The following is a 72,089-nucleotide window of genomic DNA, read 5'->3' on the forward strand; positions in this document are numbered from 1 at the left end:
AGATCCTGTCTCTCTTTTCTGCTGTAACAGACTTTTCATGGGTTAATACTGATTCTTCATCTGAGTTTCCTGATTGTCCTTCATCAGCCTGCTATAAGTGGATTCTTGTCTACTTGTACTGGCTTGAGACTGTGTTGGTAATGACTATCTAGGAGCAGACTCCAAGCATCTGTAGTTATCTTCTGTGTCTTTGTGTTTTACTGGACTCAGATTCTCCATGATTAGACCCAAGCGATCCATGAATTTATGTCTGACCATTTTAAGACAGAACTAATCATCCAGAGCTGTCTTCTATCTGTTCATGGCTGGCTCTTTCTTTCTGGTGTTGGGTTCTGATCAGCTGTGTATAGATTCAGACTGACCATTAGTGGATATCTGGCTCTAAAAAGACCTAGAATTGAAAGTGATAGAGATTTTCTTAAGTTTCTGTAAGTGGATTTTTTTCTTTTTTTCCCCCTCTTGTGCTAGAGCCCATCTGTCTTTGTTCATACTCAGACTGCCCATTGGTTGATTCTGACTCTCTCCCTCTGTCCACAGTTTGTATTTTGTCATCATTGTCCTGATTATAACTGAATCCTTGACATGTGCTTATAGTGAATCCAGAATGTGTTAATAATACTTGTCTGTAACTTTACCCTTAAGATTCATTGCTGCCTTTTGATTGTCTTTAAGTGGACCCATTTCTTTCCCTTGTGTCTAATACAGGCTATTCATTGGAAGATCTGGGTTGCCTCTGAGTAAGTGACAATCCTTATGCGTTCCTGGCCTGTTTTGACTGTTTGTGGCTAGAACCATCTTTTTTATTATGCTGGATCCATACTGCCCATGTTCATATAGAGCTTGTCCATGAGAAAAGAGTGACTAGCTATCTTAGTCTCCTGATTGCCCTTTATCATTAAACTGAGTACAATTAGATTTCTGCTGTCTACGCTACTGCTGATTTTATTCTGATCCTAGCCATCTTACACCTGGATTATTTCTAGAAGGTTTATAATTAGCTTTTTCCTGCATCTAAGGTTTCTCCATACCAGTCTTTTTCCTACACCCCTGCTGGATTCATTTTCCAATAAACAAGTGTTATTATCTCACCTGCCTTAAATCTCCTTTGCCTATAGAATATATTCCAAATTTCTTAAGTTGGCATAAAAACCTCAAAATCAGGCATGAATCTTTTTTTTTTTTTTTTAAAAGCCTCCTTCCCTACTACTTGTCTCTTATGGGATTTGTTCCTTTGAATGGTACCAACCATCCTTGATCACTTATGGCCTAATATCTTTGTAAATGCTATTTTCTCTATAATTTTCTTCTCCACTAGACAAATTCTCTTATATATTTGTAAGATCTGGCTGGAAATGTCTTCTCTTTTATAATACTCTCTCTGACTTCTCCTGCAATTTAAGTCATTCCCTCTAGTGAAATCAACTTGCATCAACGTAGGGTTCTCCTGTAGCACTTGTCATATATTATAATTGTTTGATCATATGTCTGTCAGTCAACAGTCCCCATCCCCAGACCCTCATATCCATGCCAGTAAGATATGGTTAATAGATATTCTATGAGAAATAATTTATAATGGTTTGGGAACTGTAGGGAAGTAATAGACTATCTTATTGGATCCACAATGTATGATAGCCTATTAAAGGCTCTGACTCTGAAAAGCTCTGTAATATCTGAGACTCTGTGTCTTACTGGAGTTTCTTAAATGTTTTAAACACTGGAATCCTTTTTCCATAATTTTATTAATACATTGCCTGCAGCCATCCATGAACTGTGTGTGAACAAAAGCGATGTTGAAATCATTAGGCCGGAAAGTCTCCTCAGGAACTCCCAGTAGCAACCCTGCTGGTTTGAGAATGTCTGTTTCATGTAGTGTCCTGCCTAGCTCCAACTCAAGTTCAGCACAGCACCAGAGATGGAGTGACCCGCTTCAGCCACACAGCCTCTCGGAGATGGGTGTGGCTTGCTAAAATGCCAATCAATCTGTTTACTGCAAGACCTCTGCCACACTGAGAACCAAGCACTGAATCAAGACTCTTCCCGCTGAAACATTATCTCTGCCTTTGATTTATTCCCCCTTAAATAAAGAATCAGGGGCCCTTTTTCAGTTGTTCAGTTCCAGCTCCTGTCAGGACTGGAAGACCCATCAGACGCTCCCCTTTTATATCTAATTTTTGGCTCTGACTTTATTTCTTACTGATTATTTCAGACTTTTTATTTCCCAGATGACTCACACCTCCTGAGCAGGAATCTACCCTTTTCCAGGTGTTGGTCACCCTGATAATACATTATAATTATACATAATAGTGGGATTTGTTGTTACATATTCATACATGCATGCCACATAACAATATAATTTGCTCAATATTGTTCCCCAGAATTTCCCTTGGAACTCTTCTTTTTTTTTTTTTTTATTTTTATTTTTTTTTAGTTCTGGGCGGACACAACATCTTTGTTGGTATGTGGTGCTGAGGATCGAACCCGGACCGCACGCATGCCAGGCGAGCGCGCTACCGCTTAAGCCACATCCCCAGCCCGGAACTCTTCTTTTTGAAGAACATTAGTTTTTAGTTGAGGAACTCAGTAGGGGAAATGCTGCTGTGTATCAGATATTGCCTGAACACACACATGCACAAAACGATGAACATAAATCCATGTTTTTGCTTTCTTGTCAGCATCATTAGCTTCTCTTACATTTCACTTCTCCCTATTTATCTCTTCAGAGACTTTTACTATTTAATGAGACTAGCAATCTTGTTGGAAATTTATGGTAATGACCCTCAAGGGACTGATAACTCAGGATTTAACCCTTACAACAAATAAGTTTTTGAATGTTGTTAATTCATAGGTTATTAACAGTTTACAGGGTAGTTAGTTATTATTTTGAAAGGCTGTTTCCTTGATTGTATGTAAATTACCATTTTAACCAGTGACTTGAATGACAATGTGAATAAATGACAAATAGGTTGTGTTATGAGATCCAGGATGAATGAAGATTTGTGGTGTAGAGAGAGAGAGAAAGACAGAGAGAGAGACAGAATAGTTTAAATGAGCCAGCCATATTATATGATATCCAAAAAGTCCATGTAATTTTTTACTGCATTTATAAAAGTATGGCATCTAGATGAAGGGGTGGTCTGTGGTATTCTTTTTATATTCTATACTAGTTAAAACCTTACTTGAATTTTGTGTTCAATGCTGGTTGCTACTTTGAAAGAGGGTTGTAGACAATTTGAAGCATGCTTACTGTGGATATCAAAAAAGTGAGAATAAATACCATGGATTACCTAGCAGGTACAGAGAAGAAATATATAAGAGTTAAGAATGCAAGATACATATAGTCCCAGATTCCTGTACTAGTGAAAAGGTTGGCCTTGGTCAGGCACAGCTGGATGCACTATTGCTTATAGTTTAGGAGGGGAGTTGACTGCTCTATACAGTATTTATGAAGGGTTTGGGAGTGGACAAACATCAGTTGGCAAAGTAAAGAGATTGAGTCTGCAATCAAAGTTATAGTCCTTTGATGTGAGAAATATCCTGTTTAAGGCAAATCACTTGGAAAGACTGAAGATCATTAGTCTGAGGGCCTGAAATAAATTTGTTTGGCCAGTGGCTTTTTTGTGGAGACAAGAGAATTAGTTAATTGTAGTTACACAGAATCACCAGCTTATTTGTGTTTTGTATTTGTATTTCTTGCCTTGGTATAGCCTGGGGGAGGATAGTTAAGCAATAGGAGATAATTTAACAGTAGAAAAAAATATTTTAGAGCCGAGAACTTCTATATAACCAGAATAATCACCGAGATACATACAGCTCCAGAATTCCTTCAAGTATGGCCTTATGTCACCAATGATGTACTTTTATGTTGAAGCCATAGATTCCTTGATTAATTCTAATCTTCTGGTCATGAAAACCTGCTGGGTCTCTTCATCAGTATTTTGCTTCTTAGCATCCCTGAATAGTGACTAGCTTTCATAGTTTCTTGTAGTTTCCCAGGGATTGTCTCTATTTTAAAATTTACCAAACAACTTGGAACAATCTCCCAAGGCTGGGTCATGCATTTCTTAAGATTATCCCCAGTAGTGTGGTAAGCACAGCAGCAAAATTATGTATAATAGACCCTTTGAGTCTTAATTATTTCAGGGTGAATTCCCTTCTCCCCTGGAATTCTTCACAAAGGGTTAGGAGTATTGTTTGTGCTCTTCAAAACTTTTAATCCATATTCCCTGGAATTTGACTCTTCTTCTACTTTTCACTGTTTCTTTGTTGAGACCCATTAGTGCTCATGCAGAGTATATTATCACTGAAAATAAGTAGCACTGAATTAATTGGTAGTGTGGGTATGTTTCCACTGATACTTGAATTTTTATTTTATAATTCTTAATAAAAGTATTTTTGAGGTAAATTTATATGATGGGATTGACTTAAATAAAACCATTGTTATAGGGTGACTGCTTAGAAAACACACAAAGACCAAATTTGAAACAAATTAAAGAATTTTATTTTTTCTATCTTTTCCTGGCTGGGGATGCTTCTGCTGAGCCCAAGTGACCTTCTGATAGAATTGTGCCAGGCTGTCTGTGGTTCCAGTATTTAAGGAAGAAAACCAAACCCTATAGAATGTGTGAATTCCAAGCAAGCAGGTTACAAGGACTGAAAAAAAGCAGTTAGCAGAGTAGAATCAGACAACCACATCCTGGGTTCAAGCACAGTTGAGGTTGTACAGCCTGGGTTCGAGTACATTTACAGGTATATGAAGCACAGAAAAACAATATTTTAATACTTCTTAAAAATAGCTTATATTGGAGCTGAGGCTGTGGCTCAGTGGTAGAGTGCTCATCTACCATGTGTGAGGCACTGTGTTCAATCTTCAGCAGCACATAAAAATGTATCCATCTACAACTAAAAAAAGAAATATTTTTTTCCATATTTTTTATTGTTTCCTTATAGTTGTACATAATGGTGGGATTCATTGTTACATATTCGTACATGTACAATATAACAATATAATCTGACCAAATATCATTCTCCAATATTTCCCCATTCCCTTCCCTCCTCCCTCCTTGGGTATCTTTCCACTATTCTGTTGATCTACCCTTTGATTTTCATGAGATTCATTCCTGCCATCTTTCTTTTACCTTAAAAAAAGAAATCTTAACAACAACAACAGCTTATATAACAGTTTCACATAGGACCCATAAAGATGGAGTCACTATGGCTATACTTACTATTTTATTCATCTGTATTTTCTAATCGGTAACCTATAACTTAATCTTAACTCAGACCATAACACCATCATAACTTATTAGGCCATAAACCATCTTGGAACAATGTCACCTGTAAAAGCTTTGGAATTTGGCTCACTAACCATTTGAATTTGCCTCTGGCCCTTTCATTTCCAGTCACTGACTTGGAGCTCTGACTCTGATTTCTTATGCTTCAAGTGAGGATAATAATGCCTATTTTTTAAAGGCTATTAACCTATTAGATAAGCTAATTGTGTTAATTATCTGGCATGTACCTAAAATTTTAGTTATATTGAAATGTATATCTATTATTATTTTATACTTCTCCAAGTTTGTTATCCTAATTTGGTTGTCTTAATTGGGTGAATTTCTATACTTGTTTCTCTTTCTAATAAGGAAATGTTTGTGAGTGTAAATGTCTTTCTGGATGAGGGTCCTATGGAGTAGGACTCCTTTCTAAACTACTTAATACCATGATACATTTTCATGTCTTTTTTTTTTTTTTTTTTTTTTTTTGGTATGGGGATTGAACTCCAGCCCTATTTCGTATTTTATTTAGAGTCAGAGTCTCATTGAGTTGCTTAATGCTTTGCTAAATTGTTGAGATTGGCTTTGAGTGATCCTCCTCCCGTAGCCTACTCCTGATAGGCTGGGATTACAGGTGTGTGCCACTGCGCCTGGCCCTTTTCATGTCTTTTAAAAGATAGAGCACAATTTCAGATAATTATGACTTGTGAGATTAATACCTCTAAATATTGCCATTTGCTTTTTGATTTCTTCTGTATTTTCAGACCTTATGGGTGAAAACCTTACAGGAAAAACAGCAAAAGAATTAGGCACTTTATAAGAAGAAACTTGAGGATGAAAGTGGCAACTCAGTAGTTAAAATCTAAAACGTTGTATTCATCCTTTTCTTTTTTTGTCCCTGGCTGACTTCAGCCATAATGTGTTCTGTGCTTTCATTCTTTCAAATTAATGTGATCTGCCATCTAAAGTCACTTCATAAATATTTCGTGTGGCTTCATTTGGGAGACATACTTAGAGACTTCTCTGGGATTTTGGAGGCCTACTTATGGAAACTTTTCAGCAGAGAGGATTGTATATTTGTGGCCCATGTTTTTTCCTAGCTGCAGAGCCCAGGATGTGGACCTTGCTTTGCAGCTTAAGCCCTAATCTTTTTTCCCCCCTTTTTCTTAGTTATAGCCTGTGGTTATTTTCTTCTTTTCCATTAAGGCCTTCAATTGTCAGGGTTCCCAAGTCTAATTCCCAGGTTGCTTTTCTTCTCTTAAGCTTTCCCACTATACTAGAGTGTTCCCCTTAACTCCTGTGATCATTTCATTATCTTGCTTGTTTAACTTTCTTTATCTTGATAAACTCTCTTTATCTTAAACTTTCGGGCATTTTGAGGTCTTCAGCATTCAGGGCACTGAAATCTAATTTTGACATGTGGGAGTGAAGGCCGAATTGGGAAGCAGTTTCCAAGGAGTCCTCAATGGTTTGAGGAACAGGAAACGTAGGGAGGAATACAGGTTAGTCCTTTTTTTTTAATATTTATTTTTTAGTTGTAGTTGAATATGATATCTTTAATTAATTAATTTATTTTTATGTGGTGCTGAGGATCAAACCCAGGGCCTTACACATGCTAGGTGAGTGCTCTATCTCTGAGCTACAACCCCAGCCCTTGATGTGTTTCTGAATGCGGTTTGCTAATATTAAGAATTTTTGCATCTATGTTCATTAGGATATTGGTCTGTAGTTTCCTTGATTCATCTTTGTCTGGAGTTGCTATCAGGGTTATACTGGCTTCATAGAGTGTATTTGAGAGTGTTCCTGCTCTTTCAGTTTCATGGAATTGAGAAAGACTGGTGTTAGTTCTTCTGTAAAGGTCTGAGAGAACTTTGTTTTTGTATTGATCTCTGAGCTGCCAGTTGGAGCAGCTTAAGATTAAAACCATTTGGTATTAACACTTAGCTTCCCTTCTCAGTAGTATGAGGTGGGTTGGGTTAAGAAGTACTGTCAGTTGGTGTTTTTTCCACTAAGACCAGTTTAGTGCATTTTTGGAGTATAGTTTCTGTAGCATTCTGTGAGGGGAGTTCCAATAGGTGGGGCTTAGGTCTAATCAGGCCTTACAGGCTTTGTTGGGTGGTATCTGCTTGGGAGAGATTAGATCCACAAGCTGATCTCTGATGTGATTCTAGTTCTCAGGAGCCTCCCAAGAAATCCAATCTTGGTGCAGGGGAGCTAATGCTTCATGAGCACAGCCTTTCTGGGCTTAGTCCTTGAGTATATTCACCCTTGCCTGCTCAGACTCCTGGCCCATGAGCTGCCAGACTCAAAGAAGAAGTGATGAGGGCATTCCTTTGCCCTTCCAACTTAAATCCCCCAGGGTACAGTCTACTCTGTGCCTGTTTCACTCATGTTCCACCAGAACTAGCCTTGGTCACTTGATAGGCGCCTGCCAGGGTATTGTGGCCTTGTCATTTCTTTCTTCTTGATCTCCAGCGTCCCACAGTTGCTGTGATTGTTTGCTTGCCCCAAGATGCTCCCTCCTCAGCTCTGTGTGGCAGTTGAGGTACAAAGCAGGCAACAGCATACAGTGTAGTCTCTGGATCAGCTAAGATTAGGCAGCATTTTTGATCTCAGTTTTTTCTGGGTACCCAAACTGTATTTTTCCACCCTCTGTGGTGAATTTGATTCACTCCTGTGGTGAATCTATGCTGGTGGCCCACGGGCACTGCTGGGTCAACACTGATAAATTCTTTGTTTATTGTACCCAAATTTCTGAGTCTCCAAGCCACTTTGATTGTCCAATATTAAATTCTAGAGAAGCCCCTCTTTCAGCCAACTTGCTGAGAAACTGTGTACCTGCTACTTTTGTCCCAAGCTACAGCACAGCTTGGAATGCAGCTTTCCTCTCAAAATCCATTTTTTTTTTTTTTTTTTTTTTTTTTTGGTACCGGAGATTAAACTCAGGAGCACTCAGTCACTGAGCCACATCCCCGGCCCTATTTTGTATTTTATTTAGAGACAGGGTCTCACTGAGTTGCTTGGTGCCTCACTTTTGCTGAGGCTGGCTTAGAACTTGCAATCTTCCTGCCTCAGCCTCCCAAGCTACTGGGATTACAGGCTCAAAATTCTTCATCTTTTAAATTTTATAAAGTTATTAGGATATGACTATGTATCGGTCATTTTATATTCATTTTTTTCTGGGTATATGGCAAGCTTTTTCTTTGTATTAAGCTATTTTTTCATTTCAGGGAGTTTTTCTATATTATATTTGGTTATACTTTTTCTACTCCATATATTTGGTTCTTGATGAAGGTTCATTAACTGTTTCATGTCTGTCAACTTCTCATTAATGAGTTTAATCTTTGTCATTTTCTTGTGCATTCATTAGGAGTATTTCAAGCCTTTTCCACACTGCTAGTAACTTGATTTTTCAGTAATTCATGTTTTAGATTTACAAATATATTTATTTTTGATTTCCTTAACTTCCAATTTCCCTTTCATTCTCTCTCTTTTTAAACTAATCTCTTCTTGACTATGTTATGTTACTGAATTTTTATTCTTATTAAAATTCTTCTATGGCAGTTAACAGAAATATTTACTTGGGTTGTTTTCTGTTATTCTTTTTTGTCCATTCATACTAAGCTCCTTTCCCCACCTTTTCCCCCATGTATTTTCTCTAATATGTTTGTATTTGTTGTAGTCCCTGGCCTGGCATGGAGTTACAGTTGAGCCAGTATTTGTGGTCTAAATAGCATTTGCTTTTTCTCATTCCGTTGGTCTTCATTTCTTTTTTTCTTTTTTTTAATTTATATATGACATCAGAATGCATTATAATTCTTATATATAGAGCACAATTTTTCATATCCCTGATTGTATACATAGTATATTCACACCAATTCATGTCTTCATACCTGAACTTTGGATAATAATGATCATCAGATTCCACTATCATTAATAACCATTGCCCCATCCCTTCCCCTACAACCTCTCTGCCCTATCTAGAGTTCATCTATTCTTCCCATGCTCCCTCTTCCTGTCCCATTATGAATCAGCCTCCTTATATCAAAGAAAACATTTAGCATTTGGTTTTTTGGGATTAACTAACTTCATTTATCATTATCTTCTCTAACTCCATCCATTTACCTGCATATGCCATGATTTTATTCTCTTTTATCACTGAGTAATATTCCATTGTGTATATATGCCACATTTTTTTTATCCATTCATTTACTGAAGGGCATCTAGGTTGGTTCCTCAGTTTAGCTATTGTGAATTGTGCTGCTTTAAACATTGATGGAGCTGTGTCCCTGTTGTATTTTGTTTTTAAGTCCTTTGGGTGTAGACTGAGGAGAGGAATAACTGGGTCAAATGGTGGTTCCATTCCCAGTTTTCCAAGAAATCTCCATATTGCTTTCTGTATTGGCTGCACTAATTTGCAGTCTCACCAGCAATGTGTGAGTGTACCTTTCCCCCCACATCCTCACCAACACTTATTGTTGCTTGTCTTCATAATAGCTGGCATTCTGACTGGAGAGAGAGGAAATCTTAGAGGAGTTTTGATTTGCATTTCTCTAGTTGCTAATGATGATGAACATTTTTTCATGTTTGTTGACTGATTATATATCCTCCTCTGAGAAGTTTCTTTTCAGGTCCTTGGCCAATTTATTGATTCGGTTATTTATTTTTTTATATACCCTAGAGATTAGTGCTCTATCTGATGTGTGAGGGGCAAAGATTTGCTCCCAAGATAGAGTTACAGTTGGGCCAATATTTGTGGTAGGCTCTCTATTCACCTCACAGATTGTTTCTTTTGCTCAGAATAAACTTTGTAGTTTGAGTCCATCTCATTTATTCTTGATTTTAATTCTTGTGCCACAGGAGTCTTATTAAGGAGGTTGGGGCCTAATCCCACATGATGGAGTTTAGGGCCTACTTTTTCTTCTGTTAGATGGAGAGTCTCTGGTTAAATTTCTAGGTCCTTGATCCACGTTGAGTTTTGTGCATGGTGAGAGATAGGGGTTTAATTTCATTTTGTTGCATTTGGATTTCCAGTTTTCCCAGAAAGAGGCTATCTTTTCTCCAATGCATGTTTTTGGCACCTTTGTTTAATATAAGAAAACTGTAATTATGTGGGTTAGTCTCTGTGTCCTCTATTCTGAACCATTGGTCTATCAGTCTGTTTTGGTGCCAATACCATGCTGTTTTTGTTACTGTTGTTCTGTAGTATAGTTTAAGGTCTGGTATAGTGATGCCACCTGCTTCACTCTTCCTGTTAAGGATTACTTTAGCTATTCTGTGTCTCTTATTTTTCCCAGATGAATTTCATGATTGCTTTTTCTATTTCTATGAGGAATGTCATTGGAATTTTGATTGGAATGCATTAAACCTATATAGTGCTTTCGGAAATATGGTCATTTTGATAATATTAATTCTGCCTATTGAAGAGCAAGGTAGATCTTTCCATCTTCTAAGGTCTTCTTTGATTTCTTTCTTTAGGATTCTGTAATTTTCATTATATGGATCTTTCACTTCTTTCATTAATTTGATTCCTAAGTATTTTATTTTATTTTTTTGGAGGCTATTAAGAATTGGGTAATTTTCTTCATTTCCCTTTCTGAGGATTTTTCACTGAATGCAGAAATGCCTTTGATTTATGGGTGTTGATTTTATATCCTGCTACTTTGCTGAATTCATTTTCTAGTTCTAAGAGTTTTCTGGTGGTACTTTTAGGGTCTTCAGGTATAGAATCATCATCAGCAAGTGCCAATTTGAGTTCTTCTTTTCCTATGTGTATCCCTTTAATTTCTTTCATCTGTCTAATTGCTCTGGCCAGTGTTTTGAGAACTATGTTAAATAGAAGGGGAGAAAGAGGGCATCCCTTTCTTGTTCCAGTTTTTAGAGGAAATGCCTTCAATTTTTCTCCATTTAGAATGATGTTAGCCTGGGGCTTAGCATAGATAGGCTTCTTGATGTTGAGATATGTTCCTGTTATCCCAAGTTTTTCTAGTGTTTTGAACATAAAGGGGTGCTATATTTTGTCAAATGCTTTTTCTGCTTCTATTGAGATGATCATAGGGTTCTTATCTTTAAGTCTATTGATGTGATGAATTACATTTATCAATTTCCGTATGTTGAACCAACCTTGCATCCCTGGGATGAATCCCAGTTGATCGTGGTGCATGATCTTTTTGAAATGTTTTTGTATTTGATTTGCCAGAATTTTATTGAGAATTTTTGCATCTATGTTCATTAGAGGTATTGGTCTGAAGTTTCTTTCTTTCTTTCTTTCTTTTTTTTTTTTTGATGTGTTTTTGCCTGGTTTTGGAATCAGAGTGATATTGGCCTCATAGAATGAGTTTGGAAGTGCTGCCCCTTTTTCTATTTCTTGAAATAAATTGAAGAATATTGGTATTATTTCTTCCTTAAAGGTCTTGTAGAACTCAGCTGTGTTCCATTCAGACCTGGAGTTTTCTTGGTTGGTAGGCTTTTGATGGCGTCTTCTATTTCATTGCTTGAAATTGATCTGTTTAAATTGTGTATATCTTCCTGATTCAATTTGGGCAAATTATATGACTCTAGAAATTTGTCCATGCCTTCGATACTTTCTATTTTATTGGAGTACAGGTTTTCAAAATAATTTCTAATTATCTTCTGTATTTCTGTAGTGTCTGTTGTGATAGTTCCTTTTTCATCATGTATATTAGTGATTTGAGTTTTCTCTCTTCTCTTCATTAGCATAGATAAGGGTCTGTCAATTTTATTTATTTTTTCAAAGAACCAACTTTTTGTTTTGTCAATTTTTTCAGTTGTTTCTTTTGTTTCAGTTTTATTGAGTTCAGCTCTGATTTTAATTATTTCCTGTCTTCTGCTGCTTTTGGTGTAGGTTTGTTCTTTCTTTTTCTAGGGCTTTGAGATGTAATGTTAAGTCATTTATTTGTTGACTGTTTCTTCTTTTAAAGAATGAACTCCATGCAATGAACTTTCCCCTTGGAACTGCTTTCATAGTGTCCCAGAGATTCAGACACATTTTATCTATGTTCTCATTCACCTCTAAAAATGTTTAAATCTCTTCCTTGATGTCTTCTTTAACCCATTGTTCATTCAGTAGCATATTATTTATTGATGGAGTGGATTTTATTTTTTACTTTATCATTGATTTCTAATTTTGTTCCACTATGATCTGGTAGAAAGCAGGGTAGTATCTCTACTTTTTTATATTTGCTAAGAGTTGCTTTATGGCATAATGTATGGTCTATTTTAGAGAAGGATCCATGTGCTGCTGAGAAAAAAGTGTATTCTCTCATTGAAAGATGAAATATTCTATGTATGTCAGTTAAGTCTAAGGTATTGATTGTATTATTGAGTTGTATAGTTTCTTTATTCAACTTTTGTTTGGAAGATCTATCTGGTGATGAAAGAGGTGTGTTAAAGTCACCCCAAATTATTGTGTTGTGGTCTATTTGACTCTTGAACTTGGGAAGAGTTTGCTTGATGAACGTAGATGCTCCATTGTTTGGGGCACATATATTTATAATTGTTACATCTTGTTGGTGTTGGTTGGACACTACAACAGTATGTAGTGTCCTTCTTTATCCTTTTTGATTGACTTTAATTTGAAGTCTGCTTTATTTGATATGAGGATGCTTGCTTCTGCAGTCCATGTGAGTGGTATGCTTTTTTCCAACCCTTCACCTTCAGTTTGTGGATGTCTTTTTCTATGAGATGAGTCTCTTGGAGGCAGCATATTGTTGGGTCTTTTCTTTTTATCCAACCTGCTAGTCTATGTCTTTTGATTGGTGAGTTTAGGCCATTAACATTCAAGGTTATTATTGAGACATGATTTTTATTCCCAGCCATTGTTGTTTATTTTTTATATTTAACATGACTTGGTTTCTCCTCTGATTAGATTTTCCTTTAGTGTAATCCTTCCCTCTGCTGATTGTCATCATTGTTTTTCATTTCCTCTTGGAATATTTTGCTGAGGATGTTCTGTAGTGCAAGCTTTCTAGTTGTAAATATTTTTAACTTTTGTTTATCATGGAAGGTTTTTATTTCATCATCAAATCTAAAGCTTAGTTTTGCTGGATGTAAAATTCTTGGTTGGCATCCTTTCTTTTTTCAGAGCTTGGTATATGTTGTTCCACGATCTCCTGGCTTTGAAGGGTCTGGGTTGAAAAATCTGATATGAATTGATATCCTCCATTATGTGATCTGGTTCCTCTCTGTTATAGCTTTTAAGATTCTGTCCTTATTTTGTATGCTAGGCATTTTCATTATAATGTGCCGTGGTGTTGATCGGTTGTAATTTTGTACATTTGGTGTCCTGTAAGCCTCTTGTATTTGGTTTTTCAATTTGTTCTTCATGCTTGGGAAATTTTCTGATATTATCTCATTGAAGAGATTGTGCATTCCTTTGTTTTGCAACCCTATACCTTCCTCTATCCCAGTAACTCTTATATTTGGTCTTTTGATGCTGTCCCATAATTCTTGGATATTCTGTTCATGGTTTCTAACTATCTTCATTGTGTGATCAACTTTATTTTCCAGGTTGTATACTTTGTCTTCATTATCTGATGTTCTTTCTTCCAAGTGATCTAGTCTGTTGGTTATGCTTTCTATTGAGTTTTTAAATTTGATTTATTGTATTCTTCATTTCAAGGATATCTGTTTTTTTTTCCAGACTCTCTCTTGAAGTAATCTTTTGCTATCTGCATTTGCTCTCTTATCTCATTGTTGGAGTGATCGATTTTTGCCTGTATTTTCTCATTTAGGTCATTCTTTAATTCACAGATCATTTTAATTATGAACCTTCTGAACTCCTTCTCTGACATTTCATCAACTTTGCTGTCCATGGGTTTGGTTATTGTAGTGTCCTGGTTTGTTTGGGATACTTTCCTCTCGTTTTTTCATGTTGTCTGTGTGTCTTCTTTTCTTGCAGTATGGATCTGAGATATTACAGTTTCTTCCCTATATTCTTGTAGTACCCATGCAGATTGTCTGTACCTCACCTTGATGTTGGGCTTCTAGACCCTGCTGGTGTCTGTCCTTCAGTGAATGCTACTGCATCCTGGATCTGGGTCCTGCCTGTAAGTTGGGGTGGATGGGCTTGACCTCCCCCAGTGGTCTGCTGGTTGGAAGGGGCAGTCCTGCACCAGTCCCTAGGCTCTGGTGGGGGTCTGCCCCTCCAGGGGAGGGGTGGACTGAGCCTGCTGTGCACCTGGAACCCGCACAGGCCGCTGTGGGTAGATCTGGACCGCTGGGCTTGACCTCCCGCGGTAGTCTGCTAGTCGGAAGGGGCGGTCTTATGCTCGGTTGGTTTTCATTTCTGTACCTTCTTGGTGCTCTTGACCAATTTTAAGTTCCTCTGTCTGATGGTAGAGTGAAATGGGGGTTGATAGTGAAGAGGAAAGCTTTGGTATACTTTTGTCATTATGGGAGAGATCACTTATCATATGCCTGAAGGGAATAGGCAGGTTAAATCATCTAAACAAGTATGGCAGTTTTCAGCATAGGGGAGACATTAAGCCTGATGGGTCTGGATGAAGTCTGGTATCTGTTCAGCCAATAGGTGGCAGTCTTACTTCAAGTATTGCTGATTGTTTTCTGAAGCAGATGGTAATCTTTGATGCCTTATCTTACAATTTTGAAGAAAAGTTAGTTCTTCATGTTTTTATATGGAATTATCATGCCATGTCACTTACATTCATTATATATCTTGGCTATGCTGAACTACTATCAGTTTCTTAAGCCCACATTTGTTTTTCTTATCTGTGTGATTTTATATAAGATATTTAATCTCTCTTGGGACACTCTTCTTTCCAAGTTTACCTGGCACATTCCCAGCCATTCATAAAAATTCAGTCTACAGGCCTCCTAAATTCAGGTTTATTGGAGCCATTTCTTCCTCACCTTTAAACGAGGTCAGGTGGTTGCACTATATACTGCCGAGAGCCACAGCCAAGTCGGAATGGCCCCTGGCATTTTATCAGAAGTATGGTTGAGAGGCAAGCCATTAAGATGATGTTGGATTGAAACAGGTTGTGTATTCAATTGTATATTAGACCTTTATTGTCTGGTAATAGGATGGCTCTTGCTGCCTTGGATGCCCGCTACTTTGGAGTTCCTATTGAGTTCTTGCGGGGTTCTGAGAGTGAGTGTGCGCGCGAAGCCCAGGGGGAGGGAGTTCCAGTTGGTGTGTGGTGTGTTCCTGGAGGAGCCGCATGGGTGGCGTTGGGGAGAGTTCCCGGGGAGTGTACATGGAATGCTGTGGGAGTTCGGAAATAAAGTTTGTTCCTGCTTGAGTGGCTCGTGATTTGTGCCCAGCCAGACTGCGGCATTTGGTGGCCCGTGGGGGGAACGCCTGAAGCTCAGAGGTAAGTGAAATTGCTCGCCCCAGAGGGAAGGTGAGAGAATGGGTGACCATTTCAAAAAACAATGTGTTCTTGTTTTGATTTGTTTTGTTTTTGTTTCAAGCTGCCTATCCTTAGAACCTTTTCAGGCAAACTGGGAAAAATGGTTGGCTCAAGGTTTGAAGTTGTTTGCCCCTGAGGAAGAGATAGAAATAGACCACAAATGCACATGTCAAGAAAATAGGAAAATTGATACAACGATTTTTTTGTTTCATTCTGTTTCGGTTTTGTTTTGTGTTATAGTAGATCAGAAATTAGCAAAAAACAAACTGAAAGAGTGTTAAGTAAATTGTTAGAGATTCAGACTATGGTAGAAGACATTTTAGATTAAGCAAAAGAGAAGGTCTCTCGAGCTAGTCAGACAGAGGAAGAAAATTTAAAGAAAAAGGGGCTATCAGGGAAGAATTTAGAACAGGAGGCTGCTACTAACACCTTTATATCACCAGAGGGCGTAAGTGTCCAACCAACAGCTCCACCTATGGAGCCCCCAACCCCCATAGTTGATAGATGGGATCCTAAGACAGGACCTCAAAGATTGGCATGCCCTGTACTTGAGCAGGCAGGAGGGCAGCGAATTCACAGTGCTTTAGATTTCAAAACAGTGAAGCAGTTAAAGGAGGCTGTAACAACCTATGGTCCCCAAGCACCCTTCACTGTAAGCATGGTCGAATCCATTACCAACTTGGACATGATGCCAGCAGATTGGGCTAGTATGTGTAAAGCTGTGCTAAATGGAGGGCAATATTATGGAAGGTTGCCAATGAGGAATTTTGCACGGAGACGGCTAGGCGATATGCAGCAGCCGGTTATCCTCAGAGAAATCTAGATATGTTGTTAGGAAAAGGACCTTATGAGGGTCAGCTGCAACAAATTGCATATGATCCTGCCATATACTCACAAATTGCTGCAGATGCGGTTAGGGCATGGAAGACTTTACAAGGACATGGAGATTTACAAGGTCAATTATCTAAGGTAATACAAGGAGCTAATGAACCTTACGCTGAATTTGTAGATAGGCTTATTCAAACAGCTACCAGAGTTTTTGGGGTTACAGAGCAAGCAATGCCATTAATTAAACAGCTAGCCTATGACCAAGCAAACAAAGGGTGCAGGGAGGTCATTAGACCATGGAAACATGAAGATTTAAACACATATATTAAATTATGTAGAGACATTAATGAACAAGGGCAAGTCTTGGCAGCTGCAGTACAATGGGCTTTAGATGCCAGGCCAGAAACATGCTACAATTGTGAACAAACAGGACATTTTAAAAGGAGTTGTCCCATAGGAGAAGGGTTTAACAAAGCTAGGTATCAAAAGGGTAGAATACCGGGTATGTGCCCACGATGCCATAGAGGGAGACATTGGGCTAATGAATGCCATTCTCAAACCACCATAGAGGGTACTCCGTTATCAAAAAATGGACAAGGACCAGGTATTTACCCACGATATTGTGTAGAAAGGCATCAGGCTCCATTGCCAAAAAATGGACAGGGAGGCCCAATGCTCCGGGGCCCATGACCACAAATATATGGGGCACTGGAGGAACCCAGCAACGCCATGGAGGAACCCAGCAACACCATCAGGGTATTGCCCAGGACACATTATCCATCAGATCTCTCATCAGACGAACCAGAGGGAGCGCAGGGTTGGACATCTGCGCCTCCGCTAGAGCAGTACTAACTCCAGAGATGGGAGTTCAAATCATTCCCACAGGAGTAAAAGGACCTCTTCCCAAAGGAACAGTAGGCTTATTGTTAGGACGCAGTTCTTCTACTCTAAAAGGACTTATGATAAGTTCTGGGGTAATTGATCCCGATTATGAAGGTGAAATAAAAATTATAGCCAGTTCTTCAAGGGGTATAGCAGTAATTTCACCAGGAGATAGAATATCACAGTTATTAATAATACCCAGCCTGCATGATAAATTTTCCAGTAGTACTATAGAAAGAGGTTCCAGGGGATTAGGCTCCACAGGTGTAGATTGGGCTATGCTGTCTTTAAATTTAGATTCTTGCCCAATGCTAAAACTAAATATTCAAGGATATGAATTTAATGGGCTACTTGACACTGGTGCAGACCTTAGCATCATCTCTCGTCAAGAATGGCCGAAACATTGGCCATTACAACAGTCCACTCAAACGCTTCAAGGCCTAAGAGTGGCAACTAATCCCCATAGAAGTGCGATGGTATTAGATTGGAAGGATCCTGAAGGATGTGAAGGAACTATACAGCCATATATATTGGATCATCTTCCTATAAATTTATGGGGATGAGATGTCCTAGATCAATTAGGTTTGACATTAACAAATAACATCAATTCAAATGCGCCCACTATTAGGGCTAGACAAGGTTTTACGAAAGAAAAAGGATTAGGAGAACAAGAACAAGGTATAGCAGCACCAATTCAAATAGATCAAGGAATAAATAGACATGGATTGGGTTTTCAGAAGGGGTCACTGAGACAATAAAAATTACTTGGAAATCAGAAAGACCAGTGTGGGTTCCTAAGTGGCCCCTGACTAAAGAAAAGATACAAGTATCCCATGACCTGGTCAAACAACAGTTAGCGGAGGGACATATACAACCTTCTGTATCTCCCCATAATATTCCCATTTTGTCATTAAAAAGAAATCTGGTAAATGGAGATTATTGCAAGATTTAAGAGCCATTAATAGTGAGATGATTATTATGGGACCTGCTCAATTGGGGATTCCCCAATTGTCTGCTTTGCCAAAAACCTGGTACGTTTTAGCTATAGATATTAAAGATTGTTGTTTTTTTTTCAATTCCAATTCATCCTGAGGATAGTCCACGTTTTGCATTTACTATCCCTGCACTGAATCATGAAGGTCCTGATCAGAGATATGAATGGAAAGTACTCCCTCAAGGGATGGCTAACAGCCCAACTATGTGTCAAATTTATGTTAACAAAGTAATCCAGCTACTTAGAAATCAAATTCCTGAACTACAAATATTTCACTATATGGATGATGTATTATTAGCACACAAAGATAAAAACACATTGCTAGAATGTTATGCCACACTTACAAACTTATTAAAAAATTATAATCTAGAGATAGCAATAGATAAATTAAATCTTCCAATTAATTATTTAGGAGTTCTATTATCCTCAACCATGGTCCGTCCACCAAAAATTCAAATACGAGTAGATCAACTCAAATCACTTAACGACTTTCAAAAGTTATTAGGAGACATAAATTGGATAAGGCCTTATCTAGGCATACCAACAGGAGAGTTGGGACCTTTATTTGATATCCTAAAAGGTCCATCAGATCCAAATTCATCCCACATGTTAATGCTTGAAGCAAGAAAGGCATTAAAAATCATTGAAACATATATGCAAAATATGCATTTGGATAGAATTGATATGTGGGGAGCCATTCTGACACGTGATTGGGTGACTCCCGTTAAGGGCCTGAGGCGCTCTGGCTGTGTCGGAGCTATCCCGACCCTTTCCTGATGAGAGAGCCCATCCGTGTGGGGGTGTGCATGACCACTGACCCTGGAGACCCAATCACTGACCCTGACCTTGGAGTACAGCCCCCCCCAACCTTCATTGGATGGAATTCTCCCCTGAATCTCTTGTTCCCCCAAATAAAAGGCTACTCCCCGGCGTGTTCGCTCTCTCTCTCTCCTGCTAGCCCAGAGTAATCCTCGCTGCCCTGCTGGGCGGCTTGAGGCGGGGAACCAGGGAGGCGAGCCGTCTTGGACCTAGCAATATAAAATAAGGTACTGTCTGTGTGTTTTATTTTGATCTCTTCCAACTAACTTAATGCCAGAACCTCATTAATGAAACCACTGCGCAGGCCGCATGGTAGATTGATATAAGTTGTGTTTATTATTTATTGTATTACCAACAAAAAATATGCCTCCAGGAGTATTTTGTCAAGAAGGTCCATTATTATGGATACATTTATCTTATTCTCCTAACACTATTCTTACTAGGTATCCTGAGGCTGTAGGATAATTGATACTATTCATACAAAGGGAATGTTTGGAATTTCTCCAAATTATCTCCAAATAATATTAATACAATTAATACAAAGGGAGTGTTTGGAATTTCTCCCAATAAAATTATTACTCTATATACTATGGATCAAATTGATGAGTTAGCTAATGAGTTAAATACTTGGGCAATAATCATGTGTAAATCTAATGTTTCATTTGATAATCACTTACCATCTAATCCTTAATTGTCTTTTTGGTCTTAGAATCCTGTAGTTTTTCCAAAAATGACAAGAAAAACACCTATCATGAATGCTCCAAATATATTCACTGATGGGTCAAATAATGGTACAGCAGCAGTAGTTACACCTGATCAAACTTTTACATTTTTAGTACCCAAACAATCAGCTCAAAAGATAGAGCTTAATGCAGTATTACAAGCTTTTATGATGTTTAAAGATTCTGTATTTAATTCATTTTCTGATGGTCAGTATATAGTTAATGCTGTAGTATCCCTTGAAGATGCTGGTAGGATTTCTCCTTCCTCTACTGTTTTCCACTATACAAAGTCTAATCTGGGACAGAAAAGATCCATTCTTTATAGGACATATCAGAGCACATACAGGATTGCCTGGAGCCCTTAGTTTGGGCAATGATTTAGCAGATAAATCTACACATGACATACATATTTTCTCCACAATAGAAGAAGCTATAAATTTTCATAAAAGGTTCCATGTCAATGCTAATACTTTACAAAAGTGTTTTTAAATAACTAAGGAACAAGCCAGACATATAATAAAACAATGTCAAAATTGTGTGACCTTTTTACCACAAGTTAATCTTGGAGTCAATCCTAGAGGACTGATACCTAATCATATTTGGCAGATGGACATCACTTGCCAGAATTTGGAAAATTAAAATATTTGCATGTTACAGTTGATACTTCTTCTGGATTTTTGATGGACTCCCTTCATGCCAGAGAAAAAACTAAAGATATTATAGCTCATTGCTTACAAAATTTTGCCACTGTGGGCGTTCCAAAACAGTTAAAAACAGATAATGCCCCTGGCTATACCTCTACCTCTTTTAAACAATTTTGCTCATCATTTGGCATTACTCATATAACAGGAATTCCATACAATCCACAGGGACAAGGCATAGTTGAAAGAGCTCATCAAACTATTAAAATGTACTTATTAAAGCAAAAAGAGGGAATTGGAAAGGGGTATATATCCTCCAAAGGTAAACTTAAAATAACCCTTTTTACTCTAAACTTTTAAAATTTGGATTCATTAGGGCTTAGTGCTGCGGAAAGGCATATGTGTCCAAAAAATGTACATAAGCCTAAGGTACTTTGGAAGGATATTCTTACAGGACAATGGAAAGATCCTGTCCCAGTGATTGTCTGGAGTCGGGGTTCTGTTTGTGTGTTTCCACAGGGAGAACAGCAGCCAATTTGTATTCCAGAGAGATTAACCAAAGCGATTTCTACAGACCAAAAAGAAGGTGATATGACTCAAATCCATAACAGCTGATATCCAGAGCTCCAGCTTGGCTATTCTTACATCTGCGACAGTGAGTCTCCCACACCTGGAGGCTAATGAATAATGAACACCATTAAGGCCTATTTTAAATGTAAAAAACCTTGAGGCTTGCTTGTGGGAATACCTTCAGACCTATATGCAAGTTACAGGAAGAAAGATGGGATATCAAAAAAAGAGTCAAACTCAGGTGGTAACCAGGATGCTTTTTTCAATATCTATTTTATTATTGCCTTTTCCCACATCATAAAGTTCTATTTTATTTTTTGAGCTCATACAGACCTATGTTAATGTTTTTCTGATCAGTTCTATTTTTTGACTGTGGAGTTTTTAAACATTGCAATGGAGATTTCACCTGTGTAAAGCTACAACGCCTTTACTATTGTCTTATGTGTGGTATGTTATGTGTGCACACTTGTGTTTTGTGTTGTATGTCTGTATGTGCGTATGTCATATATCATATATGAGGAGTGCTCATGAAAAATGGATCCAAATATTTTTTTTAATTCATGTGATTTAAATGGTTTAATTTAAATTAGGTAAACAGCTGTTGAGGATTGTTTTTAAAGGTGGTTAACAGATCTGTTTGTTTACTTTCACCTTTCCTTTTCATTATATTTAATAATTCTGTTAAGGATGATGTAAATTGTTCAGAAAATTGTTTTCTTAGTGCCTGCTGGAATGTTACATAATTTCTTTTTAGCCATCATTGCCAGAATTCCTATCTTCATCCCAGTGCCGGTGAAGACAAAGATAAAACCAAACTACAGCTTCTTCAATAGCTATCACAGTAAACTGTAGAAACTGATGCATCAGTGAATAATAACTCAACAAGTGATGCTCAATCAAGGAGTCGATTTACTTTGGGAGGAAATGGACATATTGACGGATTCCTCTGCTTTGAACTGCTTGCAGAACTTGCCTGGACTGTGTATCACTTGTATGCATTGTGAACTATCTGTTGGTGCAGTGAATTGTGGTAGTGCTGGGGTATCTTTGCTGATGGTGTCATCGGTGCTACAATTTTTCCAAAAGGAGCGGTGATTTGGCTTGGTGTCGTGGCATTTTGTATCCTCCCCCCCACTGGCACCAAGGCCAAATTTGGGGGCCAACAGAGGTGAAGCAAAGAACCTCACCCCCCCACTGGTATTTGGGGGCCAACAGAGATGAGGCAAAGAAACTCACCCCCCCCCACTGGCACCAAGGCCAAATTTGGGGGCCAACAGAGGTGAGGCAAAGAACCTCACCCCCCACTGGCACCAAGGCCAAATTTTGGGGCCAACAGAGTTGAGGCAAAGAACCTCACCCCCCCACTGGCACCAAGGCCAAATTTGGGGGCCAACAGAGGTGAGGCAAAGAACCTCACCCCCCCCCACTGGTGCAAAGGCTTATCCACAAGTATGGTTCTATGCTGGACTGGTAGTCAATGACGGGTAAGATCCAATTGCAGTGGTACCAACCTAAAGGAGGCTGATGCCTTGAGGTCAGCTCATCTGATGATGGGTAAGAACCATATGTAGTATTGGACAACCTAAGACAGGCACGGTCCCTAAGCCACTTGCTTGGTGTTTAATTAAACAGAAGAGGGGAGATGCTGAGAGCCACAGCCGAGTCGGAATGGCCCCTGGCATTTTACCAGAAGTATGGTTGAGAGGCGAGCCATTAAGGTGATGTTGGATTGAAACAGGTTGTATTTTCAATTGTATATTAGACCTTTACTGTCCGGTAATAGGATGGCTCTTGCTGCCTCAGGCGCCTGGTACTTTGGAGTTCCTGTTGAGTTCTCGTGGGTTCCGAGAGTGAGTGTGTGCGTAGCCTGGGGGAGGGAGTTCCGGTTGGTGTGTGGTGTGTTCCTTGAGGAGCCGTGTGGGTGGCGTTCGGGAGAGTTCCCAGGGAGTGTGCATGGAATGCTGTGGGAGTTCGGAAATAAAATTTGTTCCTGCTTGAGTGGCTCGTGATTTGTGTCCAGCCAGACTGCGGCAATATACTATCATTGCACCTTATTATCCTTTTTTTAAAATAAAAATGTATTTGCCATATGGTTGTGTCTTTCCTCTGTAGTCAGTGAACCCCTGAAGGGCAGATCTGTCTCCCCATCATTGTAATTTCAACATCTAATAGAGAGTCTGACAATTAGATCGTTAATACTTTCCTTCTAATGAAAGAATATAGCAATGCTGTATCTAGGATGAAGCAACAAACACATTATCTAAATGCTGATTATTCTAATCCTTATTTTCATCTTTCTCTTTGAATGAGATATATGGAAACATGCTTGACACATAGCTAGAGTTCAGTCTTCTACTGCTATGTCTTGGCCATCCTTTCCTCACATACTAGGTTGGGAAAGATGCTGCGAAGAGTAGAACAATCACGAAGTCACATTGCCATCAGTTATCACTGCTTTCTGAAAGGGAAGAGAAATGATAACTGATGGCAATATGGCTTAGCAAAAAACTAGGGACTATTTTGCTCATTTTCATGTGAAACTATATATGCACATTATTTGTTAAATTATAAACCACAGTCTTATTGACAATATCTGAGTTACTTTAGTAATAGCGTAGGATATGACTATGATTTATTTTTTTCCTCATGTCTCCTATTCCCTTGAACTTCTTTACAGTAAGTTGTCACCTTGATCATGTGACTTTTGAGACAACATGCCCCTTATTTAGACCCTAAAATTGCACTGTTAGGCAATGATTAATGTTTTTATAGTTTTTAAAAATTCTAATTTGTTTTATATTATAGCAGAATGCATTACAATTCATATTACACATATAGAACACATTTTTTCATATCTCTTGTTGTGTACAAAGTACATTCACACCATTTGTGTCTTCATACATGTACTTAGGGTAATGATGACCATATCATTCTACTGTCTTTCTTACCCCCATGCCTCCTCCCTTCTACTCTTACCCCTTTACTCATCTAAAGTTCATCTAATCCTCCTATGCTCCCCCTCCCAGCCCCACTATGAATCAGCCTCCTTGTATCAGAGAAAACATTCGGCATTTGGTTTTTGGGGATTGGCTAGAATTATATTATCCAACTCCGTCCATTTACCTGCAAATGCCATGATTTTATTTTATTGCTGAGTAATAATATTCTGTTGTGTATATATACCACAATTTCTTTATCCATTCATCTACTGAAGGGCATTTAGGTTGGTTCCACAGTTTAGTTATTGTGATTTGTGCAGCTTTAAACATTAATGGGGCTGTGTCCTGACGGGTTTCTGTTCGTGACTAAAAGGCTCAGGGGTCACTCCAGTTAAATTGGGCTAATTGGGTTGCACATAATAACCACATAAGAGACACAATACCTTTTTCTTTGGGGTCGCTGTGACGGCTCCTCTGACCTTAAGGGTCTGCAGGAAGAAAGAGAGCGATAGCACATACTGACCCCTTTTATTGAGGAGAAGCTATTCAAATGAGGGAAGGGGTCAGGTTTCAGGGGGCTGAGTCTATCTTCATTATGTCCACTGTCAGCAGGTTGACTGACATCTGGGTAGGCCACACCCAAAGGCACAGTAAGAGAAGGGGACACACACAAGGCACTTCCTGGAAGATTCCATCCTAAACAGGGCAAGGGGTATATGACAAAGGAACAGGTGAGCGTAACTCCACTCATGGGGCTGTAGTAAGACACACCCATGCACTAAACACTGACGCTTGAACCAAGAAGGGTGGGGAAAGCTCTTCCACATTTCTGTGACTGAGCGCCTCAGCACCCAGCCAGGGAGTGTGACTCTATCACGTGAAAGGTTGGTATCCCCAGTCCCTATAGTATGCTGTTTTTAAGTCCTTTGGGTATAGACCGAGGAGTGGGGTAGCTGGGTCCAAAGGTGGTTCCATTCCCAGTTTTCCAAGGAATTTCCATAGTGCTTTCCATATTGACTGCACCATTTTACAGTCTCACCAGCAATGTATGAGTGTGCTTTTCCACCCACATCCCCACCAACACTTATTATTGTTTGTCTTCATAATAGCTGCCATTCTGACTGGAGTGAGATGAAATCTTAGAGGAGTTTTGATTTGCATTTCTCTAATTGCTAGAGATGTTGAACTTTTTTTTCTTATATTTGTTGATTGATTGGATATATTCTTCTGAGAATTGTCTGTTCAGGTCCTTGGCCCATTTATTAATTGGGTTATTATTTTTTTTTTTTTGGTGTCTAGATTTTTAAGTTCTTTATATACTCTAGAGATTAGAGCTCTATCTGAGATACAAGTAGTAAAAATTTGCTCCCAAGCTGTAGGGTCTCTGTTTACCTCACTGTTTCTTTTGCTGAGAAGAAGCTTTTTTTTTTTTTTTTTTGGTTTGAATCTATCCCATTTATTAATTCTTGATTTTAACTGTTATGCTATAAGAGTCTTATTAAGGAAGTAGGGGCCTAATTCAATATGATGAGGCCCAATATGATGGAGATTTTGGCCTACTTTTTCTTTTATTAGATGCAGGTCTCTGGTTTAATTCCTAGGTCCTTGATCCACTTCAAGTTGAGTTTTGTGCATGGTGAGAGATAGGAGTTTAATTTCATTTTATTGCATATGAATTTCCAGTTTTCCCAGCACCATTTGTTGAAGAGGCTAGCTTTTCTCCAATTCATGTTTTTGGCACCTTTATCTAATATAAGATAATTGTAGTTTTGTGGGTTAGTCTCTGTATCTTCTATTCTGTACCATTGGTCTTCCAGTCTATTTTGGTGCTATTACAATGCTGTTTTTGTTACTGTTGTTCTGTAGTATAGTTTAAGGTCTGGTATAGTGATACCACCTGCTTCACTCTTCCTGCTAAGGATTACTTTAGCTATTGTGTGTCTCTTATTTTTTCCAGATGAATTTTATGATTGATTTTTCTATTTCTATGAGGAATGTCATTGGGATTTTGATTGGAATTGCATTAAATCTGTATAATGCTCTTGGTAGCATGGTCATTGTGACAATATTAATTCTGCCTATTCAAGATCAAGGGAGATCTTTCCATCTTCTAAGGTCATCTTTAATTTCTTTAGCATTCTGTGGTTTTCATTGTAGAGGTCTTTCACCTCTTTCGTTAGATTGATTCTCAAGTATTTTATTTTATTTTTTTGATGCCACTGCATATGGGGTAGTTTTCCTAGTTTCTCTTTCAGAGGACTTGTCACTGATATACAGAAATGCCTTTGATGCATGGGTATTGATTTTGTATCCTGCTACTTTACTGAATTCATTTACTTAGTTTTAGAAGTTTTCTGAGGAATTTTTGGGGTCTTCCAAATATAAATAGTGCTAATTTGAGTTCTTCTTTTCGTACCCATATCCCTTTAATTTCTTTTGTCTGTCTAATTGCTCTGGCTATAGTTTCAAGAACTATGTTAAATAGAAGTGGTGAAAAAAGGGCATCCATCCCTGTCTTGTTCCAGTTTTTAGAGGGAATGCTTTCAATTCTTCTCTATTTATAATGATGTTGGGCTGGGGCTTAGCATAGATAGCTTTTACAATGTTGAGATATGTTCCTGTTATCCCAAGTTTTTCTAGTGTTTTGAACATAAAGGGGTGCTATATTTTGTCTGTATTTATTGTGTCCAATTTCTCAAAAATCAGTTACCCTTAAGTTTTCTAACAGTTTGTTTATATCATTCTCTCTCCACAGAAATGGCTTTTTCCAGGATCACAAATGTCAAGATATTAAAGACCATATTTCTTTTTGGGGTACTAGGGATTGAACTCTGGGACACTTGACTACTGAACCACATTCTCACCCCTATTTTGTATTTTGTTTAGGGACAGATTCCCACAAAGTTGCTTGAATTTCTCGCGATCCTCCTGCCTCAGCCTCTTGAGCCTCTGGGATTATAGGCATGCACCATTGTGCTAAGACCATATTTCATTTCTGACTTTACTTGACTATTCTTGGCATACTTAAACTTTGAAAACACTCCTTTTTAGTGATGAGAGCATGGGATTGGAAATCAGAACCAGGCTGAAAATCTTCTTTCTATCACATATTTGTTATTTGACTGTGGGAAGAACTTTGGTGGATTTTTCTCAATATTCTATCTTTGGCTCTCACTCTTCACTTTCTCATTTCAGTCATGCCTATAGCTTCATCCATATTGGCAAACATTTATTGAGTGTTTAACATGTGCCAGACCCCATATTAAGTGCTTCTCATGTATCAACTCAATCTTTGTAATGATGCCAAGGTAGGTACTATTATTACATGGAATTTTTCAGAAGAGGAAACCAAGAAATAGAAATCTGCAGTAAGTTTTCCAATATCCACACAGTTAATTGCTAGGGCTGAGATTTTGCCTAGATAGCATCTAGGTTCAAAGCCCGTACTTTTAACCAGTTCAATAAGCTACACATATGCTGAAGACTCATTCTCCTTTTTGAAATATAGATATAAGCATCTAGAAAAATCCTCAATGTTTTTCTCTTTTTTACTCTCCAGATTCAATTAATGATCAAATTTAGTTGACCTCATTTTTCAAACATCATACTACCACTGACTCATTCATACTCATTTTATCTTTACCTTGGACCATTGCCTTGTTACAGGCAGACCTCCCTATCTTTTATCTTTTCTAGACCATCCTAGATCCTTAATGTATACATTTGATTAGAGTGTTCCCTTGTTCATAAGTCTTCAGTAGCTTCTCTATTAGATAGAATTCAAACTCATCCATTTGTAGTGAGAACCATAGAACAGTGTTATTCTATCTGTGGTGAAAGATCAGGGTTAATATTTCTAATCTATTAGGAACTGATACTTTATAAAATTTAAAAAATGGTCACACCCTCAAATGTGTCAATGCCAAATTGTTATAAAATATTTCTAAATCCTTATCCTTGATTTTGTGCTTATCTTGCTGTGTACCACTAATAAGGTTTGCAGACCAGCAGTGCAGTTTTCTGTGGACTGCACTTATAGGAACCCTCTCACAGGACACTGCAAATGAGCAGTCAACAACTGATTATGAGTGTTAAGTTTGTGCTGGTCTTTGTCTTCTTCCAGTATTTCTGCTGTGAGTGACTTTACCCGGTGGATAAGGTTGTCATGGATTGATGTGCATTGAGAAAATATTTGTGTAGAGAAAAGAGAGACGTAAGACATAGTTGGTCCCTTGAGATTATTTCAGTGAAAGAAAAACTTATTATATTGCATGGAAATTCATAATTTACTGAGAGAGTTGGTCAACTGAGTAAAGAATAAAGACAAAAAGAAATTTTATAAGGGAAGAGAAGAGAGAAAATTCATGTTTCCAGTGAATCTTGTTTCAATTTATTGGGTAAACTGATTTTCTGTCAGGTAACAAAAGGGAATTTCAAGTAACTCTGTCCTTAGTGGGTAGGGGGATGTGAAAGAAGACAATTTCAGTTGTATATGTTTTCATTATGGAGAAGTGTTGCTCTCATAGGGCACACACATCTGTCTCTCTTGTAATGCCTGTTAGTGTCCATAAATACCTCCCAAGTTTAGGAGGGCCAGGTCTGCACTGTTTCCCCAGTACAGTTTTTGTATTTTTCAGTCAGTTAGGCCAGACTCCTTTAGAGTGGGGCTACAGGAGAGAGCTGAATAAACTGAGACTAGGGCACCCATGTCTGTTAAAGCTCTGGGAGGCCTGCAGGTCGGGTATTTCATGAAATTTGTTGCTTAGTAAGGATACATGGGGTTTGTACTTCAAGCATGGAAACACTGGTAGGAGAGAAGTACTACCTTTAAGTGGCTTGTGGGGAGCAAACATAGACATTTTATTATTTGAGGCTAATTTAAAAGTGAGCCTGTTCCTTTTTCATTCAGTCCCTGTCCCCTTTTGAGATCATTTAAATACTGACAATTTTAATTCAGTTTAATTTATAAAAAAAAATTCAAGAAAGGAAACTTTTATAAATTCTATTATAAAATTGTCAATCTTGAACTTGAAGATTTGAAATCTAATTAATATTTTGCTGTGTGTTATTTGTGTGATAGACTCATCGGCAAAATGAGAACACTGGCCTACATACCGCCACCAGTTGGATATTATGGGAAGTAAACATTGGTAGGGGTCTCACAGAAGGATTTTCCTTCTAGTAGAAGAAAATTGTTGACATTTGTACTATTCTTTTTTTTCCCCTGCCCTTTCTTTATCTAATTGCCTAAATCATAAAAGTTCATCTGTTGTCCTTTCAGGAAAGGAAGGCATTTTCTTTCTTTTTACTTATTTATTTAAAAATATTTTTTAGTTGTAGATGGACAAAATATCTTTATTTATTTCTATGTGGTGCTGAGGATCGAACCTAGTGCCTCACACGAGCGAGGCAGATGCTCTACCACTGAGCTATTGCCCAACCCAGAGGCATTTTTTAAATTGCTTTTGTGTTGTCAAGACACTTCAGCTAAGTTCTTTACTTTCATTAGACTCCCTTGAAAGCATTTGCCAGCATCTTTGGCAGAAGGACCCACAGTCAAAATTCTTGCTTTGATGTGGATGTTAAACACTTGAATTAATGATTTCATATTAATGGTAGGAATATTTATGATTCAACAAAGTGTTTTAACTTTGAAAAGGTGATAATGTGGGACAATGATTATATTGGGGAACACATATGATTTGATTAAATTCCTTCTTATTTATTACTTTTGCATAGTATATATTGCTATATGTTCAGATTTCCTATGTATACAAAAGAGATTAAATCCTACATATGGGAAAAAAACCCCTTTTGCACTTGAGGAAAAAAAGCATAAAAGAGACAAGCTAGGTAACAAGATCAACTTTTATTGAGTTTTATACCTTGCACAATTTTTAATCCAATGTGATTTTTTTGAATGATAAGTAAACAGACTTCCAGTAGAAGAATAATATGAGAAGATGTGCTGAGCCATGGTGTGATATAGTGGCTTTGGCCTCCAAAAGAATGATTTAGCATATTTACCTCCTTAGATACTTTTCAGAAAAATTCATATATTAATTCAGAGAGGATCTCACATTTAAAGTTATGAAAAAAAGAATCCTTATTTCAACTATACATACTTAATAGTTTTGCAAATTTAGATTTGAATGATATTAATTTCCTTAATATTTTCTAAATATAAGGTTTAAAAGGTCTAGAGAATAAAAAGAAACTACCACCAAAGTAATGAAAGAGTATAACATATTTCAAATAGATAAGAAACTTCTATTAAAGTAATAGGTAAACTTTCTAGAACAAAGTGTTAATAGGTTCTTTCTCCTACTACTTGGTTTAATTCTATTTAAACTGATTGCTTACTGATTTCTCATTCATAGTAATAGTATCCTGGGGACTGAATGAACCCCAGCTGTCTTGACATATCACTTGAACGGTTATGCATTTCTGGCTCTCTATTACTGCCTAATATACTGGATCTCATATATTGTATTCCATATCCAGGTGATTTTCTATTTTCATATCTCTTTGTTAATTCCACAGGACTGCATTTTTCACTAATGACTCTAGCTTGAGATTTCCCAAATCCTGACTGACCATATTCATATGCACCACTACCATAACTGCCATGCCTCCAACCTATACCTGATCCATAGTGACGACTTTCACTGATAAATGAGGGAAAATAATTAACTTCGGAACTGTGATGATCACCACAAGATTCTACTCCTGAACTATGATCTGATTTAGGATGAATGGGAAAATGATCACCTTGATTTTCTGTATCATATTCTGATATTTCAGGAGAAGAATCAGACACCTGCTGATCATGCATCACTCCTTGATCATAGAAACACTCTCTGGGGCTATCACTTGAATGGATGGGTACAGACTCATGTGCTGAAACAGGTCTTCCGTGGGCGGATGGGGATTGCCTGGCCGAGTCTTCTGAGTGCCCTTCGCTGTCGCTGGCCTGACTGACGCTGGGTTCTCGGCGTCTGTCGCCCCTGGAGGTGGACTGCCCCTGCCCCGTGCCGTGGCGCCGGGAGCTGTCCGCTGAGTGCTCGCGGTGGGTTTCCTGTCCTGCCCTGGGGCCTGTTCTTGCGTGCCCGTGGGAAGATTCAGCCTGCCTGCGAGAGGAGCCTGTGCCTGAGTGCCTGGTGCTGTCCGCTGCCTGCTGGTGGCCGTGGGCTTGTCTGGTTGCACTGGTGGATCCTGACTGGCCGCGGGAAGACCCGGACCGTCCCTGGGAGTCCTGCTGGCGGTGATGGGACCCGGAGTGCCCGGTGCTGTCCCGTGCCTGCTCCCGGCGGGATCCCTGTCTTCCCCGTCCACTGCCGGATGCTGAGTGCCCCTGAGCAGTGAACTCACCCTCGTCGGACTCGGAGTGCCCAGAGCTGTCTCGGGCCTGCTCGTGGCGGGATCCCTGTGTTCGGCCGGAGCTGGTTCCGGCCCTTGCACGGGAGGAGTCGACGTGTCTGCCGGTGGACGTCTGCCTGTCCTGGGAGGCCCCGTGTCTGGAACTGTCCCGTGCTTGCTCCTGGCGGGAGCTCTGTGTTGCCCTGGCACCGGACTGGCCCTGGCTGCTGGCGGACTCGGACCGTTCTTGAGTGTCTACACGGTACAGGCGAGACCCGGAGTGCCTGGCCCTCTCCCCGGACCGGCCAGTGGTGGATTCCTGGCGGTGGCCCTGTCGGGACCCGGACCGGCCGTGGCCTGCGTCGGACTGACTCTCTGAGTCTTGCGACTGGCCTTCGCTGTCACTGGCCTCGCTGTGTCCGCGGCCACTGGCCTCAGAGGAGGTTTGCGGGTGCCTGGAGCTGTCTGGCCCCTGCTGGTGACGGCTCCCCTGTCCTCCCCTCGAGCTGGAGGCTGACCGCCCGTGAGCGGTGTCGGACTGCGTGTGTCGTCTAGCAGTCTGTCCCTGACGCGACCCGGTGTCCCTGGAGCTGTCTCTTGCGTGGCCCCGGGTAGATCCCTGCTGGGTCCTCGGCGTGGACCCGGACCTTCCGTGGGCGGATGGGGATTGCCTGGCCGAGTCTTCTGAGTGCCCTTCGCTGTCGCTGGCCTGACTGACGCTGGGTTCTCGGCGTCTGTCGCCCCTGGAGGTGGACTGCCCCTGCCCCGTGCCGTGGCGCCGGGAGCTGTCCGCTGAGTGCTCGCGGTGGGTTTCCTGTCCTGCCCTGGGGCCTGTTCTTGCGTGCCCGTGGGAAGATTCAGCCTGCCTGCGAGAGGAGCCTGTGCCTGAGTGCCTGGTGCTGTCCGCTGCCTGCTGGTGGCCGTGGGCTTGTCTGGTTGCACTGGTGGATCCTGACTGGCCGCGGGAAGACCCGGACCGTCCCTGGGAGTCCTGCTGGCGGTGATGGGACCCGGAGTGCCCGGTGCTGTCCCGTGCCTGCTCCCGGCGGGATCCCTGTCTTCCCCGTCCACTGCCGGATGCTGAGTGCCCCTGAGCAGTGAACTCACCCTCGTCGGACTCGGAGTGCCCAGAGCTGTCTCGGGCCTGCTCGTGGCGGGATCCCTGTGTTCGGCCGGAGCTGGTTCCGGCCCTTGCACGGGAGGAGTCGACGTGTCTGCCGGTGGACGTCTGCCTGTCCTGGGAGGCCCCGTGTCTGGAACTGTCCCGTGCTTGCTCCTGGCGGGAGCTCTGTGTTGCCCTGGCACCGGACTGGCCCTGGCTGCTGGCGGACTCGGACCGTTCTTGAGTGTCTACACGGTACAGGCGAGACCCGGAGTGCCTGGCCCTCTCCCCGGACCGGCCAGTGGTGGATTCCTGGCGGTGGCCCTGTCGGGACCCGGACCGGCCGTGGCCTGCGTCGGACTGACTCTCTGAGTCTTGCGACTGGCCTTCGCTGTCACTGGCCTCGCTGTGTCCGCGGCCACTGGCCTCAGAGGAGGTTTGCGGGTGCCTGGAGCTGTCTGGCCCCTGCTGGTGACGGCTCCCCTGTCCTCCCCTCGAGCTGGAGGCTGACCGCCCGTGAGCGGTGTCGGACTGCGTGTGTCGTCTAGCAGTCTGTCCCTGACGCGACCCGGTGTCCCTGGAGCTGTCTCTTGCGTGGCCCCGGGTAGATCCCTGCTGGGTCCTCGGCGTGGACCCGGACCTTCCGTGGGCGGATGGGGATTGCCTGGCCGAGTCTTCTGAGTGCCCTTCGCTGTCGCTGGCCTGACTGACGCTGGGTTCTCGGCGTCTGTCGCCCCTGGAGGTGGACTGCCCCTGCCCCGTGCCGTGGCGCCGGGAGCTGTCCGCTGAGTGCTCGCGGTGGGTTTCCTGTCCTGCCCTGGGGCCTGTTCTTGCGTGCCCGTGGGAAGATTCAGCCTGCCTGCGAGAGGAGCCTGTGCCTGAGTGCCTGGTGCTGTCCGCTGCCTGCTGGTGGCCGTGGGCTTGTCTGGTTGCACTGGTGGATCCTGACTGGCCGCGGGAAGACCCGGACCGTCCCTGGGAGTCCTGCTGGCGGTGATGGGACCCGGAGTGCCCGGTGCTGTCCCGTGCCTGCTCCCGGCGGGATCCCTGTCTTCCCCGTCCACTGCCGGATGCTGAGTGCCCCTGAGCAGTGAACTCACCCTCGTCGGACTCGGAGTGCCCAGAGCTGTCTCGGGCCTGCTCGTGGCGGGATCCCTGTGTTCGGCCGGAGCTGGTTCCGGCCCTTCCACGGGAGGAGTCGACGTGTCTGCCGGTGGACGTCTGCCTGTCCTGGGAGGCCCCGTGTCTGGAACTGTCCCGTGCTTGTTCCTGGCGGGAGCTCTGTGTTGCCCTGGCACCGGACTGGCCCTGGCTGCTGGCGGACTCGGACCGTTCTTGAGTGTCTACACGGTACAGGCGAGACCCGGAGTGCCTGGCCCTCTCCCCGGACCGGCCAGTGGTGGATTCCTGGCGGTGGCCCTGTCGGGACCCGGACCGGCCGTGGCCTGCGTCGGACTGACTCTCTGAGTCTTGCGACTGGCCTTCGCTGTCACTGGCCTCGCTGTGTCCGCGGCCACTGGCCTCAGAGGAGGTTTGCGGGTGCCTGGAGCTGTCTGGCCCCTGCTGGTGACGGCTCCCCTGTCCTCCCCTCGAGCTGGAGGCTGACCGCCCGTGAGCGGTGTCGGACTGCGTGTATCGTCTAGCAGTCTGTCCCTGACGCGACCCGGTGTCCCTGGAGCTGTCTCTTGCGTGGCCCCGGGTAGATCCCTGCTGGGTCCTCGGCGTGGACCCGGACCTTCCGTGGGCGGATGGGGATTGCCTGGCCGAGTCTTCTGAGTGCCCTTCGCTGTCGCTGGCCTGACTGACGCTGGGTTCTCGGCGTCTGTCGCCCCTGGAGGTGGACTGCCCCTGCCCCGTGCCGTGGCGCCGGGAGCTGTCCGCTGAGTGCTCGCGGTGGGTTTCCTGTCCTGCCCTGGGGCCTGTTCTTGCGTGCCCGTGGGAAGATTCAGCCTGCCTGCGAGAGGAGCCTGTGCCTGAGTGCCTGGTGCTGTCCGCTGCCTGCTGGTGGCCGTGGGCTTGTCTGGTTGCACTGGTGGATCCTGACTGGCCGCGGGAAGACCCGGACCGTCCCTGGGAGTCCTGCTGGCGGTGATGGGACCCGGAGTGCCCGGTGCTGTCCCGTGCCTGCTCCCGGCGGGATCCCTGTCTTCCCCGTCCACTGCCGGATGCTGAGTGCCCCTGAGCAGTGAACTCACCCTCGTCGGACTCGGAGTGCCCAGAGCTGTCTCGGGCCTGCTCGTGGCGGGATCCCTGTGTTCGGCCGGAGCTGGTTCCGGCCCTTCCACGGGAGGAGTCGACGTGTCTGCCGGTGGACGTCTGCCTGTCCTGGGAGGCCCCGTGTCTGGAACTGTCCCGTGCTTGCTCCTGGCGGGAGCTCTGTGTTGCCCTGGCACCGGACTGGCCCTGGCTGCTGGCGGACTCGGACCGTTCTTGAGTGTCTACACGGTACAGGCGAGACCCGGAGTGCCTGGCCCTCTCCCCGGACCGGCCAGTGGTGGATTCCTGGCGGTGGCCCTGTCGGGACCCGGACCGGCCGTGGCCTGCGTCGGACTGACTCTCTGAGTCTTGCGACTGGCCTTCGCTGTCACTGGCCTCGCTGTGTCCGCGGCCACTGGCCTCAGAGGAGGTTTGCGGGTGCCTGGAGCTGTCTGGCCCCTGCTGGTGACGGCTCCCCTGTCCTCCCCTCGAGCTGGAGGCTGACCGCCCGTGAGCGGTGTCGGACTGCGTGTGTCGTCTAGCAGTCTGTCCCTGACGCGACCCGGTGTCCCTGGAGCTGTCTCTTGCGTGGCCCCGGGTAGATCCCTGCTGGGTCCTCGGCGTGGACCCGGACCTTCCGTGGGCGGATGGGGATTGCCTGGCCGAGTCTTCTGAGTGCCCTTCGCTGTCGCTGGCCTGACTGACGCTGGGTTCTCGGCGTCTGTCGCCCCTGGAGGTGGACTGCCCCTGCCCCGTGCCGTGGCGCCGGGAGCTGTCCGCTGAGTGCTCGCGGTGGGTTTCCTGTCCTGCCCTGGGGCCTGTTCTTGCGTGCCCGTGGGAAGATTCAGCCTGCCTGCGAGAGGAGCCTGTGCCTGAGTGCCTGGTGCTGTCCGCTGCCTGCTGGTGGCCGTGGGCTTGTCTGGTTGCACTGGTGGATCCTGACTGGCCGCGGGAAGACCCGGACCGTCCCTGGGAGTCCTGCTGGCGGTGATGGGACCCGGAGTGCCCGGTGCTGTCCCGTGCCTGCTCCCGGCGGGATCCCTGTCTTCCCCGTCCACTGCCGGATGCTGAGTGCCCCTGAGCAGTGAACTCACCCTCGTCGGACTCGGAGTGCCCAGAGCTGTCTCGGGCCTGCTCGTGGCGGGATCCCTGTGTTCGGCCGGAGCTGGTTCCGGCCCTTGCACGGGAGGAGTCGACGTGTCTGCCGGTGGACGTCTGCCTGTCCTGGGAGGCCCCGTGTCTGGAACTGTCCCGTGCTTGCTCCTGGCGGGAGCTCTGTGTTGCCCTGGCACCGGACTGGCCCTGGCTGCTGGCGGACTCGGACCGTTCTTGAGTGTCTACACGGTACAGGCGAGACCCGGAGTGCCTGGCCCTCTCCCCGGACCGGCCAGTGGTGGATTCCTGGCGGTGGCCCTGTCGGGACCCGGACCGGCCGTGGCCTGCGTCGGACTGACTCTCTGAGTCTTGCGACTGGCCTTCGCTGTCACTGGCCTCGCTGTGTCCGCGGCCACTGGCCTCAGAGGAGGTTTGCGGGTGCCTGGAGCTGTCTGGCCCCTGCTGGTGACGGCTCCCCTGTCCTCCCCTCGAGCTGGAGGCTGACCGCCCGTGAGCGGTGTCGGACTGCGTGTGTCGTCTAGCAGTCTGTCCCTGACGCGACCCGGTGTCCCTGGAGCTGTCTCTTGCGTGGCCCCGGGTAGATCCCTGCTGGGTCCTCGGCGTGGACCCGGACCTTCCGTGGGCGGATGGGGATTGCCTGGCCGAGTCTTCTGAGTGCCCTTCGCTGTCGCTGGCCTGACTGACGCTGGGTTCTCGGCGTCTGTCGCCCCTGGAGGTGGACTGCCCCTGCCCCGTGCCGTGGCGCCGGGAGCTGTCCGCTGAGTGCTCGCGGTGGGTTTCCTGTCCTGCCCTGGGGCCTGTTCTTGCGTGCCCGTGGGAAGATTCAGCCTGCCTGCGAGAGGAGCCTGTGCCTGAGTGCCTGGTGCTGTCCGCTGCCTGCTGGTGGCCGTGGGCTTGTCTGGTTGCACTGGTGGATCCTGACTGGCCGCGGGAAGACCCGGACCGTCCCTGGGAGTCCTGCTGGCGGTGATGGGACCCGGAGTGCCCGGTGCTGTCCCGTGCCTGCTCCCGGCGGGATCCCTGTCTTCCCCGTCCACTGCCGGATGCTGAGTGCCCCTGAGCAGTGAACTCACCCTCGTCGGACTCGGAGTGCCCAGAGCTGTCTCGGGCCTGCTCGTGGCGGGATCCCTGTGTTCGGCCGGAGCTGGTTCCGGCCCTTGCACGGGAGGAGTCGACGTGTCTGCCGGTGGACGTCTGCCTGTCCTGGGAGGCCCCGTGTCTGGAACTGTCCCGTGCTTGCTCCTGGCGGGAGCTCTGTGTTGCCCTGGCACCGGACTGGCCCTGGCTGCTGGCGGACTCGGACCGTTCTTGAGTGTCTACACGGTACAGGCGAGACCCGGAGTGCCTGGCCCTCTCCCCGGACCGGCCAGTGGTGGATTCCTGGCGGTGGCCCTGTCGGGACCCGGACCGGCCGTGGCCTGCGTCGGACTGACTCTCTGAGTCTTGCGACTGGCCTTCGCTGTCACTGGCCTCGCTGTGTCCGCGGCCACTGGCCTCAGAGGAGGTTTGCGGGTGCCTGGAGCTGTCTGGCCCCTGCTGGTGACGGCTCCCCTGTCCTCCCCTCGAGCTGGAGGCTGACCGCCCGTGAGCGGTGTCGGACTGCGTGTGTCGTCTAGCAGTCTGTCCCTGACGCGACCCGGTGTCCCTGGAGCTGTCTCTTGCGTGGCCCCGGGTAGATCCCTGCTGGGTCCTCGGCGTGGACCCGGACCTTCCGTGGGCGGATGGGGATTGCCTGGCCGAGTCTTCTGAGTGCCCTTCGCTGTCGCTGGCCTGACTGACGCTGGGTTCTCGGCGTCTGTCGCCCCTGGAGGTGGACTGCCCCTGCCCCGTGCCGTGGCGCCGGGAGCTGTCCGCTGAGTGCTCGCGGTGGGTTTCCTGTCCTGCCCTGGGGCCTGTTCTTGCGTGCCCGTGGGAAGATTCAGCCTGCCTGCGAGAGGAGCCTGTGCCTGAGTGCCTGGTGCTGTCCGCTGCCTGCTGGTGGCCGTGGGCTTGTCTGGTTGCACTGGTGGATCCTGACTGGCCGCGGGAAGACCCGGACCGTCCCTGGGAGTCCTGCTGGCGGTGATGGGACCCGGAGTGCCCGGTGCTGTCCCGTGCCTGCTCCCGGCGGGATCCCTGTCTTCCCCGTCCACTGCCGGATGCTGAGTGCCCCTGAGCAGTGAACTCACCCTCGTCGGACTCGGAGTGCCCAGAGCTGTCTCGGGCCTGCTCGTGGCGGGATCCCTGTGTTCGGCCGGAGCTGGTTCCGGCCCTTCCACGGGAGGAGTCGACGTGTCTGCCGGTGGACGTCTGCCTGTCCTGGGAGGCCCCGTGTCTGGAACTGTCCCGTGCTTGTTCCTGGCGGGAGCTCTGTGTTGCCCTGGCACCGGACTGGCCCTGGCTGCTGGCGGACTCGGACCGTTCTTGAGTGTCTACACGGTACAGGCGAGACCCGGAGTGCCTGGCCCTCTCCCCGGACCGGCCAGTGGTGGATTCCTGGCGGTGGCCCTGTCGGGACCCGGACCGGCCGTGGCCTGCGTCGGACTGACTCTCTGAGTCTTGCGACTGGCCTTCGCTGTCACTGGCCTCGCTGTGTCCGCGGCCACTGGCCTCAGAGGAGGTTTGCGGGTGCCTGGAGCTGTCTGGCCCCTGCTGGTGACGGCTCCCCTGTCCTCCCCTCGAGCTGGAGGCTGACCGCCCGTGAGCGGTGTCGGACTGCGTGTGTCGTCTAGCAGTCTGTCCCTGACGCGACCCGGTGTCCCTGGAGCTGTCTCTTGCGTGGCCCCGGGTAGATCCCTGCTGGGTCCTCGGCGTGGACCCGGACCTTCCGTGGGCGGATGGGGATTGCCTGGCCGAGTCTTCTGAGTGCCCTTCGCTGTCGCTGGCCTGACTGACGCTGGGTTCTCGGCGTCTGTCGCCCCTGGAGGTGGACTGCCCCTGCCCCGTGCCGTGGCGCCGGGAGCTGTCCGCTGAGTGCTCGCGGTGGGTTTCCTGTCCTGCCCTGGGGCCTGTTCTTGCGTGCCCGTGGGAAGATTCAGCCTGCCTGCGAGAGGAGCCTGTGCCTGAGTGCCTGGTGCTGTCCGCTGCCTGCTGGTGGCCGTGGGCTTGTCTGGTTGCACTGGTGGATCCTGACTGGCCGCGGGAAGACCCGGACCGTCCCTGGGAGTCCTGCTGGCGGTGATGGGACCCGGAGTGCCCGGTGCTGTCCCGTGCCTGCTCCCGGCGGGATCCCTGTCTTCCCCGTCCACTGCCGGATGCTGAGTGCCCCTGAGCAGTGAACTCACCCTCGTCGGACTCGGAGTGCCCAGAGCTGTCTCGGGCCTGCTCGTGGCGGGATCCCTGTGTTCGGCCGGAGCTGGTTCCGGCCCTTCCACGGGAGGAGTCGACGTGTCTGCCGGTGGACGTCTGCCTGTCCTGGGAGGCCCCGTGTCTGGAACTGTCCCGTGCTTGCTCCTGGCGGGAGCTCTGTGTTGCCCTGGCACCGGACTGGCCCTGGCTGCTGGCGGACTCGGACCGTTCTTGAGTGTCTACACGGTACAGGCGAGACCCGGAGTGCCTGGCCCTCTCCCCGGACCGGCCAGTGGTGGATTCCTGGCGGTGGCCCTGTCGGGACCCGGACCGGCCGTGGCCTGCGTCGGACTGACTCTCTGAGTCTTGCGACTGGCCTTCGCTGTCACTGGCCTCGCTGTGTCCGCGGCCACTGGCCTCAGAGGAGGTTTGCGGGTGCCTGGAGCTGTCTGGCCCCTGCTGGTGACGGCTCCCCTGTCCTCCCCTCGAGCTGGAGGCTGACCGCCCGTGAGCGGTGTCGGACTGCGTGTGTCGTCTAGCAGTCTGTCCCTGACGCGACCCGGTGTCCCTGGAGCTGTCTCTTGCGTGGCCCCGGGTAGATCCCTGCTGGGTCCTCGGCGTGGACCCGGACCTTCCGTGGGCGGATGGGGATTGCCTGGCCGAGTCTTCTGAGTGCCCTTCGCTGTCGCTGGCCTGACTGACGCTGGGTTCTCGGCGTCTGTCGCCCCTGGAGGTGGACTGCCCCTGCCCCGTGCCGTGGCGCCGGGAGCTGTCCGCTGAGTGCTCGCGGTGGGTTTCCTGTCCTGCCCTGGGGCCTGTTCTTGCGTGCCCGTGGGAAGATTCAGCCTGCCTGCGAGAGGAGCCTGTGCCTGAGTGCCTGGTGCTGTCCGCTGCCTGCTGGTGGCCGTGGGCTTGTCTGGTTGCACTGGTGGATCCTGACTGGCCGCGGGAAGACCCGGACCGTCCCTGGGAGTCCTGCTGGCGGTGATGGGACCCGGAGTGCCCGGTGCTGTCCCGTGCCTGCTCCCGGCGGGATCCCTGTCTTCCCCGTCCACTGCCGGATGCTGAGTGCCCCTGAGCAGTGAACTCACCCTCGTCGGACTCGGAGTGCCCAGAGCTGTCTCGGGCCTGCTCGTGGCGGGATCCCTGTGTTCGGCCGGAGCTGGTTCCGGCCCTTGCACGGGAGGAGTCGACGTGTCTGCCGGTGGACGTCTGCCTGTCCTGGGAGGCCCCGTGTCTGGAACTGTCCCGTGCTTGCTCCTGGCGGGAGCTCTGTGTTGCCCTGGCACCGGACTGGCCCTGGCTGCTGGCGGACTCGGACCGTTCTTGAGTGTCTACACGGTACAGGCGAGACCCGGAGTGCCTGGCCCTCTCCCCGGACCGGCCAGTGGTGGATTCCTGGCGGTGGCCCTGTCGGGACCCGGACCGGCCGTGGCCTGCGTCGGACTGACTCTCTGAGTCTTGCGACTGGCCTTCGCTGTCACTGGCCTCGCTGTGTCCGCGGCCACTGGCCTCAGAGGAGGTTTGCGGGTGCCTGGAGCTGTCTGGCCCCTGCTGGTGACGGCTCCCCTGTCCTCCCCTCGAGCTGGAGGCTGACCGCCCGTGAGCGGTGTCGGACTGCGTGTGTCGTCTAGCAGTCTGTCCCTGACGCGACCCGGTGTCCCTGGAGCTGTCTCTTGCGTGGCCCCGGGTAGATCCCTGCTGGGTCCTCGGCGTGGACCCGGACCTTCCGTGGGCGGATGGGGATTGCCTGGCCGAGTCTTCTGAGTGCCCTTCGCTGTCGCTGGCCTGACTGACGCTGGGTTCTCGGCGTCTGTCGCCCCTGGAGGTGGACTGCCCCTGCCCCGTGCCGTGGCGCCGGGAGCTGTCCGCTGAGTGCTCGCGGTGGGTTTCCTGTCCTGCCCTGGGGCCTGTTCTTGCGTGCCCGTGGGAAGATTCAGCCTGCCTGCGAGAGGAGCCTGTGCCTGAGTGCCTGGTGCTGTCCGCTGCCTGCTGGTGGCCGTGGGCTTGTCTGGTTGCACTGGTGGATCCTGACTGGCCGCGGGAAGACCCGGACCGTCCCTGGGAGTCCTGCTGGCGGTGATGGGACCCGGAGTGCCCGGTGCTGTCCCGTGCCTGCTCCCGGCGGGATCCCTGTCTTCCCCGTCCACTGCCGGATGCTGAGTGCCCCTGAGCAGTGAACTCACCCTCGTCGGACTCGGAGTGCCCAGAGCTGTCTCGGGCCTGCTCGTGGCGGGATCCCTGTGTTCGGCCGGAGCTGGTTCCGGCCCTTCCACGGGAGGAGTCGACGTGTCTGCCGGTGGACGTCTGCCTGTCCTGGGAGGCCCCGTGTCTGGAACTGTCCCGTGCTTGCTCCTGGCGGGAGCTCTGTGTTGCCCTGGCACCGGACTGGCCCTGGCTGCTGGCGGACTCGGACCGTTCTTGAGTGTCTACACGGTACAGGCGAGACCCGGAGTGCCTGGCCCTCTCCCCGGACCGGCCAGTGGTGGATTCCTGGCGGTGGCCCTGTCGGGACCCGGACCGGCCGTGGCCTGCGTCGGACTGACTCTCTGAGTCTTGCGACTGGCCTTCGCTGTCACTGGCCTCGCTGTGTCCGCGGCCACTGGCCTCAGAGGAGGTTTGCGGGTGCCTGGAGCTGTCTGGCCCCTGCTGGTGACGGCTCCCCTGTCCTCCCCTCGAGCTGGAGGCTGACCGCCCGTGAGCGGTGTCGGACTGCGTGTGTCGTCTAGCAGTCTGTCCCTGACGCGACCCGGTGTCCCTGGAGCTGTCTCTTGCGTGGCCCCGGGTAGATCCCTGCTGGGTCCTCGGCGTGGACCCGGACCTTCCGTGGGCGGATGGGGATTGCCTGGCCGAGTCTTCTGAGTGCCCTTCGCTGTCGCTGGCCTGACTGACGCTGGGTTCTCGGCGTCTGTCGCCCCTGGAGGTGGACTGCCCCTGCCCCGTGCCGTGGCGCCGGGAGCTGTCCGCTGAGTGCTCGCGGTGGGTTTCCTGTCCTGCCCTGGGGCCTGTTCTTGCGTGCCCGTGGGAAGATTCAGCCTGCCTGCGAGAGGAGCCTGTGCCTGAGTGCCTGGTGCTGTCCGCTGCCTGCTGGTGGCCGTGGGCTTGTCTGGTTGCACTGGTGGATCCTGACTGGCCGCGGGAAGACCCGGACCGTCCCTGGGAGTCCTGCTGGCGGTGATGGGACCCGGAGTGCCCGGTGCTGTCCCGTGCCTGCTCCCGGCGGGATCCCTGTCTTCCCCGTCCACTGCCGGATGCTGAGTGCCCCTGAGCAGTGAACTCACCCTCGTCGGACTCGGAGTGCCCAGAGCTGTCTCGGGCCTGCTCGTGGCGGGATCCCTGTGTTCGGCCGGAGCTGGTTCCGGCCCTTCCACGGGAGGAGTCGACGTGTCTGCCGGTGGACGTCTGCCTGTCCTGGGAGGCCCCGTGTCTGGAACTGTCCCGTGCTTGCTCCTGGCGGGAGCTCTGTGTTGCCCTGGCACCGGACTGGCCCTGGCTGCTGGCGGACTCGGACCGTTCTTGAGTGTCTACACGGTACAGGCGAGACCCGGAGTGCCTGGCCCTCTCCCCGGACCGGCCAGTGGTGGATTCCTGGCGGTGGCCCTGTCGGGACCCGGACCGGCCGTGGCCTGCGTCGGACTGACTCTCTGAGTCTTGCGACTGGCCTTCGCTGTCACTGGCCTCGCTGTGTCCGCGGCCACTGGCCTCAGAGGAGGTTTGCGGGTGCCTGGAGCTGTCTGGCCCCTGCTGGTGACGGCTCCCCTGTCCTCCCCTCGAGCTGGAGGCTGACCGCCCGTGAGCGGTGTCGGACTGCGTGTGTCGTCTAGCAGTCTGTCCCTGACGCGACCCGGTGTCCCTGGAGCTGTCTCTTGCGTGGCCCCGGGTAGATCCCTGCTGGGTCCTCGGCGTGGACCCGGACCTTCCGTGGGCGGATGGGGATTGCCTGGCCGAGTCTTCTGAGTGCCCTTCGCTGTCGCTGGCCTGACTGACGCTGGGTTCTCGGCGTCTGTCGCCCCTGGAGGTGGACTGCCCCTGCCCCGTGCCGTGGCGCCGGGAGCTGTCCGCTGAGTGCTCGCGGTGGGTTTCCTGTCCTGCCCTGGGGCCTGTTCTTGCGTGCCCGTGGGAAGATTCAGCCTGCCTGCGAGAGGAGCCTGTGCCTGAGTGCCTGGTGCTGTCCGCTGCCTGCTGGTGGCCGTGGGCTTGTCTGGTTGCACTGGTGGATCCTGACTGGCCGCGGGAAGACCCGGACCGTCCCTGGGAGTCCTGCTGGCGGTGATGGGACCCGGAGTGCCCGGTGCTGTCCCGTGCCTGCTCCCGGCGGGATCCCTGTCTTCCCCGTCCACTGCCGGATGCTGAGTGCCCCTGAGCAGTGAACTCACCCTCGTCGGACTCGGAGTGCCCAGAGCTGTCTCGGGCCTGCTCGTGGCGGGATCCCTGTGTTCGGCCGGAGCTGGTTCCGGCCCTTCCACGGGAGGAGTCGACGTGTCTGCCGGTGGACGTCTGCCTGTCCTGGGAGGCCCCGTGTCTGGAACTGTCCCGTGCTTGCTCCTGGCGGGAGCTCTGTGTTGCCCTGGCACCGGACTGGCCCTGGCTGCTGGCGGACTCGGACCGTTCTTGAGTGTCTACACGGTACAGGCGAGACCCGGAGTGCCTGGCCCTCTCCCCGGACCGGCCAGTGGTGGATTCCTGGCGGTGGCCCTGTCGGGACCCGGACCGGCCGTGGCCTGCGTCGGACTGACTCTCTGAGTCTTGCGACTGGCCTTCGCTGTCACTGGCCTCGCTGTGTCCGCGGCCACTGGCCTCAGAGGAGGTTTGCGGGTGCCTGGAGCTGTCTGGCCCCTGCTGGTGACGGCTCCCCTGTCCTCCCCTCGAGCTGGAGGCTGACCGCCCGTGAGCGGTGTCGGACTGCGTGTGTCGTCTAGCAGTCTGTCCCTGACGCGACCCGGTGTCCCTGGAGCTGTCTCTTGCGTGGCCCCGGGTAGATCCCTGCTGGGTCCTCGGCGTGGACCCGGACCTTCCGTGGGCGGATGGGGATTGCCTGGCCGAGTCTTCTGAGTGCCCTTCGCTGTCGCTGGCCTGACTGACGCTGGGTTCTCGGCGTCTGTCGCCCCTGGAGGTGGACTGCCCCTGCCCCGTGCCGTGGCGCCGGGAGCTGTCCGCTGAGTGCTCGCGGTGGGTTTCCTGTCCTGCCCTGGGGCCTGTTCTTGCGTGCCCGTGGGAAGATTCAGCCTGCCTGCGAGAGGAGCCTGTGCCTGAGTGCCTGGTGCTGTCCGCTGCCTGCTGGTGGCCGTGGGCTTGTCTGGTTGCACTGGTGGATCCTGACTGGCCGCGGGAAGACCCGGACCGTCCCTGGGAGTCCTGCTGGCGGTGATGGGACCCGGAGTGCCCGGTGCTGTCCCGTGCCTGCTCCCGGCGGGATCCCTGTCTTCCCCGTCCACTGCCGGATGCTGAGTGCCCCTGAGCAGTGAACTCACCCTCGTCGGACTCGGAGTGCCCAGAGCTGTCTCGGGCCTGCTCGTGGCGGGATCCCTGTGTTCGGCCGGAGCTGGTTCCGGCCCTTGCACGGGAGGAGTCGACGTGTCTGCCGGTGGACGTCTGCCTGTCCTGGGAGGCCCCGTGTCTGGAACTGTCCCGTGCTTGCTCCTGGCGGGAGCTCTGTGTTGCCCTGGCACCGGACTGGCCCTGGCTGCTGGCGGACTCGGACCGTTCTTGAGTGTCTACACGGTACAGGCGAGACCCGGAGTGCCTGGCCCTCTCCCCGGACCGGCCAGTGGTGGATTCCTGGCGGTGGCCCTGTCGGGACCCGGACCGGCCGTGGCCTGCGTCGGACTGACTCTCTGAGTCTTGCGACTGGCCTTCGCTGTCACTGGCCTCGCTGTGTCCGCGGCCACTGGCCTCAGAGGAGGTTTGCGGGTGCCTGGAGCTGTCTGGCCCCTGCTGGTGACGGCTCCCCTGTCCTCCCCTCGAGCTGGAGGCTGACCGCCCGTGAGCGGTGTCGGACTGCGTGTGTCGTCTAGCAGTCTGTCCCTGACGCGACCCGGTGTCCCTGGAGCTGTCTCTTGCGTGGCCCCGGGTAGATCCCTGCTGGGTCCTCGGCGTGGACCCGGACCTTCCGTGGGCGGATGGGGATTGCCTGGCCGAGTCTTCTGAGTGCCCTTCGCTGTCGCTGGCCTGACTGACGCTGGGTTCTCGGCGTCTGTCGCCCCTGGAGGTGGACTGCCCCTGCCCCGTGCCGTGGCGCCGGGAGCTGTCCGCTGAGTGCTCGCGGTGGGTTTCCTGTCCTGCCCTGGGGCCTGTTCTTGCGTGCCCGTGGGAAGATTCAGCCTGCCTGCGAGAGGAGCCTGTGCCTGAGTGCCTGGTGCTGTCCGCTGCCTGCTGGTGGCCGTGGGCTTGTCTGGTTGCACTGGTGGATCCTGACTGGCCGCGGGAAGACCCGGACCGTCCCTGGGAGTCCTGCTGGCGGTGATGGGACCCGGAGTGCCCGGTGCTGTCCCGTGCCTGCTCCCGGCGGGATCCCTGTCTTCCCCGTCCACTGCCGGATGCTGAGTGCCCCTGAGCAGTGAACTCACCCTCGTCGGACTCGGAGTGCCCAGAGCTGTCTCGGGCCTGCTCGTGGCGGGATCCCTGTGTTCGGCCGGAGCTGGTTCCGGCCCTTCCACGGGAGGAGTCGACGTGTCTGCCGGTGGACGTCTGCCTGTCCTGGGAGGCCCCGTGTCTGGAACTGTCCCGTGCTTGCTCCTGGCGGGAGCTCTGTGTTGCCCTGGCACCGGACTGGCCCTGGCTGCTGGCGGACTCGGACCGTTCTTGAGTGTCTACACGGTACAGGCGAGACCCGGAGTGCCTGGCCCTCTCCCCGGACCGGCCAGTGGTGGATTCCTGGCGGTGGCCCTGTCGGGACCCGGACCGGCCGTGGCCTGCGTCGGACTGACTCTCTGAGTCTTGCGACTGGCCTTCGCTGTCACTGGCCTCGCTGTGTCCGCGGCCACTGGCCTCAGAGGAGGTTTGCGGGTGCCTGGAGCTGTCTGGCCCCTGCTGGTGACGGCTCCCCTGTCCTCCCCTCGAGCTGGAGGCTGACCGCCCGTGAGCGGTGTCGGACTGCGTGTGTCGTCTAGCAGTCTGTCCCTGACGCGACCCGGTGTCCCTGGAGCTGTCTCTTGCGTGGCCCCGGGTAGATCCCTGCTGGGTCCTCGGCGTGGACCCGGACCTTCCGTGGGCGGATGGGGATTGCCTGGCCGAGTCTTCTGAGTGCCCTTCGCTGTCGCTGGCCTGACTGACGCTGGGTTCTCGGCGTCTGTCGCCCCTGGAGGTGGACTGCCCCTGCCCCGTGCCGTGGCGCCGGGAGCTGTCCGCTGAGTGCTCGCGGTGGGTTTCCTGTCCTGCCCTGGGGCCTGTTCTTGCGTGCCCGTGGGAAGATTCAGCCTGCCTGCGAGAGGAGCCTGTGCCTGAGTGCCTGGTGCTGTCCGCTGCCTGCTGGTGGCCGTGGGCTTGTCTGGTTGCACTGGTGGATCCTGACTGGCCGCGGGAAGACCCGGACCGTCCCTGGGAGTCCTGCTGGCGGTGATGGGACCCGGAGTGCCCGGTGCTGTCCCGTGCCTGCTCCCGGCGGGATCCCTGTCTTCCCCGTCCACTGCCGGATGCTGAGTGCCCCTGAGCAGTGAACTCACCCTCGTCGGACTCGGAGTGCCCAGAGCTGTCTCGGGCCTGCTCGTGGCGGGATCCCTGTGTTCGGCCGGAGCTGGTTCCGGCCCTTCCACGGGAGGAGTCGACGTGTCTGCCGGTGGACGTCTGCCTGTCCTGGGAGGCCCCGTGTCTGGAACTGTCCCGTGCTTGCTCCTGGCGGGAGCTCTGTGTTGCCCTGGCACCGGACTGGCCCTGGCTGCTGGCGGACTCGGACCGTTCTTGAGTGTCTACACGGTACAGGCGAGACCCGGAGTGCCTGGCCCTCTCCCCGGACCGGCCAGTGGTGGATTCCTGGCGGTGGCCCTGTCGGGACCCGGACCGGCCGTGGCCTGCGTCGGACTGACTCTCTGAGTCTTGCGACTGGCCTTCGCTGTCACTGGCCTCGCTGTGTCCGCGGCCACTGGCCTCAGAGGAGGTTTGCGGGTGCCTGGAGCTGTCTGGCCCCTGCTGGTGACGGCTCCCCTGTCCTCCCCTCGAGCTGGAGGCTGACCGCCCGTGAGCGGAGTCGGACTGCGTGTGTCGTCTAGCAGTCTGTCCCTGACGCGACCCGGTGTCCCTGGAGCTGTCTCTTGCGTGGCCCCGGGTAGATCCCTGCTGGGTCCTCGGCGTGGACCCGGACCTTCCGTGGGCGGATGGGGATTGCCTGGCCGAGTCTTCTGAGTGCCCTTCGCTGTCGCTGGCCTGACTGACGCTGGGTTCTCGGCGTCTGTCGCCCCTGGAGGTGGACTGCCCCTGCCCCGTGCCGTGGCGCCGGGAGCTGTCCGCTGAGTGCTCGCGGTGGGTTTCCTGTCCTGCCCTGGGGCCTGTTCTTGCGTGCCCGTGGGAAGATTCAGCCTGCCTGCGAGAGGAGCCTGTGCCTGAGTGCCTGGTGCTGTCCGCTGCCTGCTGGTGGCCGTGGGCTTGTCTGGTTGCACTGGTGGATCCTGACTGGCCGCGGGAAGACCCGGACCGTCCCTGGGAGTCCTGCTGGCGGTGATGGGACCCGGAGTGCCCGGTGCTGTCCCGTGCCTGCTCCCGGCGGGATCCCTGTCTTCCCCGTCCACTGCCGGATGCTGAGTGCCCCTGAGCAGTGAACTCACCCTCGTCGGACTCGGAGTGCCCAGAGCTGTCTCGGGCCTGCTCGTGGCGGGATCCCTGTGTTCGGCCGGAGCTGGTTCCGGCCCTTCCACGGGAGGAGTCGACGTGTCTGCCGGTGGACGTCTGCCTGTCCTGGGAGGCCCCGTGTCTGGAACTGTCCCGTGCTTGCTCCTGGCGGGAGCTCTGTGTTGCCCTGGCACCGGACTGGCCCTGGCTGCTGGCGGACTCGGACCGTTCTTGAGTGTCTACACGGTACAGGCGAGACCCGGAGTGCCTGGCCCTCTCCCCGGACCGGCCAGTGGTGGATTCCTGGCGGTGGCCCTGTCGGGACCCGGACCGGCCGTGGCCTGCGTCGGACTGACTCTCTGAGTCTTGCGACTGGCCTTCGCTGTCACTGGCCTCGCTGTGTCCGCGGCCACTGGCCTCAGAGGAGGTTTGCGGGTGCCTGGAGCTGTCTGGCCCCTGCTGGTGACGGCTCCCCTGTCCTCCCCTCGAGCTGGAGGCTGACCGCCCGTGAGCGGTGTCGGACTGCGTGTGTCGTCTAGCAGTCTGTCCCTGACGCGACCCGGTGTCCCTGGAGCTGTCTCTTGCGTGGCCCCGGGTAGATCCCTGCTGGGTCCTCGGCGTGGACCCGGACCTTCCGTGGGCGGATGGGGATTGCCTGGCCGAGTCTTCTGAGTGCCCTTCGCTGTCGCTGGCCTGACTGACGCTGGGTTCTCGGCGTCTGTCGCCCCTGGAGGTGGACTGCCCCTGCCCCGTGCCGTGGCGCCGGGAGCTGTCCGCTGAGTGCTCGCGGTGGGTTTCCTGTCCTGCCCTGGGGCCTGTTCTTATCTCTCTGACTTCTGATGAGTTAGACCTTTTTTTGTTCTTTACCTTTGTATCATGGTGTCTTTTTGTATGTTCTCTTCTTGTTCCTTTGCTTGAGTCACTTCTTCCCCGCTCCCCTGACCTGGTCCTGTGTTTGTTTTTTCCTTTTTCTATTGTGCCTTTGGATCTTGACTTTCTATCTGTTCTTGAATGCCTTGATGTTCTCTTTCTTTCAATTTCCACATCTTCTTCTCCATCTTCTGTTTCATTTTCATCAAGATTACTATGCCTTTTTCCTTTTGAACTTGATTTTCGGTAATTTTGACTCTTTGTGGAGTCATAATATGCTTGAGCCAGCTTGAATAGCATCAGCAGAAATTCTGTGAAATCTATTTTTTCGTTGTGGTCTATATCTAGCATTTCCATGAAGACATCTGCCATATCAGGGTCATCTGGATTCTGTAAGGAGAAATGATAGAAGGAGATTGCCGTATTATTCCCATTGTGAGCTAAGGAAATCAGCATGCATTTTCGTTATATGAACGCTTTTTACAAAAATATGAAACCAGAGTCTTCGTTTCTTTCTGTGATGTTTTTACCTCATCTTGACTTAGGTAAATTTTGTAGATACTGTGTTTTAGGTAAGTTTTAAAGAGGTAGTACGAAAGAATTTAAAGTTTTGATGTGATAAATGCGTGTTTTTATTATATAAGTGTCATGATTTAAAATAACAATTCATGGTTTAAAATATACCCTATTAAACTTGATTTGGGAAGTACAATATATAGAGTAACTAATTGACATTCATTTTTTAGAAGGAAACATGTATGTTTCTTTCACTTTGTGTGTTTGTGCATGTACATGCAGTTTACTTACAGGTAAATGAAAAAAATTTCTACCTCTTTTGAAATAAGTCTAACTCAGATTCACTTCCAAATTAAATGGTTCAAAAAACATTCAGGACAATACTTCGTTAGATCATAGCTGAAGATCAGGAAATCTGTATTATGGTCCTATCACATAGCTCTTACTTTTAGAATTTGCTGAAACTCTGTTTCCAGAAGTTCCTTCAGCTCTTTTTTGTTCAGAGTTTCAGTTTCTTTATCTGTTTCTGAATATTTTTGGAATATATCAATGATAGCAATGATGTTTTCCATGATGGTAGACATCTTTAGGCAGTATATGTGAACCTAGAAAGAAGAAATAAAAGTTTACTCATACTTCATTTTTTAAAAAATTGTTTTAATTATTATAGTGATTTTCCACATTTTAAACCTATAGCCCTTATGTAGTCTATGTTTGTAAACGAATGCTGACCATGAAATCTCTTTACTGTCCATCTAGAATTTCATCTATGTAGAATCAAGAAAGAATTTGACAGATTTCCTAAGACTGCTAATTTCTGGGACTTGAACCCATTTGCAACAGTAGTTTTGTAGCTTTATAGACCTTTTTATGCTCAACGTAAGATAATCCCCTTGTTTTAATGGCTGTTGCTCATACAAGATTTAGAAAAACTCACTAGAGTATTTACTAGAATAATTAGCTGAAAATCACTTATCAGAAGCTGATTTTCACTTGGTTATGTTTGCATACACCTTTAATCCCAGCAGCGTGGAAGGCTGAGGAAGACTGTAGGTTCAAAGCCAGCCACCAGTAACTTAGTGAGGCCCTTAGCAACTTAGCAAGACCCCATCTCAAAAATAAAAAAGACTCGGGATGTGACTTGATGGTTGAGTGCCACTGGGCTCAAGCCCTGGTTACCTGCCCCCAAAAGATGATTTTTATAAACAGTAAAGTTGCTGAGAAATGCAGTTTGCCCGCTTTCAGGGCAAAAACTGAATATTCAATTTACCTTTTTAAAAAACATTTTGTAAAGTTGAAACTATTTTTAATTGGATAGTGTGACTTCAGTAGCTTTTTAATGTTAAAAGAAATTTGGTTTTGATTTGTTTTTATTTTGCCATTTAAGAAATAACGTGCAGTTATATCATTGATGGTCAAAAAATTAATAAATGTCTCAATTAGTGTAAATAGACATTGATTTTAAGAAGTAGTTACAATGACTATATTAAAACAGGTGAATCTAAAATAGTATAGAAAGTAATGTGAAAGACACGAATGTATATGTAGTAATCATAATTAAAGTAATTATGGGCCTTGGATTCTTGGAGGAAATAGATATTGATCAATTTTAACTGGTTAAATCAAATGTACATTTTGGTAAGTTTGTTCACTACAAGAATAGAATTTACATCTTCTAAACTATTTTATAGGAGAAGAGGAAATAAAAGCTCCAGTAATTCAATATAAGTCAGGAAAGAAGAAAAAGAAAAGAAAGAAGGAGAAAACATAAAAGAAGCATGATTAATATAAAGTATGAAATAAATTAGTAGAATTATATATACTTTTATTATTAATTTTAATGTATGTAAAGAAGACCAGATCTTGGCTTTGTGGAAGATTATAAAGACTGAATTTTTAAAATGCAGTTATGTTAAGGCATAAAAGAATAATAAAATAAAATACAGTTATGTGCCTTGTAAAATTTAATATTTTTTTCAACCCTTCTTATTTATGATGGTATTTAAGACCATATCCAAAAATCATTACAATACAGACATTACACAGATTGTTTCAGAGAAAATAAAAAGAGGAAACATTAATTTCTCAATTCATTAAAAATCTCAGAACCATATTAAAAGAAATGAAATTTTCAGTATATTTTTTCCCAAAAATATAGGTACAATAATCTGAAAGGAAATAATAGTAAGCATCATTCAATGTTTTATTAGAGGAATTTGCAACACTCCTAAGTAAGTTTTATTTCAAAAAATTCAAGTTTGATTTAATATTGGAAAACCAATCAACTACAGAGCTAAAGTAATGGGGAAATTATATAAACCTCTCGAGATTTAAAAATAAATAAATAAACCTTTAAATTCAACATTAATTCTGATTTATAAAGCAAACACATCAATTATGTCTGAAAATGTTATAGCAAAAATCATATTTAATGGTAAAATGTAGAAAATTTCACCTCCAGGTTTGGGAATGAGACTTAATATACCTGCTTTCATCCTATTCAGCCCTGGGATAAAGGTCCTAGCCATAGCAATAAACAAAAGCAATTAAAAAGAGAGTAATTAGAAAAGAAGTAATAAAACTGTCCTTAATTACAGAATGATATTTTTGTATGTGGAAAATCAAAAAGAATGTACAGCTGAACTCTTAGAATAAGTAAAATTATCAGTGTTTGTATATTTGTATATTTAAATATACAAAGACCAATTATACTTCTACATAATAGCAAAACAGTGAAATAAGAAAGGATATTATTTATAAAAACACAAAAAATAGAAAATTTCTAGAAATCTAATGAAAGATCTGTACACAGATGATGAATATAGAAGAATAGACCTTATTTGTGGATTGAAAGCTTCAATATTGTTAAAATATCAGATATCCTGAAATTTATTTACAGAGGCAATAAAATTACATTCAAAATCCCTGAAGTTTTTAAAAGTAAAGATTGATAAGAGGATTTCTAAAATTGATATGAAAATGAAGAGAACTAAGATTAGATATAACAATCTTGGAAAAGTTGAAGGATATACCAGATAGTAATGTGTATTATAAAGGGAGACAATATGGCATTGGTCCGTGGCTAAACAAAAGGAACAATGTAAGTTAGTAGTCCAAAATCAGACCTGTATCACTCTGGGCTTTTGTTTTATGACACAGATGGTAGTTCAGTCAGTAGGGAAAGTGTAACTTCTGAGTAGATTGTTCTGGGTTAAGAGAATTTCCATATGGAATAAAAATAGATCTTACATAAAAGATATAGATTACCTTCAAGACCTCAGGGTAGGTAAATACTTCTTAATAGAACTCAAAGTACTATTCATAAAATGATTAGAAAGTTGGACTGCATTAAAAGTAGGATTGTCTTTTCATTTAAAAATTACCTTTAAAGGAGAGAAGGACAAGCCATAGAGTGGAAGATATAAATAACACATATAACCAATAAAGTGCTTTGTCTTGAAAAATAACTCCTATAAATAAATAAATAAATACAGATAGCCAACAGAAAATTGGGTCTCTGCCACAGGAACTTTACAGAAAAGAATATCCAAGTGGCCAATAAATATATAAAAGTTTTCAGCCTGGTTAATCACTAGGGAGATACAAATTGAAATTATACTGTGGAACTACAGTATAACCACCAAAATGACTAAAAAGATAAAAAGGAAACTTGGCGTCAGCAAATATTAGGATGTGGAGAACTGAGGTCTTTTATTTTCAGCTAAAGAGAGTATAAACTGGAAGAAACATTTTGAAAAATTTCTTGGTAATATCTGAGAACCAGCAGTTACTTCTATCATATTCCCCCCAAATCATATATACATTAACTAAAAGTTTCACACAAAATGCTTATAGCTCTGTTATTTATAATACCTCTTCAAATAGAAACTACCCAAATAATTATCATTAGAAAAATGATGAATTAAGTTGTGGTATTTTCATGTAATATAATAGAGGTGGGACTAGGATGATAGTGGTGAAGGAGACAAATGAAGTGGACTTAACATGTTGCTTAAGCAGAGCTGACTGGACATGGTAATGAATCAGTGTGGTGTAAAGACAGGGTATCAAAGATAAGTTAAAAGTTTTTGGATTCTACAAACAGATATTTCTCATGATTTTTTATTATTTCCATTTCTCACCTAAACTATTATAGTCTATCAACTTAATCCCACTTTTGCATTCCTATAACCCTATTTTCCACATAGCAATTTAGTGATCTTTTAGAAACATTACATTATTTTGCTCATCCTGATTAATACCCTCTAGTGACTTTTCATGTATTTAAAATAATGTACAGAGGCTGGGGTTGTAGCTCAGTGGTAGAGCGCTTGCCTAGCATATGTGAGATACTGAGTTCGATCCTCAGCACCACATAGAAGTAAATAAATAAAATAAAGGTATTGTGTCCATCTGCAACTAAAAATATTTTTTAAAATAAAATAATATATGCCCACCACCTTAATTTGGGACTGGGGTTTGAACCAAGGATGCTTAAGCACTGAGTCGAATACCTAGCCATTTTTATTTTTTTGAGACAGGGTCTTGATAAGTTTCTGAGGCTAGCCTTGATTTTATGGTCATCCTGCCTACCTCTGGAGTTGCTAAGGTAATAGGCATGTACCACCACACCTGGCTATTATGCCCCTTTTTACTTGGCCTCTACCTGTTTAGCTCTCTGATATCACCACATACCACTATTCCCCTTTTAAAATTTTCTGTAGGCTCCTTTTCTAATTTGAAATAAGTTTTTGCTTTAGAATCTAGCCCTTTGCCTTGGTTAGTGTCTTTCATCTTTAAGATCTCAGCTCAATGGAGTATCATCTCATCCCAGTTAGAAAAAGTAATAACAAATGCTGGCAAGGATATAGAGAAAGGGGAACTCTTATACACTGTTTCTGGGAATGTTGGTATAGCTATTAGGGAAAACAGTATGGAGTATCCTCAAAAAACTAAAAGTAGAACTACCATATAATCTAGCAGTCCCAATACTGAGTATATATTCCAAAGGTAATGGAATCAGTGTGTCAAAGAGATATCTGCCTGCCCATGTTTATTGCAGCACTATTCATAATAGATAGGCTGTGGAACCAAAGTAAGTATCCATTGATGGATAATGGATATGGAAAATATGGCATACATACACAATAGAGTATTAGTCATAAAAATATAATGAAGTCCTGTCATTTATGGCAACACGGATTGAGCCTCAAGGATATTGTAGTTTGTGAAATAAGCCAGTCACAGAAATAAAAAGACCACATATTCTCACTTATATGTGGAAACTAAACATACAGTTAGATAGGAGGAATATTTATATTTTATAGCACAATAGGGTTACCATAGTTAACAATAATTTGCTTTATGTTTCAAAATAGCTAGAGAATGGTTTTGAATGTTCCCAACACAAAGAAATGATAAGTGTTTGAGGTGATAGGTATGCTAATTACTTTGATTTGATCATGACCCATTGTATATATGTATCAAAATATCATATCTACCCCCAAATATGTGCAATTATGTGCCAATTAAAAAAAAAAAGAAACTTTATTCACCAGGCAAACAAAGTTAGTTTCCTAGAAAGGTCCTCCTTGGCCTTACAATTTAAAATACCCTCTTCCTCCTATTACTCTACCACTCTTTTATTTTCTTCATTGTTCTTGACATAATTTGAAATTATCTTATTCATTTATTTATTTTTTACTGAATGTCTCCCCCTACTAAATGTAAGCCTCTCAGAGTAGGGAGTTTATATAATTCACTTCTGAAAAAACCAGTGCTAAGAGCAGCACTTGGCAAATACAAAGATAGATGATGTATATTTGTTATTTGAATGTATAAGAGGACAGTCTAACAACACAAAGAGATTATTGAACGTCCCATGGAAAATAGATTTTTGCCCTCATTTTCTTTCTACATAGAAATAAACTTTTAGTGATAGTGACACCAAAGATAAAGGAAAAACCCCAAACACCAGTACTTGTTTTTTCCTCAGAGTACACATTCATCCAGATTTCCACTTTGGTTAACACTAAGTAGGCAAAGTTAAATGTATTCCCTCTTACCTGTTCACAAGAAGAGCAAATAGAATGCAGCTGAAGGAGCTTGCTGGGTACTGAAGTCTGGTTAATGGCCTTTTTATAGCAAGTCCATTTAGGGAGGAGCCACCCTCTGTGGGATGATCTGATTCATTCTTAACCAAACCCAGATCCACCCATATCTCCACCTCTATTTCTCCAGTGACATGTTTACTTCCCAACATCCTCACGTACTCATCTGTACTTGTTTTAGCAAGCTTCAAATTTGGATTTATATAAGCCCCATGTATTGGAGATTTTATGGAAGGGTCTGATTGTTTATTGCAGATTCTTTGTGTGCAAGACACATACCTACTTTTTTTTTTTTTTTGTGATCCCTACTTTGACCTTGATAAATACCTGTTGATAAATGTACTTCTTGATCCTTGTCTCTATAAGGGTACACTACAAACTTTTTAAAAACTGAAGTTCAATCTGTGATAGAAAAACATCACCAGTGCCTACCTCTCCCTTTTTAATCTATGAATTCCATCTCTGGGTAATGAGGGAACTTGCTACAAGATGAATGCTGATATTCTAGAAATTATGATGAGTGAAGAAGATAAGGCCAGTTTACTTTTGATTTTTTCAAAAGAGCAAGAATGTGAGTTCTTGTGTTAGAAGTAGTCATTAGGAAGAGCCTGAGTTTATTAGTCAAGAATTATTAGTCTAAGTTAAACTTGTTTTTAATGTTATTACGTTTGGGGATCAGAGACATGTTCTTCTTTATACAGTTGGTTTTCTGATATTCCAGAATAACAAACTCCCTAGTCTCTCTCTCGATAATCCATACCATTATGTTGAACAGATTGCATCTCCACTTGGATGCCCCTTATTACTTTAGTCTACATTGGTCAAAACAATTCATTTTTGTGTTCCCTACTAGAAGTCAACATATTGATTAATAGCATCCCCATCCACTGAACATCTCAAACTAGACAAAGTCATTTTTCATTTCTTCCTTTCCTTTACTTCCCTGCCCATGTCATTTCTTCCCAGACTTAAAATATTCTTTATGCAGCTTACTCTATCTTCAGTGCTGAAATTTTAGTTCTGGACCTCACTAGCTTTCAATTGGGTATTTGTAAAAAGTATCATAACTAGCCTTTTTCTTTATTAGTTTGCCAAATTCATCTTTTAATCTTAAAATGTCATTCCATTTGCTGGCTGAGTTCTAAACTTTTACTTGACATACAAGCCTCTTCACAATAGACATGAATCCATTTCTCTTATTACCAGACTATTATGGAAAACTCAGTCTAGAAGGATCGATATTCTGTGGATAATCTTGTAGTAGTCCACTCTTCAAAAATATCTCCACGTGTTCTCCTCTCTGCCCAGAGAGTTCTTGTCTATACATGGTCTCCTCACTGGCCTGAGAGCCCCCCAATCTCTACATACTTTCCTCATTACCTACATACTTTCCTCATTCCTTAACTTATCTCCACCTTTAATGCCCTCCTGAATCATCACCTTGTTCATAAAGCATTAACTTACATCTTCATTTAGGTTGATATTCCCTCACATGTTCTGGATATACTTTTCTTATAGCGCTGATGATATTTCAATCATCTATTTATGTGTCTGAAACCCCCAACTCCCACATTTTGTATTCTTCTTACTCTGGCATTGACTGGATCTGAATCATGTTTAGCATTTTTAGACCCTATAAAAATTACCAGGGACATGAGCAATTAAGAAAGGGGTTGACAATCTTGTTTAGGTTCAAAGAAAAATATGTCTGAGATTTCAAAAGCTTTAATGCCCTCATTCCTAATCTTGTTAGACTATCAAGTCTTCTTTTTTGGAATATCAGTTAACATTCACAGCATAGAGAGATCTGATGATCACTTTTCAATAAATACATGTTTTCATTTTTTCTTCTTGGGTTTAATTGTCTTTGTGTGCCAGTATAGTTATTGTCTCCTACCCTGCTAGAATAATAATAGTAATCTATATTGTGTATTCATTATATGCCAAGAATGTGGTAAGATCTTGCATGTATTCTAATCTTCAGAACAATCCTGTGAGGTCATTATTATTATCTCTTATTTAAAGATGAGAGAACTGATGGTGATAAGGTAAGCAACTAGGATTCAATCCCAGGTCATTCAGACTCCTGTTCTCACATTATTTCCACTATATCAGGTTGCTCTCGGTATGAGCTTTTTTCATTTCTTTTCTTAGCTTTATTTATATTTGATATTTTTAAAACAGTGGTTTCTCTCAGAGTGCTCCAAGTCCTAGGTGAACTTACCTGTAGAAATCATTGCAGGAGACTAGACTATCCAATGTAATAGAGCTTAAGTTAATAGAGTACAAGAGTGGCAAGGATGAGGAATCTGGACTCTGACATTTTAATGTCCAGAAGGCCCAAATCTTTCAAATTCATATCAATTTGGGGAATAGTCATTAATGGTCTGTTCTTTTGATCATGTCATAATCATTATATTTCATCAATAACTTGAATGAAAGGGTGGACAGATGGCAAATATTTTTATTACTAAGGATGCAAGAAGATTTTAGCATGTTGTAACAATGATTCACATTTAATAAAAGAATATTTCTAAAACAAAATAAAATCCTGACTTTGGTTCTAAAATAAACTTCATAAAGACAGGTTAAAAGATATGAATAAAAGAAGTAATATTGTGGCAAGAGCAGCGATGTCATAGCCAAAAGGGTAATGAGTGCTATTGTAGACTATAAAGGAGTACATTAGCTAGAACAAGTGGTAGTGTTCTTAGTTCAGCATTTATCAGATTGTTTCTATACCTCTTTGTTCTGATGATCACTTTTCAATAAGAATATAGGCAACTTGATATGTGTTTTGAGTAATGCAATTGGGAAGATTGAATGGATAGTGGTAGGAAGAACCAAGTGAAATGATAGATGGATGCATGATATAATATCTGTCTCTAGTCATGTGAGTGGCTGTAATATAGAAAAGAATTCTACTCAGGCCACATAATTCCACAGCAGGTAGAACTCATGTGAAATCATATTTGGGGCTTGTATAAGTGAGTATATTTTTAAATAGAATTGTTTAAACATAAAAATGATTATCTGTGGAGATAGTGAGTTCCTTTTCACTGCCTAGAGAATGTTGAACTGGTCGGGACCTTGGCAGTCAATCCCCAGAGAGACCTTATTCTTCATCTTATTGGTACCACACAATAAAATGCTTTCAGAAATGCTTTCGGTGCTTTTAGTTACATATTGTAGCTGCCAGAATTTGTTAAGGGGTGAAGAGAACTTCCCAAAGGCAGGAGTTATTGACAAATCATAAATTACAGGATTTCAATTACAATCATTCAATTGGTTGTCCCTCCCTTTTCCTATCCAGTGGGCTGGAAAGGCATTATGTTGCCATATGGCCTCTGGGCTGCTGATGTGGGTCAGGTTGTCACGATTCAAGGGATCAACCCTTTGAGATGTGTGACTGAGGCTGTAGGAGTGAAGGGGAGTTGGAATTTGTGGTTAAGTGATTTCCTATAGGAGCTGTAGTCATCTCCTGGGAGGTGCTCTTTTGGGGTTAGAATTCTTCCAGATTGAATATTCTCTTGGATTCCTGGGCCTAGTTGAAGTGGATATTCTTGCCTTTGCCATTCAGTGGTGGAGCAGTATTTGGTGAGAATGCCTTTATTTGCTGCTTGAATTTCCAAGGACAGTGGTGGGGAAAAATATTGTTGATTCCACACAAACTTTTCAAATTGCCTTCAGTGCTTTCAGACTTTATTTTCTTCAGCCTCTTCTCTTTCCCCATCATTCTCTTCTCTCTTCTCTCTGTCTGTATCACAGAGAGAATCAGAGAGAGAGACAGGTAAGTGATATAGGGAAATGAGAGAGACACAAAGACAGAGACTTTTCCAGAGATAACAAGCCATTTTATGCCAGTATGTAACATCTCTGTTTTTTACATGCCCAACATGTAGGTACTTAGGTAGTTTTATTGAGGTATGGAAGAGAGGAAATCAGAATGGCTGACAAATTAGAAATTGAGAATATAACTGAAGTAAGCCTGCAGTATAGGTGGTGGTGGTGGTGATGGTTGTATGTATGACACACATGTTATTTTAGCTTCTATAGATGCAGAAGTCTCTGAAAACACACACACAAACACACACACACAAATTCATAGTGTGTGAGAGAGAAAGGCAGACACAGAAAAAACAATGTTCAAAGGTGAGTTTTTTGAATAGTGGAGAGATGTTCTTCAGGAGTGCTTATATCAATAAGGTTATTTTTTCCAAAAGTCATGCGGATTTATTAAATCCTTCAATTACAACTCCCGAGATGGTTCGGGGTATTCAAGAGTGTGAAGGGAGGGCTGGGGATGTGGCTCAAGTGGTAGCGCGCTTGACTGGCATGCGTGCGGCCTGGGTTCGATCCTCAGCACCACATACAAACAAAGATGTTGTGCCTGCCAAAAACTAAAAAAGAAATAAATATTAAAAAATTCTCTCTCTGTCTCTCACTCTCTCTTTAAAAAAAAAAAGAGTGTGAAGGGAGGCATCTGTATAGCAAATGTGTTATATGAATTTTTTCTCTAACAATTAAGGACAAAAAGTATAACAAAAATAATAAAAAAGCAATTAATCATTTCATATGGTTAAGGGGAAAGGCTTCATGAATTAATTCTTGAATGATTATGAACAGATCTTTGTTGGCTGTATCATCAGCTAGAACCAGTTCAAGCAGTAAAGGATGGATCATTCATCAGTTCAGGTCCCATGGAAACAGTAAGGATTGGTCACAGAGTGATGTAGCATCAGAAAACTGGAAAAAAGAATTCCAAAGTGAGCTAGGAAAGAGACATTATAGTGATTTCTGACTGAAGGCTTTACCAATATTATGTTCAGACAGGGTCTGGCATAGGTCAGTAATTACAGGAGAATGTGGAACATCAAGAGAGGTTGGAACTTAAAATATGCCCCTACTCTCTTTTCTCACCTTTCCCCTTTATGTATAGGTATATTACAGATAGATAGAGGACAGGCAGATAAATAAGAATATATTCAGGGCTGGGGTTGTGGTAGAGCGCTCGCCTAGCATGTCTGAGGCACTGGGTTTGATCCTCAGCACCACATAAAAATGAAATACATTGTGTGTCCACCCACAACTAAAAAAAATAAATATATATAAGAGAATATATTCTGAAGGGAAAATATATTTCTGCAGGTGACTAAGGGAAGTTCAGATTAAGATATGTCACGGTGTTCAGGGATCATTCATTCATTCAATAAACATTTGTTGCCAACTGATTACTTGTCAGTCACTGTGCTTGTCACAGGCCTGTAAATAAAGAAGGTATGCTCCCTGTCCTCAAAGAATTTATAATCTGATGAGGAAAGTGACCATGTAAACAATGTGATATATGTTATAATGAAGGTATCTGTAAATTAATATAAGACAGATGAGGAAACAACTCATTTCTCTTTTAAAGTGGTCAAGAAGAGGTGATATTTGAGCTGAGCTTTAAGGAATGTATTTATTGGATTGTGTAGGGGAGGGAGATGGACCTTAAAGATCATATAGAAAGTCCTCAAAATCAATGACAAGTGATGTGGATATTATTTATAGGGATAGCAACTGAAGTTTTTTTCAAGTGGAAAAATAACAGAATCATATTTATATTCAGTAATAATAACTGATAGGACTATGGTGACGGATTGAGTTGGATATAGACAATTGAAATAAAAGAGAAGAGAGATTGAAGTCTCAGACTAAGGCATCAGTAGTGGCACTGATGGGAAGAGACGTTTCTACAAGCCGACCTTGGTGATGCACTGGATGTGGGGAATGATGGATGGTGAAGAACAAGAGGCAGTAGGTGAGAACTCTGTCAAGCTACTGTGTTGTGCAAATTAGAGGGTCAACTCAGTAAAATTGGGTCTGACAGGTGGACAAAATTTAGTAATGGAAAGACCACAAACAGGAGATTTAGATGGGCAGGTACTGGGAACATTGGTGGGTATCAGGAATTTAGGGCTCATTTCTTAGGCCAGGATTTTAACAAGAGAGACTGAAGAACAAAGAATCACTGAAGGACAAGGAGCCAGGCAGAGGTCTTGTTATCATTTGAGAGGGATCAAAGCTAGATTAGCAGCATAGGTGATTTGATGCTTATTCATGAGTTTTAGGTAACATCTTTAAATTCCTTTTACTGTAGGTCAGTATTTGTTACAAATGATAGGGACCCTCACTAAAATTCTAGTACCTGTAGGCCTCTTTATCTATCTATTCAGTTCTTACTCTTTTTTTTTTAATCAACTTGGCTTTTATTTCCCCCTTGTAAATCTTGTGGTTGGTTATTCATCCATCACTACTTACCACCTACATCTTGTAGATTGGGCAGATGTTTGATTGATAATCTCCATGATTATTGGTGTAGCCCAGAACCGGACTTTGACCATACCACACCCCTATTACACAGATGTAGTCAGGGGAGGGCCCAGAATAGTGTATGTGGCTTAGCTGTGGGGCCAGAAGGGTTACACAGTCTAATAGTCCGGGAACTAGATGAGTTTAGAAGGTGAACATCATGACCACTCTGAGGTTATATTGACATGCTAGTTATAATTACAGCAAGAAGTTAAAACAATCGAGGACCTTAAACCACTATATGTCCACAGAATCACTGAGTGAAGGCTCCAAAGTCCTTCAAGTGTGACTTTTGAGATGAATGATGCTCTTTTTGTTAACTCATAGATTCTCACATTAATGGTGATCTTGTTGAGATATAGGCAGACTCCGTTTGTTAATATTTCTACTTGTTTATCAGTGTCCCCTAAAGTATGATTTTCCCAGTTTCTTCAAGCATTTGTTTCAAATGCTGACAACATAGTTTCATCTCTTTTCACATCCAGACAACTTGGAAGAAAGGGCTAAATTAAATAGCTTTTTTGATGGCACTCACAGTGCCATCAAACCCAACATTTTAGTCTGGAGCCCAGGGTTTAGTCTTTGGCTCTTTTCAGGATGACTTCTCTGCTCTTCTGTGGGTGGCATTACTTGAGAGGTTAAGGGTGTTCAGTTGTTGTTCTCAAATTTCGTTTAATCATTTTGATCCATATTTCCCGGAATCTACCTCTTTATCTTATTCTAACATTTTTATAATCAGGCCATCAGTTAGTTAACCCTACAGAGAATACTGTGACAATATTTCATTTACTTGTGCTTAAAGTAATTAATAGAAAGCTCTTTACATTTTTATCCACAATATGGATTTAGTTATCCTCAAGTAATCATTTTTAAAAAAATTTTTCATGAAATTCCTAATTATAAGAACTTTTGAGATGAGGTGCATAAATGGTTGAAGTCATGTAACACTATGCTCATAATATTGGTATCCTAATCAGTGCCAAGTGGTAACAGCACAGTTTCACAAACTTCTCAGACTTGCCTTTGATTACTGGCTCCTCCAGTTACCAGCTCTATGACTTTGAGTAAATTTCTTAATCTCTCTTGGTCTGTTTCCTCATCTTTGAAGTGAGCACAATAATACCTACTTTGCATGATTCTTGAGTATTAAATGAATTATATGTCAATGATCTGGCACTTTGCCTGGCACTGTAGCAGATGTTCAATAAATGACAATTATTAGTATTACATAACTATGAACTCTTACAGAACTGATATACCCAATGTGAGGCACTCTTATTTTGATCATTTTTTTTCATGTCCATGTGGTCCATCGAAAAGGAGGAGCAAGAAATGTACATCTCTTTCAAAAACTTTTTCTTCAAGAGTTAATTGCCTTTCCACCAGATTATGGAAGTTTTTGAAGGTCCTTCAAGGTGTAGTGTGATCTGTTGAATGCCTTGCTAACTCTAGAATATCTGGGAGAAGGTTTTCATCTGTTTTAGGAAAAGAGTAGGGGAATAGGAAACGATGAATATAAATACTACTCAAGTTGATGGAAATTGCTCTAGGTACATTTATTTATTTCTTGCCTCCACTGTATACATTCCACTTTATTCTGGCAACAATGGTCCCTGATTTTCACTTAGGAACCCTCAATTGCCCATTCTTATTCTGTGATTGGTTTGGTGTGTGGGATCTCCCTTTGACCCTAAAGATGAAGAATGTTGCTTGGATATTAGTGAGCAGGGGTGGGTGGAATGTCTAAAGCAGAGCGTATCTCGGGACTCTTGTGGGAATCACCAGTAAAGAGATATTTCCCTAGATCTCTGAGAGATGTTTCATGGGCATCAACAAAGAAGTAGAATTGCTAGATGGTATACTTGATTTGACTTGATATTTGAACATGTAGGCAAGAGGTTGTTGCAGCCATCTCACAACTATATGTCAGCAGCCTGTCTGAATATGAAGTCAACAGAGAGGAAAGCAGAGGTGAGGGACTGAGAAACTCACCTGAACTTGATGATATCCTTTGAGTTTCAAATTGAACACTGTCTGGTAAATCAACTCTAATACTTTTCAATTTCATGAACCAATAAGTTCCCCTTTTCAAGTAATAAAGTTTGAATTTTTCTGTTACATCAGGTGGAAGTAGAGCTAACATAAAGTTGCTATTTACTTTTCCTGCACTCTCCAAAGTATAAAAAAACATAGCAAGGTCACCTGGGGCATGTTAAAAAAAGAGTGGTAACAGAGAAAGGGCAGAAAGCGGACTAACAAGCCCTCTTCTCTGTTTTTTCATATTTCTTCTTGCCTTCCAAATCAAAGGCTGAACCCAAACCAGTCACATTATGTATTTTTAAGGATAAATTCCTTTGGAGGCAAGGCCAGGGTTCTCTCTGAGGAAAATAGGGGTCTGGTCCTAGAAACTTCTGTGTAAAGTTGAGTGTGTGCTTGTTGGCCCAGCCCTGTGCAGCATTGCAAAGTATCTGGCAATTTGAGCACCATTCTCCTTTAAAAATTGATTAGATATTTCCTTGCCTTTCTTCTCTTTATCTTCTAAAGTCAGAGATCTAGAACCCATGTTTTCTTAGGTCTCTGCTCTTTTATTTCCTCCTATTCCTTCACCAAAGATGTTTTCCCCTCCTCACAATTTTGAGAGCCTGAAAAATTAACCCTTTCTAGGCTTGGGCCCCATTTTTTGCTGACTCGAGACCATCAGCTATACACACACACACACACACACACACACACACACACATAAATATAATACATATATATTGAATATATGTTTTAGTTCTAGGTGTAGAGATTTGAGTTATATACCTTACTTCATGGTACTTTATAATTATTGGTCTATGCAGATTCTTCTTTGGAATAGTTGATTAATAAACTTCTTTTCTTCATTCTTTATTCCATCCTTCTGCTCTTCCCCCACTAGACAATGCTTCTAACAAGTTTATTGTATATCTCTTAATTTATATGAGTTGATGTAAAATATACATTGTTATTTTTATGTTAACATAGGTTGACTTTTACTAAGTGCAATATATGGTAGATCTCATTCTTTTTCATACTTTTTTTTCACTCAACATCCATGTTGCTCTGTGTATATCTGGTCCACTGCTTATTACTGTGCCATTATTGTGCATAAACTCAGTGTATCTATGCACTTCCCTGGTAATAGAGTGTTTCCAATTCCTCAGCACTAAAACAGTGTTGTGATGAACATACTCTCTGTCTCTCTCACTCTCACTCACATATTTATTTATTTATCTATTATGGATCTCTGAGAGATGTTTCATGGGTATAAACAAAGAAGTAGAATTGCTAGATGGTATACTTGATTTGACTAAATACTGTTAGATTGCTTTCCAGAATAGATTTACTCTCCTACTAGAAATGCATGAGGTTTCCATAAACCCACATCCTTGTCAACTCTTAAAATTATCCAGTTTCCTAATATTTTCCAGCCAATATCACTGGTATTTCAGTTTTTATTTACCTAATTAGTGAGTTTGAGCCTCTCTATGTACATTCCTAAACCATTTTGATTACCTGTTTTGTAAATTGCCGGTTTGAATACTTTGTCCATTTTTCTCTTTTCCTTCTTTCTTTCTTTCTTTCTTTCTTTCTTTCTTTCTTTCTTTCTTTCTTTCTTTCTTTTTTTCTTTTTTTGCTTAAGAGGTGTTCCTTATACATTCTAGATATTAATTAATTAGTACATTATTGGTTTTAGACATTGCAAATAATTTCTTCCAATCTGTCATCTGCCTGTCACTTTGTTCATACTGCTTTTCACTGAACAGAAATATTTAATTATGATATAATAAATGTCACATCTATTTTTGTACTATGTGTACATGTGAAGTTCTGTCTACAATATTCTTTCCTGCCCTGAGATTACTGTTTTCCTATATCTTCTCCTTTTTACTTTGTTGTTTTAAGTTTCACATTTAGATCTTTATTCAGTTTGGAGTCTACCTTTGCATGTGGTTTTAGGTAAAGATCCACTTTTTAAAAAAAATCTATGGTTTTAGCTATGTTTGCAACTCTATTAACATTTATCCTTTTCCATTAATATGTGGTACCCACTTTTGAATGCATATTAAATTTCCATATAGTTATATAGATAAACATATAAACATGGCTATATTTTTAAGCTGTTATAGTTCACTGATCTTTTTCTTGTTTCTGTAATGTCATATGGTTTCTGTGCAGTATATTTTAATACATGATAGGGCAAGTTTTCTCACTTTGCCCTTTTCTTGAAATGTTGACTTACCTATTTATAGAATTTTATTTTTGCATAAAACTGTAAATTAAGATTATCACTTTTCTCAAAGAAGTAAACAAAAATATTTTAAGATATCTGTGATTTTGTTGAATTTGTAAATTAACATGAACTGGTATTTTTATTATATTTAGTCATCCCCAAAAAAGATAGAATGTCTATTTATTCATATGTCCTTTATTAGATTTTAAATTTTTCTCCATGAAGATATATAAATTATCAGCAATTTCTAGTTACCTTATAGTTTTGTTGCTATTTTGAATGGTATCTTGTTTTTTAATAACTTTGTGATTATTATTGGTAAGAGAAATGTTTTAAATTTTTACACTTGACTGCATCTTATAAACTTGCTGAATGTTATTATTAGTTCCAATAATTTGCTGATTTTGTTATTTTTTTCCAGCTGTAAGGTCATATCATCTGAAAAAAAATGTCATGTTTTCTTTTTCAATCAATATACTTGTTCTTTCTTTTATAGTATTGAGCAGAATATATTATGCTAGATTAAACACTCATAGTAATATTGTCCCTGATTTTAGTTCTGAAGGGAATGCCTCTGAAGTTTCTTAATTATTATGTTGTATACTATAAGATTTTTATGTATAACACTTACCATTTTAATAAACTTGCCATTTCTTTCTAGTCTGAGTTTTTGTCTTTGATGTGTTCTGATACATATAAAATATATTTTCTGCATTGATTGAGATAAACACATTTTTTCTCTTTTATTATATTAAAGAGACAAATTACAAAGATTATCTGATTTTGAATAACTTTCATTTTTTGTATCAAACTGAGTTAATCATGATATAGTGTTCTTTTAAAATCCACTGTTGGAGCCAATCATATTTAATAGTCCTTATTTAGGATTTAAAAGCATACATTAATAAATAAAATGAAACTATACTTTTATTTTCTTTTATTTCCATGTTCACTTCTAGAATCAAGCTTATACTACTTCATAAAACTAGCTGAATAGTCATTCTTCCTCTTTTCTGGAAGAACTTATGTAAAATAATAATTTTTCCTTAAAATCTTCTCCTTAGTGATTTGAGTGTGACTTTTGTTTGTTTGTTTTCAAGATGAGAAAAGAAAATATTTGATTATTTAAAAATTTCAACACTTACTGGCTTGTTGAATTGAACTTTTTTTTTATACCAGTTTTGGCAAATTATATTTTTTACAGGACTACCTTCCATTAATCTAAGTTTTCAAAAGTGTTAATACATTCAGTGGTCATGTCTCCTTTATTATTATGCATTTGCTTTGTTATATATCAGGACCTCCATATCCTGTGGGTTTTGCATTCCCTGATTTAACCAATCACAGACTGGAAATATTTTGGGGAAAAACTGTATCAGTACTGAAAATATATAAGCTTTTTCCTTGGCATTATTTCCTAAGCAATACTGTATAATAACTATGTGCATAGCATTTACATTGCATTAAGTATTATGAGTAATAAGTAAAAATGATTTAAAGTATATGGGAGGATGTGTATAGGACATATGCAAATATTACACCTTTGTATTTAAGGGACTGATGCATTCACCATATTTAAGGGACTGAGCCATTCACCCTGTGAACACTGAGGGATCACTATATTTGTATTGCTATATTTGTATCTCAGGTTTTGGCATAAGTGGGTGTATTTCATTAATCATTTCAAAGAAATAGTATTTTTCCAGGCTGCACAAATGCCTGTAATCCTAGCGGCTTGAGAGGTTGAGGCAGGAGGATCACAAGTTCAAAGCCAGCCTCAGCAACAGCAAGGCTTTAAGCAACTCAGTGAGACCTTATCTCTAAATAAAATACAAAAAAGGGCTGGGGATGTGGCTCAGTGGTTGAATGCCCCTGAGTTCAATCTCTGGTACCCAAAAAAGAAAAGTTAATAAAAAAATGAAAAAAGAAATAGCATTTTATTAATTCTTACTACTTTGGTTCCTTATTTCATAGATTTTTTGATCTTGTATTTATTCTTTTGTTTCTTCTTGTTCTGTACCCATGCCTTCCTCTGGATGTTTAGGATTTATTATTATTGATTTATTTTTACCCTATTTGTTTCCTGATAAATATATTTAATGCCAAACTTTCATTTTATGAATTGCTTGATCATTTCCCCCAAAATTTTAATAATTATGTATTTCCAAGTGTTTCTCAATCCTCTTCATGACTTCTTTTTGACACCCCACCCCATCTCCTAAAGCTTGTGTTTTGGAACATGAGCTTTTTTTCTTAAAGCTATATTCATTTGTTATTATTTATTGTATTGTGGTCAGAGAGTCATAGGCTATATGATGCTGCTCTTCCGGAATTTATTCTTTTATGGCCCGAATAGTGTAATTTTTGATTGTATAATATATTATGGAGGATGCATATTCTCATTTTGGTGGGTAAAGAGTTCTGTATGTTTGTAGTAACGTGAGATTGATATTTTATTTTTTAGATATCTGTACCTCTGCTTACTTTTGGCTTGTCTATCAGTTCTGAGAGGGTATATTGATTTTTTCCCCTCTCAAACAGCTTTTTATTAAACAGCAAAACTGCAACACAATTTTAAATATTTGTGAAATTAGGTCACAAAAGGGATGCAAAATTTTTGAAGTATATTATATATTCATACAGACAAAGTCACTCATCAAATCTTACACTAATACATAAGATTATTCCCATGATTAAAAGTAGCCCAAATCTAATAACTGTAAGCTGTATTAGAACATTTTTTCCTTTTATAACATCTTAATATTATTTTTGATTCTAATTCCCTTAGAAGATTCTACCAACTAAATTTTTAAAAATTGCTAACAAATGACTAAAACTCTGCAAACCAAATTATTGAATTTATAGAAAATTCTGGGAGAACAAGTGAACTAAAGTACTAAGATTAAGATAACCAGTTATTATGTATGTAAAAGTCTCCCATGTATTCATGATTCTGATACTAATATACTCTCTTAAGGAATTATGCAAAAGTCAGTCTACTGGCTACTAAAAATAAACCTTGAGACCAAACTACAAATGGTCCCCTTAACATATAGTGTATATAATATGATTATTCAAAATTAATGCACTTTCATATCTATTCCTCAAAGAATCTATTCTGCTAGGGAGAACACAGATATGGAATGAAAACAAGTTCCTTTCTGCCCAATTTCTATTTTTCCTCAAGATTTTCTATGTTTAACACACACACAGCCAGAACTCCTAGTCTTTCAGATGCCAAGTGGGTTATTTTTTGCAAAAGGAAGCTTTTTAAAAAATTCCCCAGTACAAGGCTATTTTTATAGCCTCACTCTGTTCTTAGTCGATTAAAGAGAAATCAGCAATCCTATCTTATTAAGTATCAAAAACAACAAATTCTAGTTAATAAAGTGTCTTGTTTTGGTTAAGTTTCAAAAATTAGGGTTCAGGTTACTTTCATAAGTGATTAACTATTAACATTATTTTTACAAATATGAAACATTTCTTTCCTTAGGGGAAGGGTGCCGCAGTCTGGCTGGGCACAAAATCACGAGCCACTCACAGCTTTGTAGATTCAAACAGCAATTCTTTATTCCCGAACTCACACCGGCCCTCTACAAACACGTTCTGGGGAAAAACTCACGTTCTGGGCAAAATCCACGTTCTGCCGCAAAATTCACGCACTCCACCAGGCTTTGAATACCAAATACTTTCTGAATCCCACTAGAACTCAACAGGAACTCAAGGATCAGGCGTGCCTGAGGCAGCAGGATATGCCCTATTCCCAGCAGGGTACACCTTAAACCTGGAACCGCCCTAAACCCAAGGAGCACTCCCTATTCCCAGCAGGATACACCCTAAACCTGGATCCGCCCTAATCCAGTAGGATCCTCCCTAAACCCGGATCCACCTTGGTCCTTGAGCAGGGTCACCTTTCTCAAACATACATGCAATGTCATAGCAAATGTCCAAGGCAAGTCCATTTCCATGAGTCCTTCCTCTAAGCAACATGGGGTACACTGGCAAGGAAATTTCGATGCGTCATTCCTACTTGGCAATGGCTCTCAGCAGAAGGGGATTAAGAAGGAAGAGGCAAATGGAGAAGAGGTACAAAATGGTGGACAAGGTACATAAAGCTGTGCATTTAGTATATGGTTTTGGTTACTTTTTCACAACATGGTGGTTATTTTCTTGTGTATTTTACTAAACCTATAATAAAAGACAGGGCTAATCTATATATCAACACAAATTTAATAAAACATCCATCTTCAAATTTCATATACAATTCCATTATGAAGTCTCTACAATACTTTTGCATATCTTTATCAACTAATGTAGTACACAAACTCATGGAAGTTATACAGTTAATTTTGCCTATTATTTTCATAAATATTCAGTGATGCCACAAAGAAAAGTACTGAAATTTTTGTAATGTATGCAAGTTTTAAAGATGAAAAAGATCAGCAGCAATTCCATAAAACAGAAGGGAAACCAATCCTTTACTTTCTTTTGCTTTTTGTGTAATCTGTTTGAAAAACAAGCAGATATGAGATTTTCTATATATTGTCCAAAAACTTGTTTTTTCTGGTTTTAGCTTCAGATTTTCTTCCTTAACTATCTACTCTTGCAGAAAGATCTTCAAGTATGTGTTAGAGTTCCAACACTTGATAAATAAATTATGGTTTTTTTTCCTTCCAGTTCTCCTAATTTTCAGCACCAAATGCAACCATTGCAGTATTCATCATTGCTTTATTTTCAACCATTTGATGACTTTTTCAAATTCAGAAGTCTCTGTCTTTTCATTAATTAGTTTAGGCCATTTACTTTTTTGAAATTCTATTATTGTTAAGGCTTATTTCTGCCATCCTGGTTCATACTTTCCCTTAGATCTAGATTTTATATAGCTTTTTTGTTTTCTGGGATAAAATGAATGGTTATCCTTTTAAAAGATATTAACTAAGGTTGTATTTAAAAACACAACAGAAAAGAATAAAAATTCTCAACTAATTCAGATTAATATAGCCTTGATGTGAAAATTAGATAATGAAAGCCTTAGTAAATAAAACTATAGGTCAGTTATGAACACAGAGGTGCAAATATTGTGATAAAATATGAACATATCAACTCCAAGAGTGTGCCAAATTTATTTTCTAAATAAAGTTTACCATAAGATTGCAAGATCAGTTCAATATTTGAAAATCAAGGTAATTAATGTAATTAATAAAAATAAGTAGAAAAATACCTATAATTGGTTTACTAAACTGAAAAAGGCATCTGATAAAATTAAGGATCATTTATGATAAAATTCTCAGCAAACTAGGAATTGAAGAACATCCTTAATGATGGCATTTATAGACTAACAAAAACCTATAGCAAACATTATGCTTCAAATGTTGAAACACTGGGAATATACCATTGAAGTCAGGATAAGGATACCTGCTATCATTACTTATATATGCAATGTCCTAACCTATAAGAAATGAGTATTCTACTTCTGGGTAGATTTACAAAAGAAATGAAAGCCGGGACTTAAAAAGAGATATTTGTACATTCATTTCCATAGTAGTAGTATCCACCATAGCCAAAAGTTGGAAATAATCCAACGATGGCTTTCAGGGGCTGAGGAGTATGGTGATTTGATGTCTAATGGGTGCAGAGTTTCAGTTTGGGAAGATGAGAGTTCTGGAAATGGATGGGTTGTGATTGTTACACAGCAGTGTGAATGCATTAATGTCACTGAATAGTATGCCTAAAAATGACATGATTTTCAGTAAATTTTATATGTATTTTATGGTAAAAATTCAGAAATGAAGTAAAAATATTGAAAAGAAAGATAATTCATTTATTAGTTTCCAACAAATTGAGCCCAAGAAAATTGATTAACATTTAAAAAAACAAAAAGAAGATGCAGCAAAATAATCAAATCCAAGACCAGCATCAACAAATTCATAGCCTCTTATATAAATCATCAATTTGAAGCTGGGGTTGTGGCTCAGTGGCAGAGCACTTGTCTCCCATTTGTGGGGCACTGGGCTTGATCCTCAGCATCACATAAATAAATAAAATAAAGGTACTACTACGTCCATCTACAATTAAACATTTTTAAAAAATTAAAAATAAATCATCAATTTAAAATACAATAGAAAAAT

At 44.1% G+C, this 72,089-nt stretch overlaps 1 protein-coding gene across 1 annotated transcript; it reads right to left on the reverse strand.

The window, feature by feature from the left end:
• Nucleotides 1-30,429: 30,429 nt before the first annotated feature.
• FLG (filaggrin) lies at nucleotides 30,430-49,829 on the reverse strand (the record flags this gene model as incomplete). Its single annotated transcript, XM_081308191.1, has 3 exons — nucleotides 30,430-30,970; nucleotides 37,541-49,119; nucleotides 49,692-49,829. The coding sequence occupies 3 exons, from the start codon at nucleotides 49,827-49,829 to the stop codon at nucleotides 30,430-30,432; spliced, it is 12,258 nt and encodes a 4,085-aa protein (XP_081164317.1).
• Between the last annotated feature and the right edge of the window lie 22,260 nt (nucleotides 49,830-72,089).

Source organism: Spermophilus citellus (assembly GCF_964194105.1).
Source record: "Spermophilus citellus genome assembly, chromosome: 9".
NCBI lineage: Eukaryota > Metazoa > Chordata > Mammalia > Rodentia > Sciuridae > Spermophilus > Spermophilus citellus.